Source organism: Gossypium hirsutum, chromosome A09 (assembly GCF_007990345.1).
Source record: "Gossypium hirsutum isolate 1008001.06 chromosome A09, Gossypium_hirsutum_v2.1, whole genome shotgun sequence".
Taxonomy (NCBI): domain Eukaryota; kingdom Viridiplantae; phylum Streptophyta; class Magnoliopsida; order Malvales; family Malvaceae; genus Gossypium; species Gossypium hirsutum.
Window position 1 is genome coordinate 69,807,987 of NC_053432.1, and position 71,915 is coordinate 69,879,901.

The window sequence follows — 71,915 nt, forward strand, 5'->3', positions numbered from 1 at the left end:
GCGAGTGTTACTGCAATGAAGAAATTTGTTCTGCTTGGTGAGATTGTTTTTTCTCTTCATTTTGTTTTCTTTTCCTGAGCCAAACAATCCCTCTTGAATTGAGACCAAGGGACTGTTTGTGGGAGAATCACTGCTCCAGTTGGTCTTAATTTTATTTCTAAAAAAGTAACCGTTGAATGCTTGTCGGAGTCTAGATGACCCACTACCACCGCCACTGCTTTGGGTTCCTCTCCTTTCGAAATCACAGCAGGAGGAAGAAGAGTCAATAACTCACCTTCCTCTTTAGGGTAAATCCCACTATGGATGTGCTGGTTGATGCTCCCTCTGTTAAGTTTCGGCTGTAGTTTCCAGTAGTAGTAAAGTTTGGCTGGGCCACTCTTGTCAGGCCGATTTGCTCCACCTGATCACGGGCCACTAAATCATCAAGGTCCAAGCCTGTATTTAGTCCTTTTAAAAATTGTGAGTAATCTTTAGAGTGACTTTTTACCATACCTGGTCTCAGTCCTGGCCCATTATTACTTTTATTAGACAAGCCAGATCCACTATTAGAACCCACATCTAGATTTTTGCCTGTGTTAACCTTAATTCCCATTAAGTTAGCCTGGCTGTTGTGATTGACCCTAAATTTCTTTCCTGCTAAATCTGATTAATGATTTCTTTCCTTGTAGAGCTCCGAACATCAACAGAATTTTAACAGTAATTTCTTTATTGAGATTCCTATTATTTAATTCATTAAAACGGGAAACTTTTTTATCTTTCTCATGGAATCTTGCAAAATTTTGATCGTTTTCCCTTACTTTGCGCCTTGATTACCTTTCCATCATCATCCAAGGCCCGTAATTCTCGTCTCTCTTCTCTGATTCTTTCTTGACCAAATTTGAATTCTCTGATTTCGTTTCCGGCGATTTATTGTCCTTCTCAATCGATGGACCGGCAATTCTCAAGGGACAAATATTGTCCACATAGCCATATCTCCCACAATGTAAGCAAATAGTAAATAGTGATTCGTACTCCACCTTCTGCGATTGACCATTGATCAGAATTTGAGAAACCAATGGTTTGTCTAAATTGACATAGATCGCCATTCTTGCAAAACGGCCTCTTGTCCTACTATAAGTATTCAAATCTAATTTGACCACTTTCCCAACCAACTTTCCAATTTCTATAATGATTTTATGATTATACAAATAGCTAGGAAGAGCAGGGAATCTGATCCACGCCATGAATATGCTTGGGTAGACCTGAGCAGGGTCAAAAGCCAGCGTCCAAGGCTGAACTGTCAGGCACTGACCGAAAATGGTCCATAGCCCTTCAAAAAGAGATTTTTCGCAATCTAGTTTGTTCTGAAACTTGACTAAGAAATAGTGATCGTTCTATGAATCACTAAACTAGACTACGATCACGACTAAGGCAAGCGCACCTATCGAATGGTAATATAGCTATAGTGAGTCCAGAATATCGTTTCCACAAGAACTAAAAGTACTAGTATTAACTATCTTTCTATTATTTAGCCTAAAAATATAAGGGATTTGTTTTAATCTAAGATTAACTAACTAATTAACTACTGAACACGACAGAGAGCGAATTGCAAAAAATACTTGAAGAAAACTTATAAAGAGGACAATACCCAGGAAAGAATCCACCTAGACTTCACTTATTATTCTAACTCTGAATCAAACGATTTATTCACTTGTTTTGATCCATAGAAATCCCTAAATCATGTTAATATCCCTTTCGAGACTAAGAACAACTGACTCTAGGTTGATTAATTGAAATCTCTTTCTAATTAAAACCCCTATCGTCGCATTAACTCGATCTATGGATTCCCCTATTAGATTTTACTCTAATTCAGTAAATTTGTGTCGCCCTATTTCTAGGGTTGCATGCAACTCCATTTAATTATGGTAGATCTACTCTTAAACAGGGACTCTTGCTCCACTGAATAAGCACATCAACTTAAATTAATATCCTGAAAATATTAAAACAAGAATTAAGAACACATAATTAAGAACAAGAATACGTATTTATCATTAAATTCAAAACATTAAATAATAAGATCCATCTTAAGTTTCATCCTCCTTAGGTATTTAGGGAGTTTAGTTCATAATGTAATAGGAAGACATCTCAAATTTAGAAAAACAACAAGACATAAAAAACCCAAATAAACTTCGAGAGAAATTTGAATGGAGATCTTCAATCTTGAAGTGGATCTACTTCTGAGATGATTCCAATGGCTTCCTTCGATTAATTTCTACTTTCTACTCTATGCCTTCTTTAGGTCTTCTTTTAGTGTGTTTATATAGACTTTAGAACGCTTAGAAACCCTAAAAATTGGGTTTTTTTTGCATAACAGGGAAGTAGGGTGCGAAACCGACACAGACTGGCACATGGGCGTATGGCCAGCTCGTGTGACTCACATGGGCGTGTGGCCAGCCCGTGTGGAAATGCCCAAGCATTGTGGATCTTGGAAACAACTCTTTTTGCCCAATTTTGGCTTGTTTTTCGCTCATTTCGCTCCCCTATGCTCACTTAAGTATGAAAACATGAATTTAAAAGATTAGGAGCATTAAAATTACTAATTCACATAATAAATCATCCAAAGATGCATCAAGAATGGGATTAAAAACATGTTACTTTTATGGCTTATCAAATATCCCCACACTTAAGCATTTGATTGTCCTCAAGCAAAATCCTCAACTCATAATTAAAATTAATCTTTCTCAACTTGTAATTTTCATCAATAATGTTTGTCATAATTCAAAAATAATCAAACATTGATAATTCAACTAAAAGAGCCCTTAAGATTCTAACAATCCAAGTCACACATTTTTTTAAGACATGAAAACATAGGTATCTCCCCTTATCTAAGTAATTTCCTTTAATTCAAAATTGACAAGATTTTACATCCTTACTAAAGATTCACTCAAATTACTCAAATGTTTAAGGTTCAAAAATTAAGCACTCAAAAGTCAATTATGAAAAGTCATTACCATAGGCTTGCATGAAAATCAAATTTCCACCACTATAAAATGATATGATACACAAATCAAAAGGTCTTTAAAGGGTTGTAACGGGGCTTGGGTTAAAAGTGTGGATAAAGGCTGAAAAAAAAGGTTAGAATCGAGATCGAAATGATAAATTACCTAACTAGAAAAATAAACTAATACTGAATAATTACATCAATCGAAATTATTAAAGAATAACACGAGCTTCTTCTTAGAATATGAAATTAACTACTTAAGCTAAAAAACATAGAACTAGTAATAATTCAACATAAATGTTTTTTTTCACTTTTTTTTTTGAGAACAATAGATAATAAGAAAAAATTTAACAATTGAAACAAAAGAACATAGTTAAGCAACTAATCAAATCAAATATCGACAAAAAAGGGAGTCAATAAAACGGGAAACAATTCACAATAAATCAAAAAAAAAGTTACGGGTTAATATTAAAGGGTAAATCAAGAAACGGTTTGTTAGGCTTAAAGAGGATTCTCTAAGGGTTTATTATGAAGGTAGGCTTATGGGATAAGTGGGTTAAAATCTAGGTACCTTTATCATCTTAATATATCAAATCAAATGTGTGGTCTCGACATGTATAATCGAAGCAAGTTCTAGAATAACCAATCAGTATTGACACACTCATAACCAATAATAGAGTGAGAAAGAAAAATATATACTCTAAAGGCTCAAAATCTCATAAAAATTATGATTTTTGATGTTAATCTTGCAAATCTCAAACTTCAAGGTAATACTTCAATTTAGGGAAACAACCTAAAAAAATTTTATTCTGAAAATAGACTTATCATGCTTAATTCTCTAGTGTCTTGAAGTTTAAACAATCAATGCACAAGTATCTATGAATTTAGTCTAAAACATATGAATAAAAATCACAAATCAATAAGAGTTCATTCTAAAAGTAATATGAGAAAATTACTTAAACACAAGACATAATTCAGGGATTTTCAAATAACTATATAAATAACCTCCCCACACTTAAGATGTACATTGTCCTCAATGTACAAACAAATATAAATCATAATAGAAACAAAATATTATAAGATAGGGAGATAATTGAAACTGCCCTGAATGGTGGAGGAATTTCCCGGATTAGTGAGAAGTAGAATTGTAGATAAATGTAGGGTAGTGCAAAATTCTGAGCAACTGATAAGAAAATAAACACAATGTTGAAGAAGATTAAAGGGTTACTCGTTAAGAAACAACCATAATAATTAATATAAAGTTCAAAATAGGAAAACAAAATAGACATAAAAATTAAAATTAAAATTAAAATTAAAATAAAAGATAAAAATAAAAAAAATAAACATAAAAATAATCAGACTCAATGGTCTTCATCATCCGATTGATCAGTGTCATGAGCTGGTGGCGCTGGAGGAGCGATATGAAGATACTGACAAATTTGCTGTAAAGTCACATTAATACTGTCGAATCTCTGAGCACAATACTGACAGAAACTAGCGAACTCCTCAGAGGATACTACTAGGGAGCTAGCAGCAGAGGGAGCATGTCCGTGACTCGATGGTAGAGGCTGTGGTGGGTCCTCGTGATAGGGAGGAACATCATCAGTGAAGTCCTCTAGGTCATGCTGAATGTCAAACTGGACTAGTCTGTACTGAGGGGGGTCCACTCCACGTCGCCACTCGATTATCCTCATGTGGATCATGCTAGAGATGCCCCGAAAAGACATCTGGCTGACGAGGGTAAGTGTCAAGGACTGCTCCAGTGTATCAAGAAAACCAAAGTGTCGAGCAAGGCAAGTCACGTAAGGGCCTAGATAGATGGGACCCTTCCTGTGGCGATCTGTCTAATGGTGAAAGGCGAGAGCGATGAATTAAGCTAAGTTGAATATGTGGTCGGTCGCCATGCTCTAAAAATAGTACTCGTCAGTAGTGCTTACAACTCCTATGCTCTCTCTCCTACCAGTTAAAGTGTGACCCAATAAGGCATGGATGTATCGTAGAGCCGGAGAAAGAAATGCCGCCTTCAAGCGACTCACGTCATAAGGTATCTGACTAGCTGTGAGATCAGTCCAACAGCACAAAGGTGAGTAATGGATGTGGCGGTGAAGGTGAGGAAAGTTATCAGTACCCATAAACTCATCAGTGTAGATGTCCAAAGTTACGCCAAACTCAGGGACGCTCATATGTCGCACCAAGCCACTAAGTCGAAATGTAATGGTACCGTGCTCGTAATGTGATGACATCACGTGCTGAAGGTAAAATGTCGAGCAAAACTCCAAAGTAAGCTCCATATATGTGGGCTCGACGATATCAAATAAACGGTCACATAGTGCTGTAGTAATGAAAGCGCGAATGTCATCAGCTAGTCCGGCCTGCTCCAACGCGGCCCAGTTAATGCATCGGCCCAAACCTAGTGGTCGCACGCGTATGAGCTGAAATAAGTCCTCAGGTGGGTCTGCAGAAAATCTGAGGTAAGGATGATGAACCTCGGTAGAGGCGCTTGAGGAGGTTGCACGGGACCCTTTCGCTTTTTTGAAGCGGGGACAACGACCTTGGATTTACCTCGTGTGCTTGTCATGGTGTGCCTGAAAAAATAAAAGAATTAATCAACAAGCTAATGAATTAAGCACGACCAAAGGTTAAGAATGTCAAATTGAAATAGGCCTACATAACAAATTTCTTAAAAGTAAAACATTTGAATATTCTAAAAGTAAAAGCAAGGAAAAGTATAGATAAATAAATAAATAATAATAGAAGGCAAATAGAACACCGCACTCAATCTAAGAAAGTAAGAAACAATGAGCAAGGACAGTTGAAATAAAAATCTAAGGATGCTTTAGGAAAATGGCTAAACACATAAACAAAATCAGCAGTAGAAGAAATGATACATTAAATAGAAAGAAAAATAAGTAGCCACTATAATCATAAGAAAAAAAGTAAGTCTATAAAATATATATATAAAAATAATAGTGAGTAATATGGAAAGACAATAATAATGATATATAAAGAATAAATAAATAATAAAGAACATAGAAGAAAAAATCGACTGAGAAAAAGGTGGTGACCAGAGCTAGGGCGTGGTGGTGGTGGTTCGGGCCTGTGGTTGTGGGTGGGGTTCGTACAACGAGGGGGCTGCAGTGGAGAGGGGAGCGGGCTGGTGGCCGTACGGGTAAAGGAAAAAGGAGGGAAGAAGAAGAGAGGGAAAAAAGGGAAGGAAAAAGAAAGAAAAAGAAAAAAAGGGGAAGGGGAAGAACAAAAAGGATATGGAGGTCACATGAACGGTGGTCGGAGTAGGGAAATGGGGAGTGGCGGCTTGTAGTTGAAGAAGATGGGGGGAAAAAGATAAAAATAAAAAAGGGATTTAGGGTTTAAATGGGGACACGATTGTGTGAGCCTCGTGTTGAGCCATACGATAGTGTGAGCCTCCTGTGGGGCCACACGACCGTGTGGCTCGAATCCTAGTCCGTGTTCGTAGAGGAAAATAATAGCCTGCTCATCACACGATCTTGGACGGGCCTGTGTGTCTAGGCCGTGTGGTTCACACGACCGTATCACACGGTCATGTGCTATGTTGTTCACTTCTCCCACGCCTGTGTGGTCTCCTACACATCCATGTGTCTGAACACACAACCATGTGCCTCGCCCATATAACCCTCTGACTTATTTTAAATTCGAAAAATTAAGCTCTAATTTTCACACGGCTTAGGACACACCCGGGTGTCCAGGCCGTATGGTCCACACTGCCATGTCGCACGCCCATGTGGCCTCTTTTAGCCCATGTCTCTATTGATTTTTTGGGGATTTAAGTCTTATTTCCACATGGTCAAAGACAGGCTCATATGGCATGGCCGTGTGAGATACATGGCCATGTCACCAGGCCGTGTAACACACTGTTTAACCCCTGTTAGAGCACACGGCTTGAGACATGTCTGTGTGTCTAGGCCGTGTGGGTCAAAAACCTATATTTAAACATGAAAAATAGATAAAAATAAACTAGTTACTGGTGTTAGTGCTCGGTTGCCTCCCGAGAAGTGCTTATTTAGAGTCTAAGCTCGACTTACCTCGTATTCACATGGTCACAGTGGATCACAGAGTCAAAACGTCTCTTTCTTACTGTCAATTCCTTTATTTAAATAAAGTTTAAGTCGAGTACTGTTTACCTTTAAAATACCGAAATGTGAATGGGTTACCTCAACTGTACTGTATAGAAAGACACTGAGTACCGTAAAAGGAGTCGCTCTATTTGCATTGAGCTCTGTAGTGATGATTCGAGGGTCCTTTTTATCTAACAGGACTTGGTCCCCAACCTTGAATTGTTTGGTTCTATCGTTCATCTATCTGTAGCATTCGTCTTTTATGGATGGTTCTATTATTAGTGCATGAACTAAAACGTGGCTCATTTATGCTTTTCGAAAGTGTTTCCTGCAAATGGGATTAGACCATATGGTTAGTCTTATTAACCGGATTTATAAGGTCATCTTCATTACTTGATATCTCAATCGAATCACGAGCCTGAAGAGTAACCGTTTCATCACCTGCACAAAGTGTGAGTTCACCTGTACCAATATTTATAATAGTTCAGACAGTCACTAAAAAGGGTCGCCCTAAGATTAAAGGAATGTCACCGTCCTCTTCCATGTCTAAAACAACAAAGTCTACTGGGAATATGAATTTATCAATTTTTACTAGTACATCTTTAATGATACCCCTAGGAAATCTAATAGTTTTATCTGCTAGTTGAATACTCATTCTAGTTTGTTTGGGTTTCCCAAGACCTAGTTGCTTAAATATTTTATAGGGCATGACGTTAATACTTACCCCCAAGTCAGCCAAAGCATTATTAACAGCTAGACTACCAATTAAACAAGGAATAGTAAAACTCCCTAGATCTTTCAATTCACTGTGTAGTTTATTTTGCAAAATGGCCGAGCAAACTGCATTCAACTCCATGTGCGACGAATTATCTAACCTCTGTTTGTTTGTCAGAAGCTCCTTTAAAAATTTAATTGGGTTGGGCATCTGCGAAAAAGCTTCAATGAACAGTAAGTTAATATGCAACTTTTTCAAAAGTTTAAGAAATTTACCGAATTGTTCATCTGTGCGGTCTTTCTTTGTTGCATTCGGGTATGGCACGTGAGGTGTATATTCTCTGCTCACCGGTTTTTATTTATTTTGGCTTTCATCCACTTTATCTTACTTACCATACCTTCTTGCGTTGGCTCCGGTTTGGAATCATCTAACCCTTCTTCATCTCGAACAGTAATCGCATGGAGTTGCTCTCTTGGGTTAGTCTTGGTGTTGCTAGGCAAGCTACCTTGTGGTCTTTCTAAGATCAGCTTAGTAAGCTGACCTATTTTATTCTCGAGCCCTTGAATCGACACTTGCTAAATTTTTAGCGTTGTTTCAGTGTTTTGGAAACATGTTTCTGACACCAAGATGAATTTCGTTAGCATCTCCTTAAGGTTTGACTTCTTTTCTTGCTAGTAAGATGGTTGAAAGCTTGGATGGGGTTGTGATCTTTGATTGTCTTGACCATTCCAAGAGAAGTTGGGATGGTTCCTCCAACCTGCATTATAAGTATTACTATAGGGGTTATTCTGAGGTCTAGAATTGTTACCCATATAATTGACTTGTTCGTTCGTAGTGTTATGGTCGTAGGTTAGGCATTCTGGATTATTCATTCCTCCTCTACTTGTGTCACACTGCATCACCGGATATACTTGCATAGAAACACATAAACCATCAATCTTTTTATTTAAGAACTCTACCTGGTTTGATAACATGTTGACTGTGTCGAGGTTGAAAACACCAGCGGGTTTTGTCCTTACAACTTGCCACTGATAATTATTCAGTGACATCTCTTCAATAAACTCATAAGCCTCATCAGGTATTTTGTTATTTAGGATCCTGCCAGCGGCTACGTTGATTAACTGCCTAGTTGAGGGGTTCAGACCATTATAGAAAGTCTGAACTTGTAACCATAAGGGCAACCCATGGTGAGGGCACCTTCTCAATAAATCCTTATGCCTCTCCCATACATCGTATAGGGTCTCTAAGTCCATCTGCATAAAAGAAGAGATATCATTCTTCAACTTTACTGTCTCGGCCGGCGAAAAATATTTCAATAGGAACTTTTCGGTCATTTTCTCCCATGTAGTGATGGACCCTCATGGTAGAGAGTTTAATCGTTGTTTAGCTTTATTCTTCAATGAAAAGGGAAATAACTGAGGTGAATGGCATCATCATAAACGCCATTAATTTTGAAAGTATCACAGTTGATGGTCGTGAAACTAACTAAAAATTTGACTTAGGCAAGCGCACCTATCGAACAATAGTATAGTTATGGTGAGATCGGAAATATCGTATCCACGAGGATTAAAAGTACTAGTAATTACTATCTTTTTATTATCTAGCCTAAAAATTAAGAGAATGTTTTATCTAAAACTAATTATCTAATTAACTAAGATTATGATAGAGATTAAGGTTGAAAAATACTTTTTGAAAAACCGATGGAGAAGACAATACCCAAGGAAGAATCCACCTAGACTTCACTTATTACCTTTGAGTTAGACGATTTATTCACTTGACTTAATCCGTAGAAATCCCTGATTTATGTTAATATCTCTCTCGAGACTAAAAACAACTGACTCTAGGTTGATTAATTGAAATCTATTTCTAATTAAAACCCCTATTGTCGCATTAACTTTATCTATGGATTCTCTTATTAGATTTGACTCTAATCCAGCAAATTTATGTCGTCCTATCTCTAGGATTGCATGCAACTTCGCTTAATTATGAATGATCTACTCTTAAACAGTGACTTTTGCTCCACTGAATAAGCACATCAGAAATCTGTATTAATATCCTGGAATATTAAAATAAGGGTTAAATTCACAATTAAGAATAAGAACAAATATTTATCATATAACTCAAATAATAAAATGATCCGTCTTAGGTTTTATCTCCCTTAGGTATTTAGGGAGTTTAGTTCATAATAATAATAGAAAACATCTCAAAGGTTGGGAAACAACAAAACATAAAGAAACCCTAAGAACTTCTAGGAAATTGGATGAAATTCTTCAGTCTTGATGTAGATCCTGCCTCTGAGATGATTCTGATGGCTGTCCTTGAGTATTTTCTGCCTTCTACTTGTGTCCCCTCCCTAATCCTCTTTTAGGGTGTTTATGTAGACTTTTGAATGCCCAAAATAGCCCAAAATTAGCATTTTTCTGAGTAGAACTAGACTTGGGCTCGACAGGGACACGGCCGTGTACCACGCCCGTGTGAAGGTGCTCAGGCTGTGTGCAATTCTGACTTGGATTAATGTCAACACGGCTATGACACATGAGCGTGCGATCTACCCGTGTGGAAGTGCCTAGGCCATGTGAAACACTGATTTAGGCCCAATTTGTCTATTTTGGCTCGTTTCTTGTTCTTTTCGCTATCCTAAGCTTTCCTGAGTATAAAACATGAAATTAAAGGATTAGGAGCATCAAATTCAATGGAACCAAGGAAAAATCATCCATAAATATGCTAAGTATGGGGTAAAAATGTGTATATATTATGGTTTATCAACAGTACTCTAAAAAGTTAGCCAAATGAGCATTTGGACCCTCATCTTGCAAACCATCAAACTGAATAAACTATTGGATCATCTGAATGGTGTTCGGCTTCAGTTCGAAGTTATTTGCGGCAATAGAGGTCTCACAATACTCGATTCAGCCCCTGCTAAATTAGGCTTAGCATAGTCATACATAGTTCGAGGAGTAGGATTCTAATTTACTGGATTCTCGGCAACCACAGGAGGTAGCGAATTATTCTGATTTTTAGCCATCTCCTAGGTAGTATTGGTATCGTCCTCATGCTCTTCCTTTATATACTGTAGACTCCACCTTATTTCTTTACGATTTCTGCGAGCTGTGCTTTCAATTTTGCTATCAAAAAGTAGAGGTCCTGACAGTTTCCTTTTAGTCATAAACTAAAAAAACCTGCCAGAAGCAAATAAAAGAAAAAATAGTAATTAAAAATAAAATTAAAAACAAAAATAAAATGCAATAAAATAAAAATGGCTAAAGTAATAAAAATCAAGCGTTCCTAATATATTAGTCCCCGAAAACGTCACCAAAAACTTGATGGTTGTTTTATGAATCACTAAACTAGACTACAATCACGACTAAGGCAAGCACACCTATCGAATGGTAGTATAGCTATGGTGAGTCCAGGATATCATCTCCACAAGGACTAAAAGTACTAGTATTAACTATCTTTCTATTAAGCCTAAAATATAAGGGATTTGTTTTAATCTAAAATTAACTAACTAATTAACTACTGAACCCGACAGAGAGCGAATTGAGAAAAATACTTGAAGAAAACTTATAAAGAAATACTCTGGAAAGAATCCACCTAGACTTCACTTATTATTCTGACTTTGAATCAAACGATTTATTCACTTGTCTTGATCCGTAGAAATCCCTAAATTATGTTAATATCTCTTTCGAGACTAAAAACAACTGACTCTAGGTTGATTAATTGAAATCTCTTTCTAATTAAAACACCTATCGTCGCATTAACTCGATCTATGAATTCCCCTATTAGATTTGACTTTAATCCGGCAAATTTATGTCACCCTATTTCTAGGGTTGCATGCTACTCGCTTAATTATGGTAGATCTACTATTAAACGGGGACTTTTGCTTCACTAAATAAGCACATCAACTTGAATTAATATCATAAAAATATTGAAACAAGAATTAAGAACACATAATTAAGAACAAGAATAAGTATTTATCATTAAATTCAGAACATTAAATAATAGGATCCATCTTAGGTTTCATCATCCCTAGGTATTTAGGGAGTTTAGTTCATAATGTAATAGGAAGACATCTCAAATTTAGAAAAACAACAAGACATAAAAAATCCAAATAAACATCGAGAGAAATTTGAACGGAGATCTTCAATCTTGAAGTGGATCTCCTTCTGAGATGATTCCAATGGCTTTCTTCGAGTAATTTCTGCTTTCTACTCTGTGCCTTATTTAGGTCTTCTTCTAGTGTGTTTATATGGACTTTAGAATGCTCAGAAACCTTAAAAATTGGGGTTTTCCGCATAACAGGGAAGCAAGGTACGAAATCGATATGGACTGGCACATAGGCATGTAGCCAGCCCGTATGGCTCACATGGGCGTGTGGCCAGACCATGTGGAAATTCCCAGGTAGTGTGGATCCTGGAAACAGCTCTTTTTACCTGATTTTGGCTCGTTTTTCGCTATTTTTGCTCCCCTATGCTCACCTAAGTATAAAAACATGAATTTAAAATATTAGGAGCATCAAATTCACTAATTCACATAATAAATCATCCAAAGATGCATCAAGAATGGGATTAAAAACATGTTACTTTTATGGCTTATCAAATAGCTATTTTCAATATCCATCATGTGCAAAGGTGCTGAAGCTTTCCACATGCTGTAAGTTTTGTTCTGCAACACCGAAAAACCAATGTTATGACCAAGAATTTTAAAATCACAGTATTTTCTATACCCTGAATGAGAATTTGATGGATTTGGTCGAAAAAGGTAATAGAAGGCACGTCATTCACAAAGGTCTTATGAATGTCTCCTTCCAAAAAATCAATGGCTTCCTTCTCTTCCAGTATTTTAAAAGCATCCTCCACCGCAAGGCCAACGAGCATATCTTTCCAAGAGATGGGATGAGTAGATGGTGAATCAACCTTCATGCCATCATTCGATTCCCCGTCCTTGTCTCTAAATCTAACCTTTCTAGGGATCAACTCTTTCATAATGGATTTGTCAAAACCAGGTTTTTCAAATAGAGAAATCTCCATTCTTATTATTGATGAAATTGCTATCACAAATTTTATTAAATTAGAATATATATTTAAATGTATAATTATTAATTTTAATTAATAACTCTAAATTAAATACATTAGATAAATATACAATTAATGAAAGCAATAAAGTGTGCATAATAAAATAAAAATATATAAAAATATTAAAATAAAGCTTTAGCTTAGTGATAAATTAAAATTTTTATTAATACAATTGGTTCGGGATCAAATCTCATTATATGCATATTTTTATTTGTTTTTTAAATAAAAAGATTAAAATACTATCAAATAATATAACTTATTTTAATTACGGAAGGACATTTTTATAATTTTTTTTAACCGAATTGGTAATCCGGTTGAGGGTGACACTAACTCAGTTAAAAGCTTAAGTAATAGTATAAAAGTATAGATACATAAATAGATAAAAATTTAGAAGACATATATACTTATAAAAGTTTCAAATGAAAATTAAAAATTGTTTTAGTTCAATTGGTAAATAAAAGAATTTTATATGCATGATGTCTTTAGTTCAAATCTCGTTAGATTATAGATTAAATATTTTCGGATATCACTATTGTTTTATATTTTAAGTATTTGTTTAGATATTTTTGAAAAAGGGAGATAGAAATATAAGGCTGATGGTATTGACTGTTGAGTATTTATTAGCAAAGCTATTTAGTTGCTATTGTTCTATGAAAATGTTACAATAAGTAAAAGTAGATAGCGGCACGGAAAATTCAATTAAAATCAATAACAAATTATTGTTTCATATAAAAGTAAAATATTGCATTTTGATTTCAAAATAATGTCATAGGCTCATAGCTTCATCCTTGAGAATTAGATGGATAATGTAAGGTTTTTGTTCTAATATAAGTACGTATTGATATTGATGTATTATTTCGGGTTCATCTGTATATATATTTATATTTTAATTTTTAGTTTCTTAATAAAATATATGTTATATACATGTAAATATATTTATATGTAAATATAAATTTCAAAATTATTAATTAAGTTCAATAACTTAATTTTTAATTACATTTTGATTATAAAAATGTTAAGATAAAAAAAAATCAAAGCTATTTTAAAATATCAAATTTCTTGTACCATTTGATGCAAGTAGATACGTATTAGTGCAAATTGATATTAACCTGCAATGACAAGAGCACATTGCAATTTTGACCACTTAAACTATCTAGTATTGGTTTAGGACTGAGATGATAAGTACCACCTGATATAAACTATACCAATATCATATCTACTAGCATGACCATAAACAAGCTTTTAAAGATTAGGCTTCCCTAGCCACTAAAAATGGAATTTAAGATACAAAGTAATCTTAACTTCATATAATGAAGATAAGAAAAATCAAAGATGGCTATATGCTCAATTGAAGGCAATGGTTGACCTAAAATTTACTTATGTTACTAGTTGTCACAACTGGGAAATTGGGAAAAGAGTGGAGAACATCCTGATTTGATAGTTAATAAGCCCTCTCTTATTGATGAAGTTGAAGAAAAATGAGGAGGAGTTAAAAAAGTTTACTATTTGTTGATATAGTGGTACAATAAGGGAGAAGTATAGAGAAAAATGCGATGGTGTCAATAGAAGTTGATTCACTCAATTAGGATGGAAAGTCAGAAGTTATCAAGAGTGGAAGTGGAGAGAGTTTGAAGGTTAAGTGTTAGGGTAAATTTTGCAGAGTATAGTCTAGTATGCTTAAGAGTTGATCCTTTCTTCATCGGCCTTGGGGTATATAGAGGTGAGGTCATGTGCAGGATGGCATTAACGGGTTAGTCCTGCAATCAAATCATCATTATGGGAGGAGTGGGGTAGATGTCTTCGATAGGATGAGGATATCTGTGACAGGACATATTTTCTCATTCATTCTAATTCGATGGTATGGAGCAATTGAACCCATATGGGGTTTGGTGACCAAAAAGATCACGTTTTTAACAAGAGATCGGGTGCTAGGAGAGACAGGTGGTTGTCTTCCTTGAATGGTTACCTCTCGCTTGTCTGGGTGGCTAAGATGGAAGGTGAAGCTTTTGGTGACCTTCCAGTTGGTAATTGTAACACCTCAAAATACACCGGGTTAGAATTTTAATTAATTATCAAGATGTGAGTATTAGTTTTGATGGTTAAGAGCTTAGGATATGATACATATGCGTGAATATATATACGTGCATGAATATGATTACTGTGGGCAAATCTAAGAATTATGGTTATCTTTGAACATTGTTATTGTGTGTTCTGACATATTAATGATGGTTGCACTTGAAAATCCGATAATATAAACTGAATTGCTATCTATGATTATTTTATGCAATGTTAATTAATGTGTTTTAATAACTATCGCATTGATTTTATTGTAAGTGGACTCACATTGAGCGTCAAAGCTCACCCCTTTAAATTTTCATCCTTACAGATAACCCACAAAGTTAGGACGCAGGCACGACATCTAGATGGTCTCAGCATTGCCTATTTTATTTCCAATTTATTAAGGCTTAATCTTTTGATTTATTTTATTTTATTATTTAAGGACTACAATATTTTATTTCAAACTGTGGCACGAGATTTAGGACTTAGGTTTATTTTTATTCTACATGACATTTTATTTGAATTCTTAAGATATTAAAATTTGATTATTAATTAGTATGTATGAACCTCGGTTTTATTAAATACGTAAGTAATTGTCATTTTTCTTCTGTTGCTAGATGATAATTAAAACGTTAAGGAATAGTTTTAAATTACGTTTTCTATTAAATTAAATAAATGTTTTAAAATGATTATTTTCAAAACCTCCAATAACCCTGCTAGGCCATCTCGGTGGCTGATGTAGTCTCCCGAATTTGGATGTAACATCTAGGTCGAGTTGGGTAGGTTACAATAGTAGGTGGAGTGAATTCCTCAAGTGACCTTTCGATTCGCCATGTGTCCTCATTCATGGGGAGGTATAATAATATTAGGTTAAAGATGTTGATTATTGTTGAATGTTTTTCTCTATGTCTCTCAAGTAGTAGTATATGTATATTTATATGAAATGAATATTGTTCATTGGCATGATGTACTAAATAGGTAAGCCTCATGCATATAGATACATATCCTCCTTTAGACTAAACACGTGTTCATAACGTCTTATGTGAACTTGGCTTGTACGTGTAACCCCGTGGGAAAGCGAGCTCGACCTAGCCTGGCTTGCGAGCCAATCAAGGGAGCTCAACCTGCGAGCCTATCCTGTGACCAGATCAACCGAGCCCAACCTACAAGCCTGGCCAGCGAGCCAATCTTACAAGCTTATTACAATCTAGCCCAAATCCATTTGTGTTTTGGCCGGTGATGGTAATTATCCTAACAACTATTTTGACCAAGAAATCCATGGAATAAAGTTGCCCGGGAATGCAAAGTTAGGAGAAGGAAAACCAGAGGCATGCTTTAGTTTTTACTCGTGGAGAAGCTCTTCAAACCATTGGTATGCATGAAGACAGTTCATTGGAAGAAGAGCTGGATGGAGAAATTTATGGTAATGTGGTGAAAGTTTAGTTTGCCAAGCTAAACTGATTTTCGTGTCAAAATTTTCATATGGCACGTCTGATCCTCCTGAAATACTTAATCCATGATTCTTCCGAATATGTAACTGGTAACATTTCCATTGTTGATACATTGCCAGGTATACCCATATTTTCTTCGCTTTGAAGCTCTTATTAGAATACTAAAATATTTGTAGTATTCCTTGATAGGAGTCTACCAGAATAATAGGCTTTGCAGTAACTCCTTAAACAATAGCTAAAGCCATCATTTCATGCAAGATTGTAAACAAGGATGAAAGTCATCTAATCCTTCCTTGTTTTTCACCCTGTATACTGGCGACCTGTATAAATATTTAGCCAGCACAAACGAAATAAAAGCAATCATATAACATAACATGACATGTATAAATATTTCTGCCTCCGCATGAAACCACAGTTTATCAAATCAGATATTCGTCTAAATCTTGAAACTTTAGCTAGAGATCAGTAATTGGTTAAGAACACATTTTAAAACTTGAACAAGTTTTTATGAACCTTCAATACTAGTCTACATGTCAGAGAAATTCTGCTCATTGTTCTATTCACAGTCTTGCTATCTTCACTTCTAATCACTTCGGCTTCACTTGAGATAGACCCGGACAAAGCGGACAAAGCTTCAATTCCATTTACAACCTGGAAAGAGAACCGTGATAAAATGATACTTGGCTATGAAAAATTGTTTATTGATACATCTGAGCCAATTTATTAGAGGTAAAATTCTTTTTCACCTGTCGAATACAATTTCATTTCTTACCTTATCCAATCGATGTACTGCATTATCTTCAATACCATGCAAGTAATCTGTAGTCATAAGAACAGAATTCTCATATTTATATTTCCTTTTCTGAAAGGTAATAAAGACATATCCTATAAACAACACAACTGAAAGCAGCCTAGGACATCAACTTTCCTGAATATGCATCATCCTTGAAGATCAATAAACTGCGAGGCATCAACAGGACGGAAAAGGGTTGATGTTTATCCAGCCCATCATTTCCTTCAATTTCCGCAGCCTTCACATCAGAAGTTTTATCTACTACACTTTCCATCACCGTACTTTTGCATGAATTTAATCTTGAATGAGGAGTGAAGTCCATCACAACAGGTGATCCTAGAGACAGGATTGCTACAACAGGGTAATAAGCTGGCCCATCCTGGTGTGGCTGTAAAACAGATAATTTCAGTACTAAAAATTTGATATAGACCATAGAGAGTATCTTCTTTTCTTGGAGGGGGAAAGAGCAATAGAAAATTTTTCCTAATCCCATCATAAAATATGATACCAAGAAACTGACACGGTAGCATGATATTCATTTACTACAAATGAAAAAGGAGATATCTAAGAGTAGTAATCGGAATTTAATATCAGTTTTCTAAACATTAAGAGTGTGCTTGGTTGAGTAGAAAAGTAGAATGATGGAAAGAAATAGTGGGAAAATAGAAAAAGAATAAATTTTGAGTGTACTTGATAGAAAAGTGAGAGGAAAGAAAATAAGAGAGATGGCCATTTTCCCTCCTCATAAATAAAAGTAAATTATTTCATATTGGAATGATAAGTGGAGATAAAATGAAAGAGACGTATAGTGATGCATTTTTCACAAGTTTCATTTCATTTTCTTTCCCCTTATTTTTCAATTCCACCAAGAAAAAAAAAGAAAGAAAATCATTTTTTTTTCTTTCCCCTTATTCTTTCCTACTAAGCACGCTAATGGAAAGAAATAATATATTTTTCTACTCTTTAAATTTTTCATGTTTCCAATTTTCTTTGCACTCTACCAAACAAAAAGTAAGCATTTCTGAAAAGCTTCGGGAGAACGTGTTATGTTAGAGTAAAGTAATTTTATTACAAAAAGGAAAAACCCATTTACATACAAACAAGAAAAAAGCCAGTACAAACCATTATTCCTTGGTTTGGAAGGTATTCATTGATAAGAACATGGTTGATTGCTGAAGGAAAAAGTCCTGATTCTTCACATATTCTTTTTGTAATCTTAGCTAGCCAAGGTGGCACTACAAACAACAAACAAAAAAGGAAGGCATAGTTAAACTTGCCACCAACAACACAAAACCTAGTCTCAAAGCCTATCCGAGATGGGGAAAATGAAAAAACAAAAAAAAAAATTCTACAGCTTAGAAATGGCGTGCAGAGTGCAAATAATCTACTTACAATCTTGTGACAGAAGACCCTTTTCATGAACAACACCGCCTGTCAATGTCAAAAAAATAGGAATGCAGTCCATCAGAAGAAGAAACAGAACGCCATCTTTACTTTTTCCATAATATGCATCTAGCTTTCAGAGATTTTAAAAGTGAGTTAGAATAAAGTATTTTAACAAACCCCAATTCTGGAGTCTCCTATTCTTCAAAGATTTCCACTTTGATATAGGTGCTTGGTAAATCTGTGTGTCAATAGAAAATGGGATCAATGAATTTAGCTTTGGAACAATCATAAAGAGAAAAGAAAGAAAACAACAATCATAAATACATTATTTAGGAGCCGAGCTTGCTCAGAATCTGTGATGAAGTCAGGGATGTAGAACAATGTTGGCAAATCCCCAACAATGAAGTTATTCAAATTTTCTGTTCTCGCCATTCTCCTACAACCGACATTGCTAGTTAGTTAAAATAGAATCCAGAAATCAGCCAAAACAAAACAGGTCAAGCAAAACTAACACACAGCAACCAAAATTTTTTAGGCTGATCAGATTATAATTGGGTTTATCTTCTTTTCTTTTTCTTCTTTTTTTTTTTTTTGGATTATCAATTTCATTGAAAACAAGAGCAAACTCCCATTACCCTTTATCTATATTTTACATAAGAAGTATGAAAGATGTTTATACACAAAAGCAGGTGCCCTTCTGAACTGATTTTTCTTACATCATGGTGCATCCTATACTCGTTAATATACTTTTGGTCATAAAAAAGGAATGCATAGATATCAAATTTACTTCATGTTTTAGGTTCTTCTCTAATGGATATATATTAAATCTAAACAGAGAATGGTAAAGATGACAGAGAAATTAATAAAATAAGCATAAAACCAAAAGAAGTAAAGACGAGGACTTTGATATATTTAATCTTAGATTAAAGTTTCACCTGTAGAATAGTAGAAGGTTGCAGAGGATGAAAGGATTGCTTGCAGTTGCAGCACTCGTACTCGTACACGCCTTTAGACGCAAGCTCCAGCCCTTCTCCGTGCCAATTTTGCCCCAAAAAAGACAACATCTATTTTCATCAATTGGGACCAGAACAACCCAATTTCATTACTCATATTAACTTATTAGCAATCTAACCTCTATACAAATATCATTTTAATCCGGTATTTAATTTTTCATAGTAATTGATTATTTTTTTAAAATTTTAATATAGTTTTAATAATTTTATATTTTTAAAAATTAAATTAATTAATTGTTGCCGTGGATGTCACTCCTAATAAGTTGCACCCCTCTTTTTGTGAAACCTATCTTTTATTATAACTTGTTTTGTTTTTTTATTTATTTATTATTTTTATTTAGATCCGAGATTTCGAGGAAGGAAGAACGAAACTAAAGGAGGATTATCCAAAAAAGGAGTTCACAACCCGTAAATATAAAATGTTGGTGCAAGTGCTATAGAGGATAACATTTGTGTAAATAGATGAGATAGAAGTTGACGGGAGTGATTATACCGGCACTAATGCATTGGATCTTATTAGAATTCCTAATGTAAGTATGCTTGGACAAGAGTAATATTTAGATGGTTAACCTCTTGGAAAGTCCTCGTGTTGCATTACTCTTGTTGCGATGTAAATCTTTTACTATTACTTGTTTAGATTCGAAGTACTAAGGAAGGAAGAATAAAACAAAAGGATGGTTCAGAAGAGGAGATCACAGTCCATCAAAGTAAAATGTTGGTACAAGTGTGATAAATGATAATTGTTATGTAAATAGATTGTGTAAAAGGTGATGAGTGCGATCTTACCAGCACTAATGCATTGAATCACATTAAAATTTCACAATCAAGTGTGCTTGGGCGAGAGTAATATTAGGATGAGTAACCTTTTGAACAGTTTTCATGTCGCACCCTTTTGTTTGGAAAATGGATCTTTTATTATTAATTGTTTTGTTTATTTGTTTATTATTTTTATTCAAATTTGAGGTTTCAAAGGAAAGAAAAATGAAAAGGAAGGATGATGGTCCAAAAGAAGAATCCATAATTTGTAAAGGTAAAATGTTGGTGCAAGTGTAATAAACGATAACTTTTATTTAAATAGATGATGCAGAAGTTAACAGGTGCGACAATACTAGCACAAATAGATTGGATCCATATAAATTCCATAGTTAAGTGTGCTTGAACGGAAGTAGTATTTGGATGGATTATCTCTTAAGAAGTTCTCGTGTTGCACCTCATTTTTTACGAGATAAATATTTTGTTATTACTTGTTTTATTTTTAAATAATTATTATTATTTTTACTCAAATTTGAGGTTACGGAAAAGGAAGAATGAAATAGAAGAAGGACGATGAAGAAGAGAAGTTCACAACCTATAAAAATAAAATGTTGGTGCAAGTGGGATAAAAAGTAACCTTTATGCAAGAAGGTATTGGGAGGCGTATGGCACTTATGGGCGGAGGCTCATGCCATCCTTGTTGATTTACAATTTGCTCATAAATTTGGGTATTGCTTGTGCACACTTAATTCCCTTCGCATGTATTTAACTTGATTGGGAATGAGTCGAAAACATAAATTTATTTGTTGCAGTATGTAGGCCGAAAGAGCAGCCTTGGTTGATTGGGCTTAACTATCATCGGTTTGGACTACCCCCGAATTTCATGACATTGTAATTCACATGGTTGATAAAACTGCCCTTTGCCACATTTTACTAGAAAGAAAAACTTAGCTATGGTTGTTAAAGCACCGACTCTTGAATCAACGAAACCGAAAGCAGTGGTTGCTTTGTCCAAGTTATTTGCGAAAGACTTTCATGTCCACAATGTTTTTCATTTATTTTGGACTTGGATTATATATGCAAGGTTGCAGCTAATAGAGGGCAAATGCAAGGGAAACCCCAGAACTGAAGTGGACACCGTTAAATTTAATGTTAATTTGGTTGGCCTAGATGATGACGCCACAGTTCACTACACCGCACCAGTTTGTTTTTCACAATTCCAAATCCAAACCCAAACCCAAATTTTCTTCTCCTTGTAGCTAGATCGGTTCTACACTGTTTCAGATTGGAATATTAAATATTTACATGGTATGTGAAAATTAAAATTAAGAAGAAACACAGAGCACCGCAGCAAAACCAACATGCAATACCCAATTTATATTTGATTTCATAATTATTTGCAACTACAGTGAGAGAAAACAACAAAATATATATGTCGAATCTAGATTCTCCTCGGAATATACATGCATTACATGCGTTTTAGATCACACAGAGGAGGAGATATCCAAGTCTGGCATCTTAGACGGTGAAAATGCGAGGAAAAGGAGAGCCAGCATCATCACAACTGGGATTAAGAGAAGGACGAAGGGCGGAGGCGGCAATGGCGGCAACACCAGAGGCAGCACCAAAAGAAGCACAGCGAACACGGCCAAGAGCATGATTCGGCTTTAAGCTCCACCTCATGAAAATGTTGCATGGAGCAGGAGACGGCGGCCGAGGGGCAGGACCAGACCGCCAGGGGTTGATGGTTTATGTTTTTAAAGAGAAAAGAGCGTTTGGGGGAGAGGAGCAATATTTGTTGATAGGTGATGGTATGTAAGATGGGAAATCTGAAGTCCGTTTTAGGACGCGCACAGCGCACACGCTACATGTCCTGATTCACCCAATGCCAAACGTCTCAGTAAATTAAATCACTACCTACAAATGCTACGCTTCCTTTTACATAACCGCAATTTTAAGCCAAATTTCTTTTATGGGGGATAAACTGCAATTTTATTATTTGATAGGGACTTTTTTTTTTTTTTGGTCTGCTCTCTAGATTTACTACCATAAAAACAAATCATGCCACTAGACTAGAGCTGTCACTGTTGTTTAAATTCACGATGTGAGTTTTTGGGGTCAACACCAACTATCCTTAAGCCAATATATATATATATTTGATTCACAAATAAATTGTTATACATAGATTCATCTAAAACTTCATATAATGGATTCGGATTCCTTTTAATCTTATATTTTTATTTACTTTTTAATTATAAAAATTATTCCAAAACTCATTTTAATATTTTTTGAAGTTACAATTATAATTAATATATTTATATAACAGTAATCACAATTAAATAATGCAAAACATCAACAAAATCACAATTATAATTCACATGTCCGTACAATTATGACTAGTTAATGCACAAACAAATATATTAATAATCGAAATATATACAAATATGGAACTCATGTGTTTTGATTTAAACAAAAAAAAGCTAGGTATTAAAAACCCACAATGATATTTATACATGGTGGGAGTCGACCTAGTATCACAAAGTTTCTACTTTGCCATCAAAGCAATACTACCACATTGACAAAAGAAATTTAATATTAAACTAAACATCAAAGGTTAAGCGACTTAGACATAAGCAATAAATTCTTTCATTATCTAAATTTGTTTCAATACAATTGTGAAATAATTCTAATATTAAAATATAATTTAAATTTTATATATTATATATTGAAAGTTTTAGAACCATACTTGCAAGCAAATTGAATAATGTCAATTATTTTTAGCACTTATGAAGAACAATAAAGAATACAACAATATGTTTGTGCAGTTTAGTTTGCATACATCAACGAGACCTTAGTAGTGAGGTAATACATTATCTTAGTACAAGTAGTTACAAACACAAACTTTCACAAAAATAGGATCTCACTTTGTACTAAGATCTAGACAAGTCCCCTCTAAATTTACTCCTTTGACAATATAGGATAAAAACCAAGTAACACACTTGATTTTACACTTGTGCATACAAGTCTTCTCAATTTATAATGAAATGAGACTTGCTAACATACTAGATAAATGACAATCAATTTTCCAACAAAACAACAAGATAATAAGCTAAAACAATAATGAATTCGGATTCTTTTTAATTTTAAAATTTTATGTACTTTTAATTATAAAAATCATTCAAAAAATAATTTTAATATTTTTAAGTTACAATTATATTTAATATATCTATATAACAATAATAACAATTGATTAGTGCAATACATAAACAAAATCACAAGTACGATTGATACATCCGTACAATTATGACTAGAATCAACCAATGCAATTTCATGCACAAATAGACATATTAATAATCAACGTATATACATATATGGAACGCACGTGTTAAGATTTAAATAAAAAAAAACTACGTATTGGAAACGCACAAATGATATTTATGCATGGTGGGAGTCAACCTGGTATCACAAAATTTCTACTTTGCCATCAAACCAAGACCACATTGACAAAAGAATTTTAACATTAAAATAAACATCAAAGGTTAAGCGACTTAGACATAAGCAAGAAATTCTTTCATTATCTAAATTTTTTTAATACAATCGTTGAATAATTCTATTAGTAAAATATAAGTTAAATATTATGTATTATATTTTGAAAGTTCTAAAATGATACTTGCAAGCAAATTGAATAAGACCAACTATTTTCGACACTGATGATGAACAATAAAGAACAATAAAGAACACAACAATATGTTTGCGTATTTTGGTTTCCATACATCAGCAAAGCCTTAGTTCTGATATAATCTATTTTCTTAATACTTTGTACAACAAGTAGTTACAAACACTAAGTCTCATAAAAATAGGATTACACTTTTGTTCCTAAGATCTAGACAAGCCCTCTCTAAATTTCCTCCCTGAAAATATAGGATAAAAATCAAGTAACACACTTGATTTTACACTTAGTGCAATCTAAATAAACATTCATCACTAAACAGAAATAAGTGCTCTCAAATCAGTATATAACCTATACAAGTCTTCTCAATTTATAATAAAATTAGACTTGCTAACATACTAGATCAGTGACAATCAATCTTCCAACTAAAACAATAAGATAATCAGCTCTAAGAATAATGGAATCGGATTCTTTCTAGTTTAAAATTTTTATTTACTTTTAATTATAAAAATGACTCTAAATATCATTTTAATATTTTTTGAAGTTACAACTATAATTAATATACTTATATACCAATAATCACAATTAATTAGTGTAATACATAAACAAAATCACAAATATAATCAATACATCCGTACAATTATGACTAGAATCAACCAAAGCAATTTAATGCACAAACAAACATATTAATAATAACGCATATGTTTTGATTTAAATAAATAAATAAATAACTACGTATTGAAAACCCACAAATAATATTTATGCATGGTGGCAGTTGACCTGGAATCACAAAGTTTCTACTTTGCCATCAAACCAAAACCACATTGACAAAAGAATTTTAATATTAAAATAAACATTAAAGGTTAAGCGACTTAGACATAAGCAAGAAATTCTTTTATTATCTAAATTTGTTTCAATACAATCGTGGACTAATTTTATTAGTAAAATATAATTTAAATATTATATATTATATTTTGAAAGTCCTACAATAATACTTGCAAGCAAATTGAGTAGTATCAACTATTTTCGGCACTAATGAAGAATAATAAAGAGCATAACAATACGTTTGTGTATTTTAGTTTGCATACATCAACAAGGCCTTTGCAATGAGATAATCCATCGTCTTAGCACTTTGTACAAAAAATAGTTACAAATACAAACTTTCACAAAAATAGGATTTCACTTTTGTACCTAAGATGAAGACAAGTACCCTCTAAATTTCATCACTAAAAATATAGGATAAAAATCAAGTAACACACTAGATTTTACACTAAGTGCATATTAAATAAACATTCCTCAATAAACAGAAATAAGTGTTCTCAAATCAGTACATAACTTATACAAGTCTTCTCAATTTATAATGAAATGAGACTTGCTAACATACTAGATAAATGACAATCAATCTTCCAACTAAAACAACAAGATAATTAGCTCTAAGAATAATGGATTCGGATTCTTTTTTGTTTTAAATTTTTATTTACTTTTAATTATAAAAATCATTCTAAAAATAATTTTAATATTTTTTGAAGTTACAATTATAATTAATATATCTATATAACAATAATCACAATTAATTAGTGCAATACATAACCAAAATCAAAAGTTCAATCAAAACATCCGTACAATTATGGCTACAATCAACCAATGGAATTTAATGCACAAACAGACATATTAATAATCAATGAATATACAGATATAGAACACACGTGTTGAGATTTAAATAAAAAAAATTACGTATTAAAAACCCACAAATGATATTTATGCATGGTGGGAGTCGACCAGTTATCACAAAGTTTCTATTTTACCATCTAACCAAGACCATTGACAAAAGAATTTTAATATTAAAATAAACATCAAAGGTTAAGCTACTTAGACATAACCAAGAAATTCTTCCATTACCTAAATTTGTTTCACTACAATCGTTGAATAATTCTACTGGTAAAATTTAATTTAAATATTATATATTATATTTTGAAAGTTCTAAACCGGTAGTCGCAAGCAAATTGAGTAGTGCCAACTATTTTCGACAATGATGAAGAATAAAAAACACAACAATATGTTTGCGCAGTTTAGTTTCATACATTAGCGAGGTCTTAGCAGTGAGATAATCCATTATCTTAGCACTTTATACAACAAGTAGTTACAAACACTAACTCTCACGAAAATAGGATCACTTTTGTACCTGAGATCTAGACAAATCTCCTCTAAATTTCCTCCCTGAAAATATAGGATAAAAACCAAGTAACATACTTGATTCTACACTTAGTGAACTCTAAATAAGCTTTCCTCACTAAATAAAAATAAGTGCTCTCAAATTAGTATATAACCTATACAAGTATTTTCAATTTATAATGAAATAAGACTTGTTATCATACTAGATCAATGACAATCAATCTTCCAACTAAAACAACAAGATCAGCTCTAACAATAATGGGATTCGGAATCTTTTTTATTTTAAATTTTTATTTACTTTTAATCTGAACACAGTTAATCTGAACAGGAGTTACTACCAACTCACCACCAGCCATACCCTTGTTTTATTTACATAGTTCATCTCAGTTGTATTAAGAAACAATGAAGAGTTCAGTCATTGCTTGGAGGCTCACCTTCAAAACTCAAAAGTTGGCCAACATTGCAAATCAGTTTAGGTTAAATCAAAACGACTCCATGCAAAAAGTGTTGAATTTTTCATATTTAATAAAGGAAATATTTAGAATGTTCCATAACCAGTTCAGTTTATAGGGGCCGGAGTCAATAAAAATATCAACTAAATCACAAAAATGCAAATTCTTACTAGGAGAACCAAACAGAATTTTCAAGGCCTTAAATTTTCCAACAGAAAACGAAGGTAGCATTTCAGTAAAAAATAATTTTCCTCCAAAATCATTAGCTTCTCCAATAAGCTGAATATTCATTCCAGGAGTCAGGAAGCATGCAAATGACTGCCCAGCATTACAACTAATAAATCTATGGACAACAATAAAACTATTTTAGCTTGCATGAATCAGGATTACTTATAGCACTCACATCAGCTATTCAGAATTCAGATCTAACGTTAAATTAAGCTTCCCTGCAAATCCAGTGTCCCCATATATTTCTTTGCAATCACACCTGCTACAAGACCACAAGCAGCACCGTCAACATTGTATATTTTTAGAGTCTTGTGTACCTCTTTCTCCTTTTCAATTGCAGCAGAGATCTGTAAAGAATTAAAGAAAACTTTTTATGCTGGATACTGGTAGCAACTCATACTACAGATGATGTAGAATAAATTAAACTCAATTCACATTCTTCATAACGTAATTTAAATATCAAAATCCATCTTATCACTTTGTTACCTTATTTCGCAATTTTGTATTTATATCAACCAATTTAGTTCCTATTGTGGTATCCAACCTAAACCAATTGGCAACAAGTGGAACAGCCTGATATGAGCATAAAGGCTACAATAAACAATAAACTCATGACTTAACCAACGTCTGGTAAGCTGATAATAGCAATTAACAATCTAACATGCAGGTCAAATACTAACAACTGAACAAAGGGGCCTAGCATGTGAACGAACAAATAAGGGCAACAAACAACATGACCAACGACCTACAGAACCACCTAGGCTCATATACCATCTTAGTATCCAACCTAAAAATCAATTAATAATAGGTGAAGAGGGAAACTCTAATCGCAAGCCAAACAAGTCGGAAACCTCACTAACGTAGGAAAGTACCACTTAGAATATGTTACAGGGCAAAGTCTGATAAAAATTTTTATGTCTTTCCATGTCAAAACTAAAGGTCTTTTCTGAACTCAAAACTAGTTTATTGCATGTTGAAAGATGTCGATACTTTCCATCTAGACCTCTTAACAAACCTTATGCCTGAGCTTAGTAGTGTTTTTTATTCAGATAGCAACTTAGCATAAGGATTATTAACAGAAACAGCCACATGCAAATTTGATTCTAGAGTTCATGGCCAAATCATTAGTGGACAGGTCTTATTGTAAAACTTTGCAACTATGATTAGACTGAGATCCTTAACTTGAAAATTTTCTTGGAGTCTAGAACTGCAAATTTGTTACCAAGGAAGTGCAAATACTGGCACAGGATAAGGGCTCAAGTATGATATCATATGGACATAACATGACAACTTTTAAGAATTTAGGATAGACTTGAAATGGTACCTTAACAGAAGAATGTATTTTACTTAATTAACTATAGAGTAATATATCTTTAAAATAATCATTTTTTCATAAATAGTTATTAAGGTAGATTTATGATCAAGAAAACATCTTTGTAAATAGACTTAATAGCCTTCAAGGTGGACACTTCAAAGATATTAAAACATACATCTTTGTAAATAGACTTAATAGCCTTCAAGGTGGACACTTCAAAGATATTAAAACATAATGCCATGAGCCGACAGCTATATGTGATTATGAGTTTTCAAGATCATAAGAGTTCCTTGTTTCGTTACTCAAGTACCCCTTCTCTCTTGCAAAGCGACTGACTTCTACAATTACCCTTCTTCTCTTTTCTAACCCAGCTGTGGACCACTATCAGTTCCCCACCTCCATTCTTCTATGATTTAAGTCTCAAATTAAAATTATCTGAGATAAAAGTGGCCATGGAAGTCAAGACACCTAAGCCACAATACTTTGATCCCTTTATTTTGTACTATTTCTTACACCTTTCTGGTGAAAGGTGGTACCATTTCCATTTTTGCTTCAAGTGTTACCCCTCCCTTTTTTGTGTTTTATATTTCTGCAAGGATAACCACGTTTGCACAAATTTTTACAAATTTTATAATTTTTTTTCAATATTCTGCCAAGTTAAATGCATACCTGGGCACTTTGAAAGCATGGATGCATAGAACATAGACACAACACCAGTATACACGGGGTTGAGGCATAGCCATTCATACACAATAAGATGACACAACTAGAGAAGTAAAACCTGTAGAAACAAGATAAAACAAATTAAAAAGACATTTGAAATAGAAAGGACTACTGGAAAATCTTTTTGTTGACTATATCTCATAAGGTGGGCCACTTAATATCCCAGTCAAGAACAAAGTCATTGATCATGAATATGAAATTACTTATATATGGGTACAGTATTATAAGCATATATACCAACAAAATTTTACATTAATAATCAGTCATCCAAGCATTACCTCAGGATCAGAAAGTAAAGTATCATCGAGAACAGGATGATTAGAGTGAACTTCTTGATTCATGATTTCAGTACTGCTACATTTGGCAATTCAACACTCTACAAAGCAAAGACAGTTCTCATATTGTGCGTAGAAGAAAATAAGCATAGTTACCGGAAAACACTCATGTAATGACAGCATGTGTTGACTTAAATACATACCGATGAGATATAATCCAGATCAAGATGTTGGGTTTTTTACTACGGAGATATCTGGTGGTTCTAATAAATCTGTTTGTCCAATCATATCATCCAACTTCTCATTATCCAATTGTGCTAAGATACCACGCCTCTGAGCAAAATAAAATTTATTCTATTAGAGTGGGATGAATGCAGTAAAGTAAATGTGAGCATGATAACTAAAATGAAGTCAAAATTGCGAAAATTGCAAGGGGAAATCTCATCAGAAATATTATGGATTACCTCCTCTGCAACATATAAAAGAAATTAACAAGGTCACCAAACACACCAGGAATCTGTGCTCGAAGTTCTTCTTGCTAAAGTTAAATTAATATACATATTATAATAATAACAAAAGGTATGGACAATAATTTACATAAAATCACAAGGAATTATAGCATAATGAAAAGGGTTTCCTAATACCTGACTGACAACAACAACTGAACAGTTATTTTTGTGGCAAATGCAAGCTTTAACACATCAAGTGGCAACCATTGCCATAGAACCAAATCCTTGCTCACGAGCACCCATTGCTGCAGCTATTAGAAAATCAACTCCACCTGTAAAACCTCTATCAATTCTAAGAATTACCATCTCTAATGAGTGTCTGCAAAAGATCAGCAGTGTAACATTGTTCTTATCAAATGATAAGTAAATTTTCATGATTTAATTTGGTAGAATAAAAAAATCTGAGGGTCTGTGAAAATAAATCTATTTTGCAAAATTTATTTCCAGAAAGTCAATTTTTGCAAAACAAATGGACCCTGTATCAAGTTCAATAAGATACTAAAAGCATACAAGATTATATGAGCTTAAAGTTTTTCTCTTATGATTTCAAATCTAAACAGACTCAAGCTTCAATCTTTGACTTAAAACATGTAGACAAGTAGCTGCTTTACTCTACAAACAATTGCAGAAGATCAATGAACACAAGGCCCTAATTTTCACAGTATTTATAACAAATAAAACAAGACCAAGACATGCTTTTTATGGATATCTGAATCTGGGATCATTGCAATGACTAGAAAGCTTAAGCGGGGCCCAACAGAAACCCATTATTCCTCCAAAAAAGAAAGGTTGAGTTGAATGCATACCTCAGACAAATAACATTATCTAGTGGAGCAAAAATATTTGTGCTAGAGCTGGAATAGGGTGATGAAAATGTTGATTTAAGTGGAAGAGTTAAAGAAATATGGAATACAGATTTTCATAATTTAGTGCTTTGTTGTTGCCCGAAGCCAGAAGATTTTCCCATCATTCCTGCAGGCTGGATTCCTTATGGAACAAGCCAAATATCTAGAACTTCAAAGTGAATTGGATTCAAGCTACATTAAAATTGGATTTAAGAAGAGAAATAAACTGAAACCTTTAGTATAACCTAAATAACATAGTTCAACCAGTTGTATCATTTACAATAATACATTAACCACCATTTGCTAGATAAACTTAGTCACATGCAAAACAAAAATTTCATACAAGAGTTTAAGACAGATGCAAGTAGCTATCAATTGTTTTTAACTCTTGATGGAATCATCTCTTGTCCGTTTCCAATGAAGTCTAAGCACGGTGGCTTAGCAGCTCCATAATAAAAAAAAGCCATCATTTTCGACAACTCATCTGCAGTTCGAATGGCTGAAAAAACAGAAGATTACAGGTTCATGTAATCAATAACAAAAAAGATGCAAGAAGCTGATATTGCTACTGTTACATTAAGCAAGTACCTTGCTCACGGTATAAAATTTTCCCAGCTTTAGTGAATATTATTTCTGGGAAGACTGACACTTTTAGAGCAGAGGCCAAAGCATCCTCGACTATAGCATCAACTGCTACACACTGACAAGAGGAAAGATAAATTAGGATCAACAATTTAAAGAAATGCAACCATATCAGAAACAATAACATAGATATCGTACTCTTGGTGAAGGCAGCCTGCAATTCCATATGATGTGCACAGCTTTCTCCAGCTCGTCCCAAACTCTTTCATTTTCTTTTGGCCTGCAGATTATCCGTATTTTTAAAGGAGATGATTATTTATTGCAACTCAATTATTGTGTTTCTATTAGTATATTGAATGCTGAAAAGGTGAAGAATTAAGAAAAGCAACCTTTTGTAACGGTTATGGACAAGAATGATTAAAGGACTAATGTCCTTGAATACAGTCTCTTCCCACTGAGCAATCTTAATATCTTTGATTGGACGAATATAGTTATCGTCTTGCCACACTACTTCCTTCTCACTATCATAATCATCATCGTCATCGTTTCCCTTCTTGGCATTCTTGATAGTGATCTTATCAAAGAATTGACCCAGGTTGAAACCCCAGCCATCAGCGTCTTCGGGCCAATTTGGATCATCATCATCTACAACCAGCGGATAATCAGCCAGGAGTTTTTGCATCTTGTTCAACTTTTCAGCAGGGTCAATCTCCTCCTGAATTTCAGGATGGTTACTGATAACTTCCCTGATCTTGGCTCTCCATTCACGTCGCTCATCAGCATCAAAAGGATACGAATCGTCCATCCGACCCTTTTTAGTTGATGACTCATCGTCATCATCGTCACTGTCACTTAATTCCTGTCCCATAAACTTTTTTCCAAATTTTTCTACCATCCCGTATGCTCTTACTCCATTTCTTATGGAACTTGGATTCTGCATTATCTAACAATTAGTAACTAGAAAGGTGAATTTGACCTTAGGAAATTTATTCCGGAAAAAAAAAGGTGGGGGGGGTGGGGCGGGGCAGTTTGCACATACATACCGAAGAAGGCATCTTAAGTAAATTTGAACGTAAGGGCTTCAGTTTATTCTGTTTTGGAGGAGACATCCAATATTGAATATGGATCGAGTGTTGCAATGCCATTTCTTTCAATTCTGTGAAACCTTTACCAAATTTATCACTGCAAAAAGAAAAAAATACACACTTTCAAATGCTTGCATGGAAGCAACCGAAATTAGAAATTAATAAGCCTACTTAATGTCACCAGTTTCATCATCCGAATCCAATCTTTTTCTCTCTTCCTTTGAAAAAACTAAAACCCTCCGCTAAACCACAGAAGATGGCATGGGGTTGTAGCTGTATTTGTAGATAAGATCACCCATTGATGGGCTTCCTTACATTAAACAGAATGCCCACTTCTTATTCGCTAAAGAACTTGGGCCAGTAATGCTTCTTTTACATTTAGCCTCAGACAGATGGGAGTGGAAATTCACACATGGCATGGGGTTGTAGCTGTATTTGTAGATAAGATCACCCATTGATGGGCTTCCTTACATTAAACAGAATGCCCACTTCTTATTCGCTAAAGAACTTGGGCCAGTAATGCTTCTTTTACATTTAGCCTCAGACAGATGGGAGTGGAAATTCACACACGTTAGGGTCTTTCGCGGTTTCAAATGGCGACGAATCGGCAAATGCCAAACCGCAGCAAACGGGCCACTATACCACGCTATTCTCTTTGTCGCGATAATACTCCTTCCGTTCAAACTAGAGAAATTCCCATCCTAAAAAATACAAACAAAAAAATCCCACATCCAAGCACAAAAATCAGAATCCACTAATTAGATAAACAATTATAAAGAAAAGGAAAATAAAAAGTGGGGATTCAGAAAATAATTTATAGATGTTCTGCTGTTAAAATTACAGTGATTACCAATTTACCATGTTAAATTATCATGTGGTATTATTTTATGAAGACACGATGATTTAAAAAAAAATTGCATGTTGAATAATCATTGATTAGCTTAGCAATTCATTAAAGATGTATTTTTGAGAAAAATAAAATAATTTAAGCGATGCCATTAAGAAAACACATTAATTCTGGTTCTTCAAACACTTATATGTATTTTCATAAAAAAATATATATTAATAGTTCAAAAATCATATTAGACATAAGTACCAAACATGACATTAACTCACATTTTAATAATAATCAACACTTAATTTCACATGCTATATTTAAAATTTAGAAATATGGAGCACAATTAATTTAATTTCATAATTAGTTTGCTATTATATTTTATTTTTAGTAAGCATTTATTATTAGAAATTGAAGTTATTAAATATAATATAATTCTAGTAGCAATATTTTGAAGCTCTACAGATGAGAAAAAGATAAAAGTTGAGAAATCCATCAAGTTTAAGTTGGAGAGAACTGAAAGAAGTTCGGAGTCTTAATCATCCGCCAATCATAATAATAACACCTCAATAAGAAACACTGCCTTTTTCTTTTCTTTTTTTTTGCCAAAAGCGCGCACACATACATGCGCACCATCATGTCATATGATCCCTCTTCAGTGACTTAGAAAGTTTGAGATCTTCAAAAAATGCAATGCTAACATCTCCAAAAGGAATATGGCACTCCACCGTAGCATCTTCAAAACCTTCAACAAAAGCCATTTTCTCATGATGTTCCGTGCTTGTCCTCAGAATCTTGAGGTGCCCACTTATAGAAGTATATGAACTGTATTACTATCTGCAAAATGCGATAAGGTTGTACAAAGTGTAGGAACATACCACTAGGCTTTGTTACGATGCCAAACTTGGGTATGGATCTAAGAAGGGGTATGCTCATTTTTTCTTTTTCAAAATTCTCTTGTATTTGGAGCATCATCACCCCATACCCAAACATGAGTGTTGCACTCATATGCTTCAAGAAAAATGAAAATTTGGAGTAACATAACAATCAGGTGACTGCAGCAAATAGCAACTCAACTAACGAGGAGAAACAAAAAAGCAACTTTAGAGAGATCTAAACATTAAAATGCACTGCTGAACAAAAAGAACCAACATCTTCTATTAAATGACTCTACAAAACACATCGATTAAGAACAGTTAAGATGAATGAAACCATAACCATCCTTAATAAGGATACGAAAGTATCAAGCAGAACACATCCTCCTGCATCCACCAACCATGGTAAATTTGGTCTGATTCTAAACCAATCCATGCTTCTCACAAGTATGCTATTATAGAGAAAGAAAAATAGGAAGGGAAAGAAAAACTGGGACGAGTCAATCTCAATAAAAAGGCCAATATGACTCAAATTAAGTCAAATTGTAATGATGAGTAGCTACCTTGCAACATATGTAGAGTTTCCAACCAAAGCAAAGATAAACATAAAAGGGTTAAGTCCCTGCATGCATGGAAGAACATGTCATTCAAGATTCAGCCCCTCCATATAAATTGACATAATTACAATATTTCCCCACCCTCCCTCCCTCTCTTCCTCAGGCAGGGTTCCTCTTCCGCCTTTGTTTTCAGTTTTTCAGTTTTTTAATTTGGGTGGCATCAATAAGGAGCTATATTTCAAGTGCCATGCATGTGCTGCTAGCTTCCAAAGCAATTCTTTATTTCAACAGGCTAACCAGCATATGACAAAAGCCTTTAACTTCTTAAAAGCTTTATAATAAAAAAATCTTCTTAAATCTAAAAATGAGCTCTAGAGGCAAAATGTTTAAGTTCTAACATGGAACTTTAGAGTAATGAAAAGCGCACAAAGGAATTGGACAAAGTTTTTGGGCAGAAAAAGATATTTATTCTAACTAGTTTTAATACAAAAGCACTTCCCAAAATATAAATAAATAACCTCCATTTCAGAGAACAACACCGATCAAAACCAAACAAAATGTCAATAAACTGCAATGTTTGTTCCAGTGCATTAAACAACCATACCCAAATCCATGCTCGTGCATGACCATTTAGAACTAAAATATTTAAAGAATGTACTTACCTCTACATTGCCTCTTTCAATCTGCAAAATTGATCACGAAAATTACATTAAATTCAACAAGACAAATATAAGATATGCTAGTTGTCAGCATAAAACAAACAGTTGCTCATACTTTTATTAAAAATATGCTTTGTGAGAAAATAACATTCTATTGGCGCATGCCATATAATTGTTATAAGAGAGAATATCAGTGAACTCTGCTTGGAGAAACATATTAATGATACTTGAACTTGTCAAACCATTCAGCTGACAGAATTAAACTTCTAATAAGAACTTGTTGATTCTTATAACTCACCGAAGATTACAATGTGATCTACTTAAACCCAGAGTTTCAGAATTACAGAAAATTGAGTCAAATTAAACTATCATGAAAATTGTGACAATTAAAAAGTGATACGTTATTATGTTTGGCTAAATCTATAGTTTTAACTGGAACACCCTTTGCTGTGTCAAACTTTAGTTTCAAGAGGTAGTAAGTGGATGGCATGTACTTGAGCAGTTTCTCTTGCAAGGGAAAGGTAGGGCTAAGAACAAGGGTATCCCAAGTAATAATGTAAGCTTTTAGGCTAGGTTGGACCTAAACGACTATGCATAAGAACCATGTTATAAACTTCTAACACAAGTTCAATCAAACAGTGTAGTTCAAAGTTCAAAGGATTCGAATCACGTAAACAAAAAGAATATTTAGCATTTAAAACCTTCCATGTAGTGTAAGCATGAAAAGCTTTACTAGTTATGTCAGTGTGAACCTTACATTTAAGCAAATTTGGGGAAGGCGTCCACCCATGTAAATAGCTGCCATTGCCCAACCAAGAAAAGTTCCAACCTTGCTGCCTCCTTCAAAACCATTGTCTCCTAATGATACAGCATTTGCCTGAAATCCAAATTACAAATAATTCAGTAGTTATTGATACTTCTTCTCCTCATTAAAGTTATTTAAGAAACCAATATGAATTCAATCTAAATTGAAGAAAAAGAGCATAAAAACAAGAGATAGAGCCAATAAGCATTCAAAAATGTAGCTTTTCCAGTCCCTATCCCTAGAACATGATAGCATCCACTTTAAGTGCTTATCCATAACAAAAATGAATACCAAATTTTGACATGCAAGAAGTCAAATAAAATACATCACACAGGAGGTATAAGCTAAATAATGGTTAACAAACATGTTGAATAGAGGACCAGGAGAAACTGGTGACAAATTATAAATTACCTAAAATGGTTTACAATCTGGCCATAAGTGTAAGTTTGCTATTCTAGCAAATGGTTGCACATAGAGCAATTTCATTGCAGATTGAACCTACCTGGAGGAGCTTTCTTCCTGTTTTAATCACAAATCCTTGATTTATTTTCTCATTCCCTATGTAAACTTTACTCACGGCTGAGAGCTGGAAATTAAATAAGCTGATGAACATTACTGCAGACACCTGAAACAAAAAAGGAAGAAGAAGAGACAATCTGTATATTATGTTCCTTTAGGACATTTTGGGATGTTAGTTCTCTAAGTTACGCTATAATCACCAAGCATAACAATGATTTGGTGCTTGAAGGAGGGGTAGATTGTTTGGCAACATATGCACTGAGCAATGGCTCTTCAACTAAATTTCCTGAATGAGGAGAGGTCATTCTTTGTGCAAGAAGGGATCCGGCTGTTGGAGTATGACTACTTGATAGAGATCTTGCTGACCTAACACATAAATAACAAAGAAACAGAAAATTATTAAATAATAATAGTATGAAGGGCATAGCAAAATATGTAGGGTTTATTTTCCCTCAACCGATCGATGTGACACACATCTTCAGATAGTTCAATTCATTAAATATCCTATAGATCACAGTAAACTTGGTTCTCATCACCTTAGGATCTCAAGAAAGAAAAAAAGAGAGAAAACTCGCCATAAGTTTATCTTAGTCCATGAAGCATGCATGCCTCTATCAGTTGCGTTTTCTTCATAATAACTATTTATGGCATAAATGGAATTTAACTAATATTTCTATTTAGAACTGCACAGCTATAGTAATGTGGTTAAACCAATTCCAAGTCCTTGATTGATGGAAATTCCATCTCTTTATTGGGTGGAGGAACCAATTCTAAGTTAGTGGCGCCAACAAATTTAAAAAGAATCAGAATACAGACACAAATAAATAAATGAAAAAGAACCAAATTGTGTATTCCTCATTTTATAGAAAATACAGGTAATATGAGAGCTGTAAGGTAAATACTAATTACCTGTAGTATAATTCTCTGCCAGGAGAACTCTTTGGAAGGGGAATAGGAGAACTTGATCTGTCAACATCAGTAAGTTGTTTCACACGAAAATTGCTAATGCTTTTTCCAATCTTGTCCACTCCCTCAGGTTGGTACTCTTTCGAATCCTACACGTGAAACACATTGGGGAATTCTGGAGTGTAGCATATCAAAGAAAAACAAAATATATAAAAAACGATAATCAAAAGTCAAAATTCAATAAAGAACTTTTAATACTACTGCAAATGCTTTCAGTGGTTATTCTTACGTTTCCTTTAATTCGTAGGAAACTAAAAAAAGGTGTGGGAAAGAGATCTCCACAACCATATTGAAGGTAAAGAAAAAGTTACTTAGACTTGATCCATCAAGTTAAGACTTTCAAACAGCAAAAATGGAACATACCAAGTACAAAATCAGCGCATAATTTGTATACTCAAATCCACCATCTGAAAGGATTACAGATTTGGCTACTCAAATCCACTATCTAAATATGCTTATTTCCAAAATAAAAAATGCAAAAGTTTATGCCTGTGGACAGTATCATACCTTGACATACAAGGTCAAATGCCTTGCAAGCTTAAGTATTAAATTTCAAAATGATCCGATCTTGAATTGTGTTAATCATATCAAGTATAATGAAATATAATAATATCTTTTTTCTAAAAACCAGAATTAAATATAATAATAAATTAATTATGCTACGTGCCTCAAATTCTTAGAACAACCTCTTAGTGGATGATGCCATATTAAGATATATCCTAAATGTGCTGTCCAAACACAAATCTATTAGTAGAAAAGGTAAGGAAATTTGTTCTCAAAAGCTAGGCTGAACAAACAACAAACTGAAGTACTTGGACAAGTTAAGACCACAAAAAGAATGCTTTAAATTCTCCTGATACAAAAGTTTATCATTTCCATTCATTCTTTTCCTCCTTTCTTTTATGGATTTCCAGTAAACTTGAGTACTATTAGTTTCCATTGATATTGATTTTTAATAAAATGAAAACAAGTCTTACCTTTATGCTTCTTAACTTGCTAAAGCAATAAAATCCATTTAGACACATAACTCCATAAAAGACCATACTCTTTTTTCTCTAACTTTTGACTTAATCAAATTAAAAGACTAAATACGGGGTCTTGTATATCATTTAAATACAGCCCGAAATACCACACAAGTTGGTTTTCTTTGAATGAAAACTCTCAGTCCTCTGTGCTGCACACTATGTACTGTAATAGCTTGTTTCCTTTATTAGGTTCACTAGTTTCCAGAGTGCAGAGGTTTAACTTATTTGACTCTGAACAGGGATGAATGGTAACATAAACTTTTCCAAGAAAAATAAATTTTAATGTCTAACCTTGTTGCACATATTATTGTACTTTAATCGAGGATAAATGTGACCATAGTATACAGCTTGTGCTGCCAGAATTAAGGTAGTCATTGTATACAACTGCAGTTTGACATCATTGCAAGAAGCCCACGTAAGTCCATAGTTGAAAACATTAGAAAAATAAAATAAACGAACGACATTCTGAATGTAGAAAATGTTCTTACAACTGCCATGTAGTATTGGGTTGGAAGCTGCAAAGAGAAGCAAAAAAGTTTTAGCAAACCGGTTGTAATTTGTAACAAAATCCCCCATAGAAAATAAAAATAATTATTTTCATTTTAACTCGTGAAAATTCATTCTTAACTATAGTTTAATACGAGAAAGTTTTTCGAAATAAGAAAACATTGTTCCTAATCTGAAACGCCTTTTAGCAATGAGTACATGTTTTACGATTTTCATGAGTTATGCTTTTTACTTTTTGGTATTAAACAAATGCATTTATCAAAGAGAATCTAAAAGTGATAAGAAATCACTTTTTACGTGAAACAAGCATTTTGTCAGTTTTAAATAAATACAAGGTATAACTAGCATTTAGAAAGCAAAAGTGAGTAATGAAAGTAACAATCAAGCACATTCTTTTATGTGAAGAAAGTAGACATTGTCAGTGAATCTCAAAGTCATAAAGGTAATGCAATGAAAGGAAAGAGTGTTAAAGTAACAAAAAAGTTGTTTCGTTTGAGAAGCACAAGAACCAGGCAATAAAAGAGGTAGGTCAGTAATAATCTATCAAAATAAATGGTAAGGTCATCAACTCCTACCAGACATATCATTTTTCTATTGGTATTGCCAGTTCATTTCAATGTACTGTCATGATTCTATCACTAAGTTAGAAAATTTGTTTATACATTTATATAAAAATATCACATGAATAAGATCAATTAGATTTCAAATATAAAATATTTATAAATTGTATTAAATAAATTTCAAAATTTGACCTTATTTTCTTTTTTAAGCCTTAAATAAAATTTTAAATTTATTTGCTTTTTTACCAGCTGCTACATCATATTTCGAATGGTAGGGGCTGAATTTATCGGAAGACACCGATACAAACTGGAATTCATACCGGAACAAAAAGTTAAGTTGGATGTTCTGGTGAATTACCGGAACAAGACATTCCGGCCGTTTTGGTACAGAATTGACTTCTCTGATAGATAGACACAGTAACATCAGACAGGGATACAGGGGGAAAAAACAAAGAGGATACTAAAAATAACAAAAAAATAATAATCCAGAAGCAAACATGTAACTTACAAACAAAATATAAATAATTAGCGTGTCAACAATCAAGATATATATAAATCTTAAATAACACATGAATCAGTAGATTAAAAAGAAAAAAGAAAAAAAGAAGCACTCACCGTAGCAGGCTCAAGAACACAACCGAAAAGATTGAAAAGATCCCTGGAAAGAGAAGGTACATCAAGTTAGAGAAACACAAATGGTGATAAATTGCATTTGGTAAAATAGGGAAAGGATAAAGTGAGAAAAAGAATATGCACCCAATAATCCAAGTTATCAAGAAACCGAGGGAGAGGCCTTCAACGGATTTCTCCTTATAGTTGGTGATAATCTGAGGGATTTCAGCGACGCCCCAACTTAGTACACTGATCAACCCCAAGCCAAACGAAACTTGGTCTCTCGGGCTGCAAATACAGTCGTCTAAGTAAACTCTCGCCCATTCCCAGCATTCCCCACTTGTCCCGCACGTCGCCATTGTCTTTGCCTCTGCTTCTGCCTCAACCTATTATCTCTTACTTGATATATAACGCAAACTAGTATTTATTCATCAAATCGCGCCTTCTTTGGAAAATTTCCTTTTCGGTACAAACGTCTTCTTAGGAATGAATTAACTACTAACAAATCAAATAAGACAAGTGGATTGACGAGATGAGATTAGAAAGAAAATCACGGGTCTTAGATGAGCCTCACTGAGATAATACAGAAGAAAGGTCTGGGTTGTTGTCTTTACATTGGTTTCATATATGTATATATATATTAAAAAAGCGGGTAGGAGTCGGGCACTTTTATCTTGCTCATATCCTTTTCTACCGCTAGTTTCCAGCCTCTGCAACTCACTCCCTTAATACTTTCTATTATTAATTTTTTATTTTAACAAAACATAAAAAATATTTAAAAATAAAAATCTAAGAAATAAAATAAAAAAGTATTAGATTTAAAATTATTTTTTAAAATTTTTAAACAAACACGTCTTTTTCGTTATTTTCCATTTTGCATGAGGAAAATAAAAATCACGTTTATTTCCTTAAACCAAATAATGCCTTGGGTCTCCTGAATTAAATTAACTTTTGCATAGTATTGCAGTTAAAATTCAAAGTAATGATGACTAAAATGGTCTAAACTTATCCAAGGTCTTAAAAAGCCATGATTTCAGCTCTAGAAATGTGTTAAAAGCTAGTTTGGCATTATTGTACAAAAAGTTGTAGTTAGAAAAAATATTATTTATTAATTTCAAGTATTTAATATTATTGTCAAAAATTATGATTAAAAGTGTTTATTTTAGATAATCCATTGGAAAGTAAAAAATCTATATAATAACAATTACAATGACTATTAAGTAATTTAAATTAAATATATAAGCTATATATTAGATATTAATAATATAATGATAAATATTATTAGTTTAATAGTAAAAATAGATGAAATTTTTAACAAAAAAATTAATTTATTCTTTGATCTAACATATAAATACTATTTTGTTAATTTTTTAATAAAAGGCCAAAATATAATCCGTTTATTTTTTTTTAATAAAACAATAGATATTATCATTTCTTTTCCTATAAATTTAAGAAAATACTTACATGAAAATTATACTCAAAATATTATAATTTTGAAACTCAATTTTACTATTCAGTGATGTTATATATACAATTTTTATTTAGATTATGGATCAACATAATAAACAAAACATTCAAAACCGTTTCATCTATTTTCTATTTTATATCATAATATTATAGTGGAGATCTCGATCTCTGGTATTTATTATATTTTTATGGCAAGATGAATCTCCAGTAGTTTATTATAATGTTTCACATCTGCTCTAATCAATCATATCTTATTATAATGTTTAATATAAATGACATCCATATGTGCCTGATATACTGTTAATATGTTTGGTTTTTTATTCTTCTTTGATGACCACTCTTTTTTGTTTGTTCTTGGGAACACTTTTGTTACACTCATACTTCTTTTGACTTCTTTGATTGCTTTTTTTAAAGTTTTGTTGAAATTTTGAGTGAGCAATGCAATCCATTTCTAAAGTTTTGGAAGGCAACACTTTTTTCTCCTTTATTTGATTTCATCAAAATTCATTTCAAAGATATGAAGACATTCAATCAATTCATCTATCTACAAATTCTCAATGTCTTTTACCTTCTCTATGGTCATGACTTTGATAGAAAATCTATCAAGGAGAGATCTCAATACTTTTTTTACCAACTTAGTGTTGAAATATTCTTCTCCTAGAGCAAATTTCTAATTCGATAAGTCACACAGTTTAACATAGAATTCATCTATGGTTTCTGAATCTTGCATCTTAAGATTCCCAAATCTAGTGGTCAGCATTTGCATCTTGGATTGCTTGATAGTGTTGGTTCCTTCATGTGCAATCTTAGAATATCCCAAGCTACATTAGTAACGGTAAACTTTGAGATTCTCTTGAATTCTTGCTGGTCAACTCCACAAAAAATAGTATACAATGCTTTAGAGTTAGCATTGAAAAGGTGTTCCTCATCTGTTGTCCACTCCAGCTTAGATTTGGCCACTCTTCCAGCTTCAGTTTCCACCATGAGAGGTTGTCATCTAGTGAGAATAAGTGTCAAGCCTTTTCATCAATAGACTTAATATGAGCCTTCATTCATACTTTTCAATAGGTGGTGGCGGAGCAAGTTTTTTTTTTCTTTTTTTTTGGGGGGAGGGGACAGAATTAAAGTATATATTTTTACGATTGTAAAGATGCAATTTCACCATTTTAATAGTCTATATCTTTATAATTTTTAAAGGATTAAATCAAATTTTTATTATTCTTAAGGGGCTAAAGTGTAATTTTACTATTCGTAATTTAAAATTGTATAACCGGAACCCCTGCCAAACCCCCTTGGCTCTGCCACTGCCAATAGGCATAATTTTTACAATCTGACTGTCAGTATATATTTTTCCAAGTGAATTGATTTCATTGGTGGACTTGAATCATTTCACGACATCATCACAACTCAAAGATTTATTTCAATAAATTACGACTCTTTCAAATAAAATAAATACAAACATGTTAACAGCATATCTGCAAGCAGATATTGGAAGCTTTGATCTCATAAGCATAGGTCTAGCAATAAGTCATAAATATTTAATAAATGATTATGATAAACCATTTTGAGCATGATAATGAGCAATGAAATGTTCAACATAGATTCCAATTGACATGTAATAAGTACAAAAAAAAATTTGAAGTAAACTCTCTTACATTATCTAAACGTACTAACATGATAGGTTGATCAGGAAAACTTGGACTTAGCTTTATAATTTGAGCAAGAAATTTAGAAAAAACAATATTGCAAGATGAAAGTAAACAAGCATGTAATCATCTTGTGAAAGCATCAATTAAAACCATGAAATACCAAAATGGTTCACATGGTGGATGAATAAGCCTACAAAAATCTTATTTTACTTTCTACAAAATAAGTGGAAGATAAATAAGCTAATAATCAAATTCCCTTGAGCACAAGAAATACAAAAATAATCATTAGGTAAAAGGATTTGCTTTATCTTTTAATATATATATATTCAATAATACATCACATTATGGTAGAATGTACATGACATAATTGACCATGCAAAAATATAAAAGTCATGCAAAAATATAAAAGTTTTAGAATCTAAGTATTTCTAATGTGTAAAATTTGGTTCCACAATCTTAATTTAGTGAAACATAATCCATACAATAAACTTAAAAGTTACTCTAATATGGATTTCCGATTTGAAACTATATCACTTGTATTTATTGTTTCAACATGATACCTGTAGCTACATATATATTTGAAATTTTAGTATATTTCTTCTGCTAGAGTATAATGCATCTTCAATACATGATTGTGTTTCATTTGGAAACATAATGAGGACTCTTCCGGATCGTTCATTTCATTTGCACAACCAAATATGGTATTAACACTAACTTCAATTATAAGAAATCTATACTGTTGCGGTACCACTTTCTAGTAAGCATATCTCATCCTCCATAATATGCTATTTTGCATTATCTAAATATATAAAAGTATATTTGAATAATTAGAGAGAATGGTAGAAAATATATATCATAAAATAAGGATATTTAAACATCTCTATTGTCACTTCAAAAAAGTTAGAAACACCAAAAGGGTAATAATAAGTAGGATGAAAAAGTTCAGATAAATCCACATCAACGTTTTCTCCTTTTCTTTTAGGGATACTTTGAAAAGATCAACTAAAAATTGTAGAGTGCAACATATTACAGACCAATGACCTTTAGTACCACCTCCATAACATATAGTTTCATTGATTTGCACCTTATTATTCTTTCCAAGATTTATCTCATGCTTGAGAAAATGTATCCATAGATAGGCAACTTGGCAAATAAACGATAGGGCACTCGGGTATTTTAATTTTTCATCAAACCTCCGTAGATAAAGAGATTTAGTATATACATATATATATATCCTAGGCAGTTTGTGTACTTTTTCCCATAATTTATCCCTCTTAATGGAAAACATTAAAACTCGATACCAGAGGATTATTTAGAGAGATTATTTATAAAATATTGAAGGGCAAAAAGGTTAAGAGCCTTCAGCCGACACCTGAAACATCCAGCAAAGCACATTTCCTTCAAAATGCATAGTTTGAGGAGTACAGAATAAGATAGTAGAACAGAAATGTCACAAAAAAGTTCCCCGCAGCACCATAAGTTTCCAACTCTGATGCTTAAAGACCTAATCCAACAGTGCGACCATCCCTTCGTCTAAGTCCGGCTGTGTACTGCTTCTCCAAATCCAGCTGGAGCTCCCGCTGCTTCTCTGCATCTTGATTGTCAGCTTTATGCTCCACCTTCACATCCCCTTTCACACCCTACAATCGGCCATAGGTACCAAGGCAACCTCAGACTTCAAATATGTGTTAGTATGTGAAGGAACTAATCGATAGAATGCATCATAGCACATGCAATAGTTTGTTCCGTACATGGTTGCAATGACCGACTTGTATGGCAACCAAGTTGCTTAGAGAAAAACAACCAAAGCATAAAAAGAAAAAAGGGTTTTACCATGAGTTTATTGAACTTCTCTTGTCGCTCACGATCACCAAATAGTGCAGTATCCCAGCGATGACCAGACTGCCATCAACCAAATATATAGATACAGGTAGCAATCTATTTTGAACGCAATAAATTTCCAATAATCTTGAAAATCTAGCTAATACAGCAGAAATACCTCTTCTGCAGGAGTGCTTTTCTTGCTCCCCCACAGCAATTTCTTTTTTTGCTCCGTTGTCATATTACTGTGGCCTGCCCCAATGAGGTTCCTATTAACTACATTGACAATCAATTCAGTTACGGTGTAAAAGCAACAGGGAGAAATAAGCTTTCATGGAAATCCACCAGCCAGCCTTTAATTTGCCAAATAATACAAACATAATGACTTAATAACTACTATCAGATAGGAAATTGTCGTAAATGACAAATGAGACTCCGTTTAATTAAAGCCCATGATTATTAGAGACAGAAGTATGGTAAACTTTGATGCTTCATGTCATACAAAAGACGAGTAAGAAAGATAGCCAATTATAATAATGTCTGATATGATAGCATATGTTCTTTGTAAACCTAAGCTTCAAATAATTTATAAAAAGAGCATGCCATTGACTCAAATTTCCATCAGAGACTACAGCTACTTCCATGCTTTAATTCCAAACAAATTGTTCATTAATGCGTTTCGAGCTCTAAGTTCAAATAAGAAAGAGGAAGATAAAGATGGGACCCTTAAAGCGAATCTTAAGAATACCTAATTCAGCAGCTTTCATTGCAGCAACTTTTGCAGCATTTAGGTCGTTAGTGATGTCAACATTACTGCTATGGACCTGTCCCATGGTCACTCTTTCAACTGTCTCCTCAGCTTGCTCCAAATTTGACAATTTTTCATCACCTATAGTATGAGAAGACATAGAAACTAATCACATAGTAATAAAATAGTGGTAGAATAAACATCTACTGGGAAAAAGTTATGAATTTAACTGCTTCTAAATTTTAAATCAAGCCTCAGAAAAAAAAGCCACAATATCTATGATTACCATCCTTACCATAATCAGAGCCCTTGCCCAAGCTAAAGAGTTTCGACTTCTTAGCTGGAGACTCCTGATTTTTACTGTCAGATATAGACTTGTCTTCAAACTGCTCCTTTCCTACTCTACCATACCTATCCTTCTTTTCCACATTAACTTCCCCTTCATCATATTTCATTCTCTCCTTCTTTGAAGGCTTCAGGCCATCCATATCCTCGTGCCCACTCCTGTAACCATCTTTAGAGGGACGTTTATCATTGTCCCTCTCCCTCACAGAAGATGAATCATTCCAATGGCCCCTGGATTCTTCATAAGAAGTGTGATCGGCTTTTTTATCTCTCCAGCTTCTATGGTAGTCCACTTTTTCATCTCGACCATCTCTGTCCCACCTCCTTCGATCTCTATCCATCTCTTCAGAAAGAGATTTGCCATGTCTCCTACCAGAGCCAACCCTGTCAAAAGACAAATCCTTATCCTTATAACGCTCTAGAAATGGTGATTCTTTCCCCTTGTCCCTGCTCCTATGTCCAGAACCATCATATCTATCACGAGAATATTTTTCAGCATTCTGTGAATAGTCTTTTGACCTACTAAGGTCACTTGCTAGTCTTGGATGATCAGAATGATTGCTAATTCTTGATTCTCGATCAGAACGGGAGGAAAATCTATCATACTTGCTATCTTCATCTGCACGCTTGTCATGCCTGGAGTAACCATGAGAGCTCCTGGAAGACTGTCGATCGGAATATCTATAAGAATCACCATTTCTACTATACCGATTCCCACGAGAATCCCTATCCAACTCTCTCCCATCTCTCCCCGGTCGAGTATCAGCACTTTTTTCCAGATCGTCCCTTGAAACTATGGGACTAATGCTGCGGTCACGCTGGGGAGAACTTCCTGTAAACATCAAAATCAGAAATGGGATTTTAGAAATGTGACATTTTTTTTTTTTAATATAATTCAAACTTTCAAGGTCCAGAGTTGGAAGAGAAGAGAAACATGAATATTTTGTGTCAAGATGATAGTCATAAAAGCATTTGCTTAAAAGAAGAAAGATATTTGGGCTCTTAAAATTGAAGGTTAATGTTTTAAACATTAATTCATTAGTCCAACAGTCGGTCAAGTTCTGAATACCATAAATTAGTCAAGACTTGTAAAATGGATAGGCTCTATTTTGTGTTTCTAAAATTTACTCCTTACATACAAATAGCAATCATGAGTAAATATATTTGACAGGCAAAATCAATCGAAAAAAAAGCTTCCACACATTTCTAGTATGATTAAAGAATTTTAACTCTCAATGCAGGACAAAATCAACCGAAACAATGCTTCTCATACATATTAACTTTCATGGTTTGTATCATCATACCTAAATATATTAACCAAAATAGTAAGGGTAACAAGCAAACAGTACATACAGATTTGCTTATCCCAAATTCTGATTCAAGCGATATATAACCAGCAGCAAAGACCAAACAATATCAAAAGCAATTTTTAAAAAATGACTATTCTCAATTTAACTATAAGGAATCGTGACAAACCAACTGCTTCATGCAAACATAACTGAGCATCAGAGTGATAAATTGACAACAGAAGGGTCGGACTCACCACGTATTTATGACCCATGTGACACATGATGGAAAGGAAGAGAACCTTTAGGCAAAAAAGGGTATGTGGCAGAAAACTAAGCAGTCAAGAAAGTCAAGATAAATCTCCAAGCAAACTAGGAAGTGAGGTTTTCATTTTATGTTCAACTAAATTAGGTCATTATTGTGGTCACAAGGTTTACTGTTAAGTACCGCTTTATGCTTGGGTTAGGTGTATTATAGCACTAAAGAGTTATTGGGAATTTGTTTCCCCTATGTTACTTGGACTCGGGTGTGTTGGATATGGATCTGTGTCAGGCATAGGTATATTTAATTTTTTCTGTCTTTCCATGCATTCGAAGGATCCTTGGAAGGTCATAACCCCATCCTCATGTCAGATGCAGATGTCAGACACAGTTCCAGAAAAATGAAGAGTCAGTGTAACAAAGGTTTTCTAAACAAGTCTCAGTTCACACTTGTGGGAGGAGAGTAATTATTCTTCTTAGGCATTCATATTTTAATCGTTCATTACCTTTAGACCCTAGAATAGACATCAAACCTAAACCAAAATCCACAAGAAAGCATCCTTCGAGTTTCAAGCCAACCTAATCCAAAAGAAAGAATCCTTCAAGCTTCAACCTAACCTTGAATCACTGTCCATACTACTGTTCATATCCCAGACCAAAAGATAGATTCAATCCATTTTCTGTTCCTTTATCTTTTTCTTAATCTTATATCGCCCTCAAAACTGAGTTTTCCTTTCTAAACCAATAAAACCCTTAATTGTTTTTAGTTAACTGTGATGTCCTTCCACTTAAGGAAGAACGCAGATTTAAACGAGTGCGAAGGTACAAATTCAACAAAGAAGAACGTTCAACAAGAACCAACAAGAGCATAGAACAAAAATTAACAATCAAACCTTCAGATGAAGATAACCCGCTGACTGGAGAACGACGCCTATATTGTCGGTTAGATGAGTCAGTAGAAGGCTTACGAAATGCTGTTTTTGCATCAGAACTATTAGGCGAAGTCTGTAAATTGGAGTCCATGAAACCGACTTGCCTAAAATAATACATATTTCTGCATTAGTTTAACATAATAAAGCAATAAAGGAACAACACGTTCAAAGACAACCTATTACGTTGGCTGCTAACACTAAGAAATTGATGTTATTGGAAGAAAATAAAAAAGAAAAACTGGATTTTCCTTTTATTTTTTGGGCGTTTGTGAAATCAAACCTAGCTCGCTTCGTTACAATCGTGGAATAATTATAAATTACAGAAAAAAAAATCAATAGAAAGTAGGGATGAAAGATTTTTTCGCTTAAAATCATGTTGAGGCAGAGAATCGAAAAACCCCACACAAAAACTAAACAAATCCTAAAATACCTAACCACATACAAACCAAAACCCAAACAACAAATAAATAAAGAAATCGAATTATATATTAAGATTACCTTTGAATTGGTAAAGGCTTGGAGTTTGGACAACGTTTAATCTCGCGTGCGATACAAAATCAAGATGGAAATCTGCATGAAGGAGAGGAAAAAAAAAGCCAGAGCTCAGAAAAAATCAGTTATGCAGTACGGCTAGCACTCTTGCAAGATAAGGAAGAAACAAAAAAGTAAAACGAAAGCAGAAGGAGATGAGGGAAACGAGCGAAAAAGGAAGGGAAGGGTCCTATTGTATCAACTATTCATCCTGGTGATGACCAAATATATATAATCCAGTAAACAGGGTTTTGTAAAATATCGGTTAAATTGAATACACCCTAAAATTAAACCAAATAAACCGAAATAATTTGATTATTCGGGTTTTTCTTATCCGGTTAATTAATTATGGTTAAATTACACTATTAGTCATTCAATTATTAGTAAATTTTTTTTAGTCATTAAATTATGAAAAGTTGGCCATCCAACTATTCAATTTTGTGATGTCTTTTCGGTCTCCGGTTGCCAAACAATGTTTAGATTTTAAAATTGTCATAATAATAACTTTAACTCTCAATATTTATAAAATATTTCAATTTAGTCTTGATTTAAAAAATCAATCCTATAACATTTACACATTGTATAATTTAGTATCTCTTTTTCTGCAGTTTTGTAAAAAGAATATCAAATTACACAATATATAAATGTTGAGAGTTAATTTTTTTTAGCTTTTTAGTTTCCAAATATCATAAGTGGTAAAAAAATTTTTTTAAGAATTTTTATGTTAAAAAAATGGTTCTCTAGTGTTTAAAAACTCAAATCTTACTTGTGTCAAACAAAAAAAATTATATAAAAACTTTTTAGTGCCAGATACTAGTAAGAACAGTTAGGGCTTTTTTTGTGATAAAAAAGAGCTCGAAAGCCTCTACCTCGATTAACTTGAATAAAAAATTACAAATTTATGAATTTCACTGAGATAATCCATTTCAAAAAACAAATTATATTTTTAGCTAATATAAGTTTACAAAGATGATCTGTCGCATTGTTCTTAGATAGCCCAATCCACCTAACTACAGACTTGGAAAAGAAATCAAGCATGTCGATGGTCTCCTTAACACGATGAGCAAAGATAGAAATATCCTCTTTAAAATTCCAAACCCAATTAACAATGCTTGCACTATCAGATTCGAAAATGACTTTCCCAATGTTCTTCGTGCGAGCCAAATTAATGCCTTCAATCAACGCGCAAAGTTCAGCCCACTTCACAATCATACGCTCATCCTTACACACTATTGTACCCCAAAACAAAGCCATCACAATTAGGGGTGAGCATTCGATCGAATCGAATCGAAAATTTTTGAGTTAATCGAGTTTTTGAATCTTATTTTATCATCCTAACTTTATTTGAAATTTTCTCGAGTCGAGTCGAATGAGATGGAATTCGAATCGAATCGAATCAAATATATTTGTTCGAGTTAAGTTTAAAAAAAATGACTCTAGCATTATTTATTTTTATGTAATTTTTCATAAAAAATAATTTTCTTTAAAGTTTTTAAACATGATCATACAACAAAAAATTAAAATAAATAAATGAATAAATGCAAGCAACACAACATCAACCCAAATAAACAACATTAGTCCAAAAAAAAAAACAAAAACAATACAACAAGATTATAATAAAAAAATATAAGTAAAAGCTTTTAATTTGAAGGTTTGAATGAACTAGAAGAAGAAGAAGGATTTTAATTTTAGGGGTTTTTTTTGAGAAAAACAGAGTTTAAGGTTTGGTGGAAATGGGGAGGAGTCTGGAAAGAATAAAAATAATAATTGGAATTGGTTGCTGGGGCATGGCATGGGGGTTTGAATTGATTTGGAGGAGGAATTGGGTTTTGGGAAAATAAATTTTTGGGCAAACGGGCTTGGGTTGGGGTGGGGAAAAAATGGGATAAAATAAAATATTTGGGCTTAGGGGTAATTGGGTTTAGTAATTAGTAAAAGCCTAAAATTTAAAAAATTTAAAAATATAGTTTATATTCGGTTTATTCGAATTATTCGAGTTATTGGAATTCGAGAATTCAACTCGACTCGAACTCGAAATTCAAAAAAAATTTTGAGTTGATTCGATTAATTCGATTAACTTAATTTGAATAATTTGAAATTCGAAATTTTTTTCTATTTTTTCGAATCGAATCGAATTTTGCTCACCCCTAATCACAATTGTGCATAATGACCCCAAATCCAATCATATCATCAACCACCGCAGCATCAATATTTACTTTAGTGAAACAATTAGGTGGCTTCTCCCAATGTTGAGTACAATGAGTCTTAGGAATCATTTTCTCGTTAATAAGGTTATGGACCCTAAAATCAAAAGCAAGAGTCTTAGCCCGATCCCAAATAATAATAGCATCTTCGTCATTGCCCCAGAAAAGGGCATTGTTTCTGCTATTCCAAATATTCCAAAGGGTTGTGACAAAGTCTTCGAAAGCCTTCCTATCCAGTAAGCGCATGGTTGTTTCTATCCAATTGATACACCTCTCGTAATCAAAGTCAAGCAACCGACCATCAATCCCACCATAAGAGAGGATCATACAAACCTTCAAACAAAAGAGCATGGATGGTCGTCTCATCCCTAGCACCAGACCTCAAGCATCCACAATCAACACTTTACTTAAAGGATGAGATCTTTACATTTGTTGGAAATACTTCATGCCCCACCCTCCAAGTGAAAATGCAAATTTTAAGGAGACTCCGAAGCTTCCAAACGACACTTCAAAAAATTTGATATGGGTCGAAACCAATTTGCTTGAGAATAAGCCAAGAGTAGGCAAACTTTGTAGTATAAATCCCCTTCCTATTATGAAACCAAATAATCATATCTGGCGGCCCGTTAGGAATGATAGGCAACTCACAAATATGTTTCACCATTCCTTCCTCATAAAGCTTATGGACACGTTCGCCATCCCACTTAAGTAGTTAGATTTCTATAAATAGTAGACCACCCTCTCCCAAATACCCTCACAATGGCACTGCATGGCACTACAATTAAGACCTTCGAAACCTACTGATCTGACCCGATCCTCATATTCATGCCATCCCCGACTTGCTAACCAAAATCGATTTGCTGCCGTTACGATACTAGTCCATGTAAAAAAAAGTTTATCCACCTCTTTCAGGTGGAACACTTCACCATCCAAAAAATATTTGACACTAAGAACTTATAAAAAAATGGTATCTCTGTGATTGATAAGGCGCCACACTTGTCTACCAAGTAATGCAATATTGAATAGCCTAATGTCTTTGAATTTAATCCCACCCATACCCTTTGGCGTGCACAAGATATCCCAAGCCATTATAGCCCATGCTCGGCCCTTTGACCTATTGGCCCACAAAAAACTTCGCATCCTAGAAATCATATTATCGATTATGCCCTTGGGAACACAAAAAATTAAAAGAACGTAAGTAGAAAAATATTGTAATACAACTTTAATAAAGACTTTTTTACCACTATAGGATAGTAGCCTTTTCGACCAACTATTTATCCTATTAGAGAAACGATCGAAAATGTGTTGAATACTCCAGCTTTATTATTGCCGATGATAAATGGAAGCCTGAGATAATTTTCCATGGTCTCACTAACAAGCATCCGGAACCATCTTTCCATCATCTTAACAAAAACATAATTTGCAACATTTCTAGTTACTCTTAGATCAATCGAAGGTTTTGAACCATAAGTCTGAAGATTATTGATTTCCAAACCTTTATCAACAACACCACGAGAATCCAAAAACATCTCAACTACACATATATAAACAAAGTTTAGCAAATCTATAAAGGACTAGCCAGAAACAGGTAACATGCATACTGTGGTGTAACTCATCTCTTAATTGTCCGAGAATCGACTCAACTTAAGCTTTAATACTAACTTGTAACACCTCAATCCCCATAAATCGACTGAGGCATTACATAAATAGAAGACAAACTTAGCTCAATTTTTAGTTCAATTGTGATCCATAAGAACTTCACTAGGTGAAGAATCAGAAAACATCTTCAAAACACAAGTTTATTAAACAATATACGCTACAGGATAAAAGTAAATAGATTTAAATCTTTGGTTGAAGACTCTTCTTTAAAATACAATACTAGTAGTAACGATTACTTATAAAATAGTTTGGCGTAGACAAGTAGAAATCATTTCATAAATCATAACTTAATAAACTTTAACAAGTCCCTCAATGGGTAACATTCTTATAAAGATGTAATTGAATAAGAAAGATATTTATTACATAATTAGTTTTAGAATAGATTTATACACCACCCCTAAAACATTTGCATGTTGCAAACAAAAACAAATGAAACTCACTGTAGATATTGCTTCTTCTAGATAAGTCACTTCAAATAGCCTACCAAGAAATATCACCTAGAATGAGGGAAAAAAATGGGGTAAGTTTGAAATAACTTAGTGAGTTCCAGCTAGGAAAACTCAACACTTAAATAAGAACATATTATACTGCAAGTTCATAACACAGACTAATACACAGAATTCAACACGCCGAGACACATGGGCGGACACTCTCATCACATTGGCGAACACGTAACCATGGCGTATAACCTTTTAGGCGAATTCTCACATCTGGTGCATACCATCTTTCATAACATTATGCGTACACTTATATCTTTTCCTCCAAAGAAAATTATAATCTAAATAGAATTGATACTTCTTTATCAAACACGATCTTTTCTCACACTTACCTTTGTATCACAAATATCCCTTCAGACAAATTCATACATGCTTTCAAAACTCACTAGGGCAGATTCAATATACCAATCATTAATTCTTAACAAATACGCTACGTTTATCAACATGAATTATAATATACTTCTTAATAATTAATCATTCTTTTAGAAATTGACCGATATACGTATCACACAACACATATAGAATCATATTAACTTATTCTTTTCGATAATAACAAATCATATAACACATACAAAGACATATTAACTTACTCTTTATACAATATTCCTTGGATTGAACCTCGAATCCCACATATCAGAACAAATCTTACGTATCAAATAATTTCGAACACCTACGTGTTCCTGTGAGTTCAGGGCTCTTTGTCATGGTTAACAATTAACATGTTTACCGTAGGCAGCACCCATAACGTTAGGCTAGTTAGCAACTAACATGCCCTACCAAACCTAACACTCATGCCAACTGATAATAACCAACATACCCTACCAGTGACCGCCAAACTAGTTAACAACTATCACGTCCTACCAGTGCCAATCATATATCCCCATCTCGTTAGCAATTAGCTTGCCCTACCAGTAGTCACACTTATCTACCATTCTGGTTTGTAACTAACATACCTTATCAATAGCTCACTGTATCTGGATACCGAGTTCATATCCTTAAGAAAGTCATATATGTTTCATATCACGATCATGCGCACACACAGCCAATTTCATATAACATATTTCCAATATTCCAAGGTCATGCTCTCACCTAGACTCTAACTATGACAAACACACTTTATTGTTATATGCAAGACAAAGAAGAATAGCATAGTCTAGAAATTCATCGGTAATCTCAATGAAATTTGCTATACTATATCTACTACTTCATACATAACTTTATCTTTCGAATCGATCAGTTGCTTCTTCTCCCATAATGAACTATACTTAACAGGATTTCAAAGTATAACAAAGCAAAAGAAAAGAGAAAAAGAATCCTCACTACAAAGGTTTTCATTGATATATATCTCATAGATTTCTCTCTCAAAGCTAACACGTAGATAGCATGCAATGCTAACTGATCGCCTCCAATCATACTAACGTCTAGAGTACTGTAGTAAAAGATATGGATATATAAGGCAGTATACACAAGTATACGGGTCTAATTTTAATATAGTTATAATGGAGTAGGTAAGTACTCCGGTGATCGTACCCAAGATAAGTGAGTGCTAGATTAATTTTAACCTAAACACTGAAAGACCTAATTCGTACTCTAATTTAGTTATAGTATGAAAGTAAAATACAATGAGTTTTTAATATTTTTGTAATAATAAAATAAAATAACAATAAAGAATTAAAATTCAATAGATCAAATAATAGAATAAGTGAAATATGCTTATGGGTGATTAACTCACTTCAATAATCCCCATCAATTGTCATTTCAGGTTCCTCGTCAATCAACTAGCTACTATCCCAGCAGGATTTTCCGATCTTCCACTCAAATAATGAGTCAGTAATGACTACTTATCTTCTAACCTTACAGTTCAGACTAGTTTGGGGTAAAGGTGTTCACGGATAGGTCAAACCAGTTTTGGGTTAATTCTCACATTAATGACTTCCTAGGGTTGTCAGGCTTAGGGTCTAGGTTCTTCCTTTCCCAAACAACTGATCCGTTGAGTAAACTTATAAAATAGTTAGTAAGTCATACATCCGCTCATTAGTCCTCAATAGAGGGATTAGTTCCTCATGGTTTTCATAAACAATATGGAATTGATATAAAAAGAGAACATGATAAATAAATTGAGGTGTAGAGTTTAAGAAAACACCTGATTTATGTTCAAGATGAATATGAATCCATAAAGTTTGATTGTCTTCATAAATCAAATCTCTCGAGATAAAATAAGAACAACTTGAAAATAAATCTAAAAACCTAAAAGAAAGAAAATTTGAACTAAAATTAAAAGTAAAAACTACACTAAAGAATTGATGTCTATAACATGTGACAAATGAGCCTATTTATATATTTTAGGTGGCTGTGGTCCTTAACCCTAGGTTAGATGATGTTCTCGAGCTTTAAGTTTGATTGTGCTGACCAAAATACCCCTTGACTCAAGTTAATTTTTGTCTAGAGTTGATGTCACGACACACTAAGACCTGTGTTGTGACAGAGGAGTTAGTATACTCCTATTGGGATATCTTTATGGATATGTCACGACACCTTTAGGCTGTGTCGTGACATCGAAGGTAGTTTTGTGATTTCTTCATTCTGCTCTTTATGTTGTGACACTGTTCATTTCGTGTTGCAACATAGTGACCAATATCGATTTAGTATGCCTTCTAATGGCCTCTTGCACACTTACAAAGTTCATTGGCTCATCCTTAGACTTCATTCGACCCTTGAGATCAATAAAAGATTCAATTTATACATTTTATTAACTTTGAGAAAACTTACAAAAATATAATTAAAACTTAATGGAAATGATTGCTTTCAAGCTCCTAAAGTGCGAAATTAGTTTAACTTGTTACACTAAATTACAACAGATCACTAACTCATTTTCTAACATGGCCAACATAATCACTCTAGATAAATCGTACATTAAAATAATCATTAAAATTCCATAAATTCCTAACTAGGCTTAATAAGGAATAAACTAAACAGAACAGTAGGTACACGTGCATAAATAAGAAATAATCAGATTCACAATCCTACAAATCATTACTAGCATAAACAAACAAAAGGACTTAATATACAAAAATTTAGAAAAAAAACACTTTTGGCGGGTTCCTCACAATGACCACTCTAAAACGCAAAACTACAATTTAAACTTCGCCCAAAAAGTGAAACATAACGGATTTACCTATAAATCAAACAGTCCACTACTCATGGTTCACAAATTATACAAATACCTCAGTGGCGAATAGAACATAAATCAATCTTACCTTGACTTAAATTTGTACTTAACTTTCAGCCCATACAATCACTAACAAGACTACGCTGGGCAGGGTATTACAAACCTAATGGAGAGAGATCTAGATCTTGAGTGCAAATGTGAGGTTGTTACACTGGTAAATAGTAAAACTTAAATAATTATTTCTACAAGATTGAAGATAGTGAATTATCTCTTTGAGCAAGGCCCCACAGACGTAGGTGGAAATCAAACTGCATAACTGATTGTGTTCGCGTTTTTGTTCTTCAACTGTTATGTCTAGCAATTATAATTGCTTATATTTTTCTTGTAATAATCGAGTGTTTTCTTCAAATTGGCATCAGAGTTTAACACTTGACATATTAAGTGGTGTTCTTGGTGTTGATTCTTGCTTGAAACAGAAGGTTCATCTATCTCTCATCTCCTTATGTTAGATGGTTCCAACTACACCTACTGAATATTAGAATGAATGCATTCATCAAGTCTATGAATGAAAAGGTTTAGTGTGTTATGTTTACTATTTAGGAAGCTCCATCAAACTGACGCTTCTGACATAAAAACTCCTTAATCTAAGCTCATTTAGACCATTGAAGAAGAGAAGTTGGCTAATGCAAATTCTAAAGCACTGAATGATATATTTTTTAGAGTTGATGACAAAGAATTCAAAAGAATATCCAATAGTAGAATAACAAAAGAAACCTATGATATCCTTCAGATTGCTAATAAAGGAACAAACATCATAAAACAGTCTAAGTTGAAAATGCTTACAACAAACTTTGAGACTACCAAGATGCAGGAGAATGAGTCTATTGGAAAGTTTTATGCAAAGATGTATGATTTGTCCAACTAAGCTTGTGCACTTGGCCATGAATACTTTAATTAGAATTTGGTTAGAGAAGTTCTTAGATCTTTGCTTAAGAGATTTGCCATCAAAGTCATTGTCATTGAGACCAAGAAAATTGATAGGATGAGGATTTATGAATTGATTATATTATTGCAAACATTTAAGGTCAATCTTGATGAATCAAGGAGGAGTATATCTAAAGGTGATCTATTAGAATTAATTGATCCAAATCATTATTTAAATAAAATACAGTGGTAAAATAAAATAAAAGAAGAATTCATATAGAATTATACTTATTTTATTTTATTTTAGAATAAGGTTTTTTAAACCTTATGAAATTCCATCTATTTGATATTAATTAGAATAAGGTGTTTTAGTATTACTAGAATATGGCTTTACAAGCCTATAAATAGATATAGTCTATTCCTCTTGTAATTGATTCGAATTCGACATAGTGAATTTTCTTTTTCTCTGCTCGTGGTTTTTTCTTGAAAGGACTTCCACGTAAAAATTTGTATGTTCTTTATTTTATTTTTATTTTTATTTTATTTTTTTAAGTAAATTGGTATCAAAGCTTCCGGGTTATTCATCTCGATCACGGTAATAGCGTCTTTGAAGTATGAAATTTCGCTGTTGGATCGCAACACCATATTTGCGTGCCTTCGACATTAACAGATGAAGAGAAGAAGTGTAAGGATCGAAAGGCATTAACACAATTACATCTGCATTTGTCCAACGAAATTCTGTAGGATGTGATGAAAGAGAAGACTGCCGCTGTATTATGGAAGAGGCTAGAACAAATATGTATATCGAAAACTCTAACAAGTAAGTTACATATGAAGCAGTGTCTTTATGTTCATCGTTTGGAGGAAGGTGCGTCTGTATACAAACATTTAACAGTGTTTAAAGAAATTCTCTCAAACTTAGAGGCCATGGAGGTTTAGTATGATAAGGAAGATCTAAGGTTGATTCTACTTTGTTTGTTGTCCCCGTCTTATTCAACCTTTAGAGACACGATTTTATATAGCCGTAAGTCTCTCACAGTTGAGGAGGTTTATGATTCTTTAACTTCGTATGATAAGATGGAGCATCTTATGGTTAAACCCGACTCTCAGGGAGAGGGTCTCATTGTTCGTGGGAGACAAGATCGGAATGCTGATGATGATCGTGGTAGGACAGAAGAACGGAATCCTCGTGGTAAATCTAAGGGTAAGTCAAACTTTTCAAACAAAGGTAAAACTTGTAACTTCTGCAAGAAGAAAGGGCATATTAAATCTGAATGTTATAAGCTACAGAACAAGATTAAAAAGGGAGGTTGCAAATCAAAAGGGAAAACAACCAGAAAATTCTGGTGAAACTGATGTTGTAGAAGACTACAGTGATGGTGAACTTCTAGTCGCTTCTGTCAATGATTCTAAAGTAAGCAATGAGTGGATACTTGATTCAAGCTGCACCTCCCACATGAGTCCTAATCGGGATTGGTTTACAACTTATGAAACAGTATCTGAAAGTGTTATTTTGATGGGAAATAATGCTTCATGTAAAATCGCAGGTGTTGGAACAATTAAAGTTAAGATGTTTAATGAAGTTGTTAGAACACTTAGTGATATACGACATGTTCTAGAATTGAAAAGAAATTTAATTTCGTTGAGTACTCTTGATTCAAAAGGATACAGATACACAACAGAAAGTGGGGTTTTAAAGATTTCCAAAGGTTCTCTTGTTGTGATGAAAGGGCAGAGAAAGACTGCCAAGTTATTTTTTTTGCAGCGTTCTACTGTTACTGATGATGCAGTTGTCGCTTCTTCTTCCTTGTCAGATAATGATATTACTAAACTTTGGCATATGCGCTTAGGGCATATGAGTGAGAATGGCATGGCAGAATTGAGCTAAAGAGGACTTCTTGATGGGCAAGGAATTTGCAAACTGAATTTCTGTGAGCATTGTTGGGAAGCAAAAAAGATTTCAATTCACCAGATGAATCCATAACACGAAGGGAACGTTGGAATATATTCACTCTGATCTGTGGGGGCCATCCAGAGTGCCTTCGAGAGGTGGAGCTAGTTATATGGTAACCTTTATTGATGATTTTTCCAGAAAAGTTTGGGCGTTCTTCTTGAAGTAGAAAAGTGATGTGTTTTTCGTATTGAAGTCTGGGAAAATTATGATTGAAAAATAGACTGGAAAACAAATAAAATACCTCTGTACAGACAATGACTTAGAGTTTTGTTCTGATGAGTTTAATAGATTGTGCAAGTCAGAAGGGATCGTGAGACACTTGACAGTTCGTCATACTCCACAGCAAAATGGCGTTGCAGAACGAATGAACATAATGATCATGGAGAAGGTTCGATATATGTTGTCAAATTCCAACTTATCAAAGTCGTTTTGCACCGAAGCAGCCTCTACTGCATGTTTTTTTATCAACTGATCCCTATCCGTTGCTATTGAGAAAAAGACTCCACAAGAGGTATGGTCTAGTAATCTTGCTAATTATTCTGATTTAAATATCTTTGGGTGTCCTGCGTCTGCTCATGTTGATAATGGAAAATTGGAACCAAGATCCATTAAATGTGTTTTTCTTGGTTATAAAGCTGGTGTAAAAGGATATAAGTTATGGTGTCCTGAAAATAGAAAAGTTGTGATTAGCAGGAATGTTGTTTTTGATAAAATTGCTATGCTACCTAACTTATCTCTTAAAGACTCTTCCAATAAAGAAAATCAAAAGCAGGTGGAGCATCAGATTAATGCAGAGTCGACTCCTCAAGCCAGTAAAAAAACTGAGAATAGAGTTGCTTCTTCACCGCAATACTCCATCAACAAAAATAGAACTAGAAGAGAAATTAAACCTCTTAAGAAGTATGCTGAGGCTGGTCTAGTTGCTTATGCTTTAAATGTGGCTGAAGATATAGATGCGAATCAAGAGCCATCTAATTATTCTGAGGCGGTTAGCTGTGAAGACTCAGAAAAGTGGATGTTTGCTATGCAAGAGGAGATGGAATCACTTCACAAAAATAGAACATGGGATATTGTGAAACTTCTTAAAAGTAACAAAGCTGTTCGTTGTAAATGGGTGTTTAAAAAGAAAGAAGAGACTCTAGGAGTTAAAGAACCCAGATATAAAGGAAGGCTTGTTGCAAAGAGTTACAGTCAAATTCCAAAAGTGGATTTCACAGATGTGTTCTCCCCAGTTGTTAAGCATAGTTCGATTCGAGCTTTGCTTGGTATTGTGGCCATGCATGATTTGGAGCTTGAACAGTTAGATGTAAAAACTACATTTTTGCATGGAGAACTTGAAGAGGATATTTACATGTAACAACCAGAGGGTTTTACAGTCTCAGAAAAAGAGGACTATGTTTGTTTGTTGAAAAAGTCCTTTTACGGTTTGAAACAATTACCAAGACAGTGGTACAAGAGGTTTGATTCCTTTATGATTTCTCATGATTTCAAAAGAAGTAGTTTTAATAGTTGTGTTTATTTTAAGAAAAATAGTGATGGCTCTTTTGTGTATCTACTTCTTTATGTTGATGACATGTTGATAGCAGGAAAATATAAATGAGAGATAAGAAAGGTCAAAACCCAACTAAGTGAAGAATTTGAGATGAAAGATTTAGGACCAGCAAAGAAGATATTTGGTATAAAGATTCTAAGAGAAAGAAAAGCAAGAAAATTGTACCTAAGTCAGAAGGGGTACATTGAGAAAGTTCTTTGCAATTTCAATATGCAGAATGCTAAGCCTGTTAGTAATCCTTTAGCAGCCCATTTCATACTTTCACCGGCTTTGTCTCCACAATCAGATGATGAGATTGAGTACATGTCACATGTTCCATACTCTAGTGTAGTGGGATCTCTCATGTATGCTATGGTTTGTTCACGTCCAAATTTATCATATGCAGTTAATGCAGTTAGCAGATATATGGCGAATCTCGGTAAAGAACATTGAAAAATAGTTCAGTAGATTTTAAGATATTTACGAGGTACTACTGATGTTTGCTTATAGTTTAGAAGAACTAGAGATGGAGTAATTGGGTATGTTGATGCTGATTTTGCTGGAGACCTTGATAGAAGAAGATCTCAAACAGGTTATATCTTTACAATCAAAGGTTGTGCAATTAGTTGGAAAGCCATTTTGCAAACTACAGTCGCTTTGTCTACCACTGAAGCTGAGTACATGGCGATTATTAAGGCTTGTAAAGAAGCCATTTAGTTGAAGGGACTCTTTAGTGAACTCAATGAAGACCTTCAAATTAGTACAGTATTTTGTGACAGTCAGAGTGCTATATTTCTTACAAAAGATCAAATGTTTCATGAGAGAACAAAACACATTGATGTTCGATATCATTTTGTTCGTGATATTATGACTCATGGTGATATTGTTGTGAGCAAAATTAGTACTCATGAAAATCCTGCAGATATGATGACTAAGTCACTTCCTATAACCAAGTTTGAGCATTGCTTAGACTTGATTGGTGTTCATTGTTGAAGTTAAACCCTTAAGGGGTTTTATGGAAGAGGTGGAGAATTTGTTCGTTGAGAGTTCGCAATGAAGAACTTGTTCATTGAGAATTAGTGTCAAGGTGGAGATTGTTAGAATTAAGTGAACTGAATCCTTATTTAAATAAAATACAGTGGTAAAATAAATAAAAGAAGAATCCATATAGAATTACACTTCTTTTATTTTATTTTAGAATAAGGTTTTTTAAAACTTATTAAATTTCATCTATTTGATATTGATTAGAATAAGGTGTTTTAGTCTTACTAGAATATGGCTTTACAAGCCTATAAATAGACATAGTCTATTCCTCTTGTAATTGATTCGAATTCGACATAGTGAATTTTCTTCTCTTCTGCCCGTGGTTTTTTTCCGAAAGGATTTCCACGTAAAAATCTGTATGTTTTTTATTTTATTTTTTTAAACATGATCAATGAAAAATAAATTAATAAAGCCTTTAAGAAGTGATTTAGGAAGAATAAAAAGTTTGATGCTACCAAAAACTTCATCAAAAATAAAGACAAAGGGGTGGTGACCAATGATGAAGCTATCAAGGATAAAAATAAGGGCATAAAATGTCATGAATGTCATGGATTTGAGCACATATAAGTTGAGTACACTAATACCCTAAAAAAATCCTTATGTGTTACCAGGAGTGGTGAGGGTTCTTCCAGTAGTTCAAAGATGATGATGATCATGTAAGAAACTATGTTGCTTTCACCACACAAGTTAGTACACTAGATGAAATTGACATTAACGCTGATGGTGATTCAAGTAATGAATCTAATGTTAAACTTTTGTAGACCTACAAGGCTATGTTGGAGAAATAGGAATCAATTTGTGATATTAATGTTAAATTGGTGGATGAGATTTCATGTATGAAGAAATAGAATCAAAAGTTGATCAAGCAGTTGGGGGGTGGAAAATTCTTTCTTAAATGTCAAGACTGGTTGTTTGGAGGCTACACAAAAGGATATTGTAGCAATTCAGTCTATGTTGAAAATATCCAATACAACTGGTTGGAAACTTGGTGAGATACTTACTATTGAAATAATAAATCCAAAAAAAAAACAAAAAAATGGCTTAAGATACATCAAGAAGAAAAGGAAAGTTGTAGCATAAACTCTTACAGTGTTTTTTCAAAGTCACAAATAACACTGATAGTGAAGAATGCTTTATAAAGGAGATGCTAATCCATGCAAACAAGTAGGGGTGCCACAATCATAAGATTGCGTGTCACTATTGTGAAGTTCTGGCATATCAAACCTAGATGCTTCAAGATATTGAGAGGTTAAGGCTGAAGCAAACAAATATAATAGCTGTTGCAATTACTCACGGCCTCACTCAATGTTAGAGGAAAATCTTATACGGAGGAGAAAGGATTAGAGATGTTGATTACAAATCAATTGTTAAAAGTCATTATTGATCATGTGTGTCATGTTTGGTATTGACAACGGATGCTCTAGCTGTATGATTGGTAATCTGTCTTACTTATTTGACATTGAGGAAAACTACGAAGGTCAACAAACAGATTTTTGGGAAATAAGCCTTAAAGTTAAACTCAAGTATCAAATTGGAATATAATCTTAAGTATTAAATTGACCATTCAAATTAAATTTAGGTAGCAAGTGATATATTAACCCAAGAATAAAAATGAAAAGGCGAGAGAAGTTGATCATATAGGTTTTGAGAAGCGCGAAATCGTCTTTCATCTAGAGGTCGTGGGTTTTTCTCGTCCTTAAAGCTCATCTTCTAATTTGGTGCCATCTTTGGATCTCTCACTTTTCTACCTTTCAGATTTCGTGACGGAGAGGAGATATCTTTATTTTTCTGAACTTGCAACTGAGTAATCCCGGTTTATTTGGTCTTTTGATCCAACGGCTAAGAGGGCTCTTTTTAGAATTTTCCCTAATACGACGACTGCAATTTCTTTTTAATAGAAGAGGAAATTTTCATTACAGCAACTGGTCCAGGCCTTTTCGTTCGTCTTTACAATACTTCCCTCCGTTTGAGCACTTCCAGGTAATATGTGATTTCGGGTTTTAATTATTATAGAAATTTGCGTAAACATTTACCTAATTTAATTTGAACCGAGTTTCGGAATTTGAGTTGATTAGATCTGAAGAAAAATGCCTCCCGCCGCTCCTCGATCCGGAGATGCGATCTTCGCCAGCGTAGAACGCGTGGTAAGATAAAACACAGCTAAAATTCTTCTACTTTTCGCATTCTGTTTGGAACATTGGTGGACCATTTCACCTCTTTTAATTTCCTTTTTTATCGTTTGAGGATTTGTTCATTTCCTTCATTGCCGTAGTATTCAGAGAGAGCAAGAGAGATTTTATGATGGAGGGATCTGTTCTAGGTTTGATTTGTAGAATCTGTTTAATATCTTTTGGCTACCAAACTGAAGTTATAGTGCTGTTTGTCGTGCTGTTGATAATTGTTATGTTTCTGATACTTGAAAAACTTGAACTGATGCAGAATGCAGAACTATTCACTTTGACTTATGGAGCAATAGTGCGTCAATTGCTTACTGACTTGGAGGAGGTTGAGGAGGTTAACAAACAGCTTGATCAAATGTACACTCTTTCTTTTGACAAACTTCAATAGTTATTTACTATAACCATTTGATCTATGATTGATTTATGATGGGTTTCATGTCATTGTTATATTGATTTGCCGAGGTTTAACTCCTCTTCTTTTTTTATGACATTGAATTGCCAATAAAACACTATTGTATTTGAATATTGCTATGCTATCTTCTTATCATGATAGGAGCCTGATTCCAAGACATCAACATTTGGGTGCACATGTGCGTGGTGTATATGATGTATCTGTGCATGTCTAAATGCATCTTTATGCATCTCTTCCACTCATTCAGGCCATATATTTTTTCAACTTGATCCTATCAAGGGTTGGCTCACAAACACTATTAGTTATTGGAACATCATAAAAACTCCTGTAGCTTTCTACAACTTAACCGGGAGTTAATGGGCATTCTACACCTATGTGTTCATTTTTATTCTGTGCTCAAAACTATTTCCTCAGTCCTCATTCATTTCCATAGTGGATTAATTTTTTAGCATATCCTTTCTTTAGACAGTCGCCTAATCTTATGTGTAATAGATGGATCAGTTTGTAGTCATTCTTAAATCTTAATTAAGCTTATATGTTGTTATTATTATGAAAGTCAAATGATTATTGTTGGGATGGCCTTGGAGATAAGTTTAGATGCCATTTGGCTGTTGGGAATGATGTTTGTTCTCTTATTTATTTATGGATTTTGATGACCAGGAAATTAGGGAATTCATTGACATGTTTCTTTAGAGAAACAGTGATCTACTTCAGCTGATAGGGGTTATCCTGGGATTCAATTTGGGAGGAACTTGGAGTTAGTAAAAGCTTTCATTTTTCATTATTTTTCAACAGTGGGAATTTTGGGGGGGGGGTGCGATCTATGCATGAATTTGATGAGACATCTTCAATATATGTTTCTGAATTTGTTTTATTATTAGAGCAGAGATGGTGATTTTGTAAGATCTGTGAAAAAGAGAGAGCAGGTAAATAGGTGATTGCTTTCAAGTGACTGGTATTTGCATGGGGAATGGAGGGAGGGAGAATAATCAGTTTAGGAGTTACGTACTATTTAGATTATTGACTGAATTGATGTCTTCTTGGATGTGCTTTCTCCTCTTTGGCATGTCAGCTAAATTCAGAAACTGGATTGTGGATAAACTTTATTGTTTGTTTGTTACTTTGTGCATTTTGGATTGCTAGCATATCTCAGTATTGATAGCCTTCTGTTTTATGTAATTTAGTTAATAACTTGATTACATAATGACAAATTTCTGACTACTTAAGCTATTTTGAGTACCACGCAGGGGCTATAATATAGGAATTAGACTAATTGATGAGTTTCTAGCAAAATCAAATGTGTCCAGATGTGTTGACTTTAAGGAGACAGCGGAAATGATTGCAAAGGTGTACAATTACTGTTGAGTTTATCTATATTGAATCAAATTTTCTTTCATTTGTTCCACAATTGCTCTATGATCTGCCGTTCATATAATGCTATTTGGAGTAGTGCATATTTTTGCATTCTGTTATCTTTAAGCATATTGTTCTTTTTTTTTGTGTTTTGAGCTGATAAAAATCAATTAGCAAAGATTAAATGATTGATTGAAATAACTAATGAAGATGTATGAGTTTGAATATTGGTCATTGTAATAAATATATGAGTAAATCTCTTATTAGATTACGAGGAACAGATATTAGGACTTTATTACAATTTGCTTATTTGGGATTTCCATGAAACAGAAAATTAAATATAGAAAATGGGGAGAATAGACAGCTTGGGTTGGTTCTATCGCACAATAAAAGAGCATAATGGTGGGATATGGTAATAAGAATTCTCTATCTCAATAGAGATTAAACTAAGATTGGATATATCCAGAAAGAGTAAATTAGCACTTAGAACTTCAAGAGCTACGAGTAAAGTAGCACTTAGAACTTCTACAGCTACTTGGACTCCAAATAAGAAACTAAATATAAAAGAACACCTAAACTATAAATAAAGACCCTATAAGGCTATAACATAAGAAGAACCTGAACTAACTCCCTAAACTCAGAACGTGCATTTATAACTACCCAAAATATTGTAAGGATTACTATGACACTTGAAGAAACATATATTTAAGAACCTTCAACTTTTACCTGAAGAAACATATATTTAAGACTTAAAGCCTACTTAGTTACCATCTAAACTTCTCATTATTGGATATGTGTCAATTCATGGCTTGTGCATTAGAGCCTCCCTTATCACACCTAAACACTTTTACATGCTGCTGCCAGCGTGCTTCGTTATGACATATATGCAGTAACAGAGTGGCAATATTCTCTTTGACCGAGTTGCTTATCAGTTGCTTTCCTGCCAAAACAATGTATGATTGACTGCTTGTTACAGCAGGTCAACTGCATCACTAATTTATTTTCTCCATTCAAGTAGATCTATATTACAGGCTATGCTTTAGCAGACTGTTATGGATGATGGTATATGCATTCTTGTTCTCCGGTACATAAATTGTCAATTGAAAATAGATTAACAAAACATGTGCATGGAAACATGTATGATTGTGGACATGCATTTTCACGAAGACATACGGATGCCTTCATTTTTTATTCATTTCCCCTTTTCAGATAGATTATTTTACTGTTCAATGAACACACATGAGCTTTTGAAAGATTTATGATTAATATTTGCACATTACCTTAGGTTTGAAATGTTTGCTGGACTTGTTTGTGCTGGAGCTATTACGATGTCATCCTAGTTCTGTTTTTTAACGAGTATGAAGTAGCCCCCCATTCTTGTTAGCCCTAATGAAGCTTCTTTATAGGTGGGTTTCAAAATGTTCCTTGGGGTCACTGCATCTGTCATGAACTGGGATGCTGATGGCACTTGTTGCAGCATTGTTTTGGAGGATAATCCCCTTGTGGACTTTGTAGAGCTTCCTGATACTTGTCAAGGCCTCTACTATTGCAACATTTTAAGTGGTGTCATAAGAGGAGCCCTAGAGATGGTGAGTGGAAAGACATCTTTGATCCCCTTCTATTTTATAGTTTCTAGACTATGAATCTATTTTGCATTTGATGGGCAATTGAAGTATGGAGCCATCTTTGGTCTTTGACTACCACTTCAATCATGCCATGGCTGTTGTAGTACATTGATGCCCTAAATCTCATTTATTTTGTGTATTATTGGTATAGAACATATAAAAACTTTACACCTCTTTATCATTTTGCTTAAAGTGTGAGTTTAATCATGATCTCTATAGAGATGGAACTATGCGGCTATCTATTATAATCATAGCCATGAATAGAAGTCATGAACTTCATAGGTATTGTATGCATTGAATCATTCCTAATTACTAGCAATTCAATCAGAGTAAAAGTATTCTCTGTTTTCCAACAGGTAAAAGATATTCGTGTTGTACGAAAGTTCACCTATAATTTTTCAATGACGTGCTATTGTCAGCTTCTTATATGTCGAAGCCAGATTATTATTTAATGCCATGCCTCTTAGCTTTAATCAGTGCACTTTTAAAGTCTGTTGATGGTTTGATGGAGCAATAATTCATTCATCCTCTACTTAAAGAATAGGAGGCTGAAATAGAAAACTGGGACATATTTCCACTTTTTGCATTAGAATATTCCAAATCCTCAGTACTTGTGGGCAATTGGGTCTCTTTGTAATTTTTTTCATTATGCGATTCCCCATGTTGTTCAGGTGGCAATGAAGACGGAAGTCACCTGGATTCGTGATATGCTTAGAGGAGATGATGCATATGAGTTGCAGGTTAAACTTTTGAAGCAAGTTCCAGAAGAGTATCCTTACAAGGATGATGAATAACATGCCTTACTTACCTCTATTAACGGCCTTGCGCACTTGCCAATGTTCTATTTCCATTGTTTTTCTGTTGCTGAAGAACATTAATATACGTTTTGTATGTCATCTTGACCACAATGTATCTTCCATTTTCATTTAGGGTTTATATGATCTATACTCCGAAGTTATTAATGTTATTAATCCTGCACATCAGTAGTGATGGCAAATGGGTGGATTGGATTGGATTTTTTTATGGACCCTTTGGGTCAGGTTATTCTAAGTTTGAGTATTTTGATTTTGAATTATCTCAAGTATGGATTATTTTACACCTTCAAATCATTTATGTTTTATTCTTGTTTTCTTAGGTTTGTATCATTCTTGAGTTTAAGCCATATTATTTTTTATTCAAACTAAATTGGATCTTGATTCTTGAATGACTCAATTGTAATTAAGTAGTTCAAAGTTTTCATTTTTTCCGACTTGAAACATATATCCAATTTTAATTTTTAATATCAAAATTTTTTTATTTATGGTATATAATTGTCATATACATATATTAATGGTGTACGGTTTGTCAAAATCATTTAGTCATTAATATTAAAAAAAATAATGTTTGCTGTTAATTAAGGGGATGCGTATGATTAAACTAATCATATCCAAATGTTACTCAGACGTTATTAATTACTAGTTGATAGTTAATTTGTTTTGTACGCCTCTTGTCTTGAATAAGTGATGCTCAAATACATATCTTTTTAACATCTTCTTGAACTTCTCATAGACCAAATCTGAGCATAAATAATCAGATTTCAATATCTATACATCAACTAACAATGTTATCCATCTATTATTTTTTTAAAGGATAAACTTAATAAAAAACATAAAAAATGATTCGAAAAACATAAACGAATTTTAAGTGAATAGGCTTATTCGATGCATTCATTTTTGTACGTGCTATCTTTTGTAACTTCATTACAAGAAGTACCATCAGACAAAATTCGCGAAGAGATATCGGGGGATACCATCCCACTGGAAGAAGTCTGCTCTAGTCAACGCAGCACGAGACAAAGGTATGCGCCACCCGATTTGCAAGCCTTCGAATCCATTGAAAGGAAACCATACTAAAGTGCTCCTTAAGAATGTGACGGTCGGCTAAATAGATTACCCAATCAGCAGAGCAAGCATTCCGACCAAATAAAGCTTGGACCAGTGTACAGGAATCCGACTTGATCACGACCCGATCAACGGCCAACGACTGGAGCCATGAGAGTGCCTCTCGTAGCACCATTGACTCCGCCAGCAAAGGAGACAAACTCGCGCCAAGATAACCCGTACCGCATGCAACTAAATCACCACGCCAGTCACGGAGAACAGCAGCCCAGTCCGCGGCTTCCTCTCGAAAGAGAGCAGCATCCACGTTGCATTTCAACATGCCTGCAGGCGGCGGCTGCCAGTTAGCAGCACCCTCGGCGTGAAAGACAGCTGCGGCTGGACCCGATCATGCAATCCTGTGGTCTCCCTCCACTCCATCAAATACGCTTCAGCGAAGAAAACAACATGGGAAACAGGCACCACCTTTTGCTGCCAGCAGAGAAGATTACGATGATACCAGATGCTCCAAAGAAGTGTAAGCAGACGATCTCGTTCATGCCCCGCTTCAACCCCCTCCCCCAAGCTGCTGTTTAACAAAATCAAGAACAGTAGCATACTGAAAAGTGAATCCAGCCTGCTGCCATACCTATAGTATACAGCACGCGAACAGCGGAGGAAAACATGGTCCAAATCCTCAGGTTCACCACAAGTGCTACAATCCAACGGAAGCACCACTCCTTTCTCCAAAAGACGAGCCTTACATGGTATGAACTGCCGCAACAGACACCATGTGAAATCATTTACACAACGATGCCCATATGCCTGACTGCAACAAACGAGCATTACGAGCCCTTCTATTAAATGCAAGCGCACAAGCCGATTTGACCGAATATTGACCATCACTAGAATAATGCCAAATACGACAGTCTGCCAGAGCCCCTACTAAAGCCACCGGCACTTGCAAAATTCGGGAGACATCATAAGGCGCCGGAAGACCATCCAACAAATATCTATCCCATGATCGACCATCAATTTTCAGCAGGTCCTTTGCTTTCATGTCTTCCAACCCCGGGGAATAGAGTCAGCGTAAAAATTATTATCACCACCAAGCCATGGGTCCTTAAACACATCAATCGTAGCCCCATCACCAAAGCGCCAATGAGAGCCGACAAGCAATAACTGCTTAGCGGCTAGGATACCTCAAAAGTAGGTATAGATATAATGCCTTTCTCAAATCTTTAAGATATTGATTTCAAGGGTACTGATATCCGAGTCAGGTGTCGATACTTGGGAATAGAATAGTCCAAGTCATGTTCCAAATTACTTCAATCATGAACAATATTCTACCATATTTCACCAACGTTTGATCTCCAACCTACAGCCACCAAAATTAAGCTCAAAGGACCTTATTTATTTACATTCAAACACTCATAAAAAGCATAAAACATTAACTCCTAAAACGACCAGAAACGCTAAAACGAAACATATACGAAAACAACTTAAAACACTAGTAAACCACTTGAAAAAACTAAAACACCCTAGTAATGGACTGGAAAATTTATTATGCCCTAGCTACCTCAATGCGATTCGATGCAACCAACCAACATGAAATAACAGGAAAAGATTATCAGGTTAGGCCTCCTTATGGCTATTTTTGTACTATTATTATCTAAATTCTTATTGTTGGGACTTTAAATATTTGGGGTGTCTTTGTTCCACTGTTTGTTCGATCACCATTTGGGACAGCACTTGATATAGTGAGTTAAGGCAATTAAAGTGCAATGAATTTGTTGCCATTTTTTACTTGATTTATTTTGGTTATTTTTTTTCTATCAAATAAATTATGGTTTGAAGTTGCAATTATATGTTTACTTCGATGATGGACTTTATTACGAAGGTAAGAAGAAAATTGATCGGATTATTCAAATCAAAACTTATTCTATCTTTAGGCCTTTGACTTAATCTTACTTAAAGGGTAAGTTGTTTTGAGTTTACTTGTTTATAAAGACTTGATATTCTAAATTCAAATAGAAGATTTTTGTGGATAATTTCTTCAATTCAACATGTTGTTTTATCTCCTCGAAGTTACTTGGAAAGCTGTCTGTCATAACCTATAAATAGGCAGCATCCATGCACATTGAATGTATCTCCGGAGTGCTTTTGCTTGACCTGTTTTTGTGTCTTGTTACTACTTGTAGTTGGTTTGTTTATTACACTCATTTTCATACGCTTTTTTGAGAGTTAATTAAACGGGATTAGTGATATTAACCGTTGTAAGGGTAGATTGAATTTAAGATTGTTATCTAAACTACATTAATAAATCTTGTGTGTCATCTTTCACTTAGCTTTATTCTCTTTGAAAATTGTTAT

At 33.9% G+C, this 71,915-nt stretch overlaps 5 protein-coding genes, 1 long non-coding RNA gene and 1 other non-coding gene across 9 annotated transcripts; 3 read left to right on the top strand and 4 right to left on the bottom strand.

Annotated features, from left to right (window-relative positions):
* Positions 1-8,968: 8,968 nt before the first annotated feature.
* Positions 8,969-9,075, top strand: LOC121207423 (small nucleolar RNA R71). The gene has a single exon (XR_005902513.1). It is a non-coding gene; the product is annotated as a small nucleolar RNA R71 (small nucleolar RNA).
* Positions 9,076-16,738: 7,663 nt separating this feature from the next.
* Positions 16,739-19,651, bottom strand: LOC107889373 (alpha-ketoglutarate-dependent dioxygenase alkB homolog 6). The gene is made up of 8 exons (XM_016813771.2): positions 19,488-19,651; positions 18,877-18,988; positions 18,730-18,790; positions 18,559-18,597; positions 18,289-18,401; positions 17,302-17,554; positions 17,146-17,192; positions 16,739-17,024 (listed from the first exon to the last, which is right to left on the bottom strand). The coding sequence occupies exons 2-8, from the start codon at positions 18,982-18,984 to the stop codon at positions 16,860-16,862; spliced, it is 786 nt and encodes a 261-aa protein (XP_016669260.1). The 5' UTR covers positions 18,985-18,988; positions 19,488-19,651; the 3' UTR covers positions 16,739-16,859.
* Positions 19,652-20,044: 393 nt separating this feature from the next.
* LOC121206163 (uncharacterized) lies at positions 20,045-22,602 on the top strand. The gene is made up of 3 exons (XR_005901151.1): positions 20,045-20,095; positions 20,856-21,046; positions 21,131-22,602. It is a non-coding gene; the product is annotated as an uncharacterized lncRNA (long non-coding RNA).
* Positions 22,603-30,725: 8,123 nt separating this feature from the next.
* LOC107889374 (thioredoxin-like fold domain-containing protein MRL7L, chloroplastic) lies at positions 30,726-32,579 on the bottom strand. Of its 2 annotated transcripts, none has more exons than XM_016813774.2 (6): positions 32,356-32,579; positions 32,133-32,271; positions 31,479-32,023; positions 31,288-31,369; positions 31,096-31,207; positions 30,726-31,006 (listed from the first exon to the last, which is right to left on the bottom strand). In XM_016813774.2, exons 2-6 carry the CDS (start codon positions 32,232-32,234, stop codon positions 30,879-30,881), a joined length of 969 nt encoding a protein of 322 aa, XP_016669263.1. In that variant the 5' UTR covers positions 32,235-32,271; positions 32,356-32,579; the 3' UTR covers positions 30,726-30,878. The 2 variants fall into 2 exon arrangements, with proteins under 2 accessions (XP_016669263.1, XP_016669262.1); XM_016813773.2 differs by having other exon boundaries at positions 32,346-32,579.
* Positions 32,580-33,492: 913 nt separating this feature from the next.
* On the bottom strand, positions 33,493-40,794 carry LOC107889375 (probable vacuolar amino acid transporter YPQ3). The gene is made up of 12 exons (XM_016813775.2): positions 40,239-40,794; positions 40,098-40,140; positions 38,904-38,930; positions 38,707-38,799; positions 37,334-37,479; positions 36,625-36,790; positions 36,408-36,530; positions 35,858-35,977; positions 35,104-35,124; positions 34,448-34,506; positions 34,246-34,336; positions 33,493-33,846 (listed from the first exon to the last, which is right to left on the bottom strand). The coding sequence occupies exons 1-12, from the start codon at positions 40,451-40,453 to the stop codon at positions 33,775-33,777; spliced, it is 1,176 nt and encodes a 391-aa protein (XP_016669264.1). The 5' UTR covers positions 40,454-40,794; the 3' UTR covers positions 33,493-33,774.
* A 3,724-nt stretch (positions 40,795-44,518) lies between these two features.
* Positions 44,519-49,396, bottom strand: LOC107889376 (arginine/serine-rich coiled-coil protein 2). Of its 2 annotated transcripts, none has more exons than XM_016813776.2 (7): positions 49,102-49,396; positions 48,565-48,707; positions 46,075-46,956; positions 45,780-45,920; positions 45,210-45,307; positions 45,044-45,112; positions 44,519-44,850 (listed from the first exon to the last, which is right to left on the bottom strand). In XM_016813776.2, exons 2-7 carry the CDS (start codon positions 48,692-48,694, stop codon positions 44,707-44,709), a joined length of 1,464 nt encoding a protein of 487 aa, XP_016669265.2. In that variant the 5' UTR covers positions 48,695-48,707; positions 49,102-49,396; the 3' UTR covers positions 44,519-44,706. The 2 variants fall into 2 exon arrangements, with proteins under 2 accessions (XP_016669265.2, XP_016669266.2); XM_016813777.2 differs by having other exon boundaries at positions 44,519-44,885; positions 49,102-49,387.
* A 14,205-nt stretch (positions 49,397-63,601) lies between these two features.
* Positions 63,602-68,761, top strand: LOC107890090 (trafficking protein particle complex subunit 3). The gene is made up of 7 exons (XM_041076567.1): positions 63,602-63,792; positions 63,872-64,096; positions 64,192-64,260; positions 64,556-64,653; positions 65,956-66,055; positions 67,468-67,650; positions 68,358-68,761. Exons 3-7 carry the CDS (start codon positions 64,204-64,206, stop codon positions 68,478-68,480), a joined length of 561 nt encoding a protein of 186 aa, XP_040932501.1. The 5' UTR covers positions 63,602-63,792; positions 63,872-64,096; positions 64,192-64,203; the 3' UTR covers positions 68,481-68,761.
* The last annotated feature ends 3,154 nt before the right edge of the window (positions 68,762-71,915 follow it).

Excerpts from the sequence above, each read along its gene's own strand:
- LOC107889373 (XM_016813771.2), bottom strand. The coding sequence starts at position 18,984 with ATGGCGAGAACAGAAAATTTGAATAACTTCATTGTTGGGGATTTGCCA. Across the intron at positions 18,402-18,558 it reads GGGTCTTCTGTCACAAGATT|TGCCACCTTGGCTAGCTAAG; the intron begins GTAAGTAGATTA and ends TGTTGTTTGTAG. Across the intron at positions 17,193-17,301 it reads CAAGGATGATGCATATTCAG|ATTACTTGCATGGTATTGAA; the intron begins GAAAGTTGATGT and ends TTATGACTACAG.
- LOC107889374 (XM_016813774.2), bottom strand. The coding sequence starts at position 32,234 with ATGGCATTGCAACACTCGATCCATATTCAATATTGGATGTCTCCTCCA. Across the intron at positions 31,370-31,478 it reads GTCCATAACCGTTACAAAAG|GCCAAAAGAAAATGAAAGAG; the intron begins GTTGCTTTTCTT and ends GATAATCTGCAG. Across the intron at positions 31,007-31,095 it reads AATTTTATACCGTGAGCAAG|CCATTCGAACTGCAGATGAG; the intron begins GTACTTGCTTAA and ends CTGTTTTTTCAG.
- LOC107889375 (XM_016813775.2), bottom strand. The coding sequence starts at position 40,453 with ATGGCGACGTGCGGGACAAGTGGGGAATGCTGGGAATGGGCGAGAGTT. Across the intron at positions 36,791-37,333 it reads GGCAGAGAATTATACTACAG|GTCAGCAAGATCTCTATCAA; the intron begins GTAATTAGTATT and ends TTTATGTGTTAG. Across the intron at positions 34,337-34,447 it reads AACTCTACATATGTTGCAAG|CATACTTGTGAGAAGCATGG; the intron begins GTAGCTACTCAT and ends TCTCTATAATAG.
- LOC107889376 (XM_016813776.2), bottom strand. The coding sequence starts at position 48,694 with ATGGACTCCAATTTACAGACTTCGCCTAATAGTTCTGATGCAAAAACA. Across the intron at positions 45,308-45,779 it reads AATGAAAGCTGCTGAATTAG|TTAATAGGAACCTCATTGGG; the intron begins GTATTCTTAAGA and ends TTGTCAATGTAG. Across the intron at positions 45,113-45,209 it reads AAAGCACTCCTGCAGAAGAG|TCTGGTCATCGCTGGGATAC; the intron begins GTATTTCTGCTG and ends GGTTGATGGCAG.
- LOC107890090 (XM_041076567.1), top strand. The coding sequence starts at position 64,204 with ATGCCTCCCGCCGCTCCTCGATCCGGAGATGCGATCTTCGCCAGCGTA. Across the intron at positions 64,654-65,955 it reads AACAAACAGCTTGATCAAAT|GGGCTATAATATAGGAATTA; the intron begins GTACACTCTTTC and ends AGTACCACGCAG. Across the intron at positions 67,651-68,357 it reads TAAGAGGAGCCCTAGAGATG|GTGGCAATGAAGACGGAAGT; the intron begins GTGAGTGGAAAG and ends CATGTTGTTCAG.